This window comes from Adiantum capillus-veneris, chromosome 21 (assembly GCF_014529385.1).
Source record: "Adiantum capillus-veneris isolate H3 chromosome 21, ASM1452938v2, whole genome shotgun sequence".
Lineage (NCBI taxonomy): Eukaryota > Viridiplantae > Streptophyta > Polypodiopsida > Polypodiales > Pteridaceae > Adiantum > Adiantum capillus-veneris.
In genome coordinates, this window is record NC_140951.1 from 47,196,467 (window position 1) to 47,257,414 (window position 60,948).

At 45.5% G+C, this 60,948-nt stretch overlaps 1 protein-coding gene and 1 pseudogene across 7 annotated transcripts; one reads left to right on the forward strand and one right to left on the reverse strand.

The window, feature by feature from the left end:
- The first annotated feature begins 3,667 nt into the window (after positions 1 to 3,667).
- On the forward strand, positions 3,668 to 48,933 carry LOC147430899 (calmodulin-binding receptor-like cytoplasmic kinase 2). 7 transcript variants are annotated; one of them, XM_086493431.1, is made up of 8 exons: positions 3,669 to 3,895; positions 4,153 to 4,666; positions 20,042 to 20,128; positions 20,430 to 20,843; positions 20,948 to 21,116; positions 21,522 to 21,611; positions 21,687 to 21,985; positions 48,347 to 48,933. In XM_086493431.1, the coding sequence occupies exons 2-8, from the start codon at positions 4,508 to 4,510 to the stop codon at positions 48,608 to 48,610; spliced, it is 1,482 nt and encodes a 493-aa protein (XP_086349557.1). In that variant the 5' UTR covers positions 3,669 to 3,895; positions 4,153 to 4,507; the 3' UTR covers positions 48,611 to 48,933. The 7 variants fall into 7 exon arrangements, with proteins under 7 accessions (XP_086349561.1, XP_086349559.1, XP_086349560.1 ...); XM_086493432.1 differs by having other exon boundaries at positions 4,162 to 4,666; XM_086493435.1 differs by lacking the exon at positions 20,042 to 20,128 and having other exon boundaries at positions 3,668 to 3,895; positions 20,401 to 20,843.
- A 4,084-nt stretch (positions 48,934 to 53,017) lies between these two features.
- On the reverse strand, positions 53,018 to 53,819 carry LOC147430900 (uncharacterized; annotated as a pseudogene).
- Between the last annotated feature and the right edge of the window lie 7,129 nt (positions 53,820 to 60,948).

A 60,948-nucleotide genomic window follows, 5' to 3' on the forward strand; every position in this document is an offset into this window, starting at 1 on the left:
TCTAACACTGTAGGCTATGGGTAAACCTATCCTGCACCTGTACTGTCTCTCACTCCTGTCACTGTCTTGTAAGCATAGACTGCGACAATGCCTCAACGGCAGTAAAGCAAAGATGCAATCCCAACTGTCTAACTCACAGTCAATACATCCTAGCTGCCTATCTAAGGGTGCTCGAGGGATCGCTCCAAGACCTGTATCACCGAAAGGATCTCAACATTCGAGAATCCCCCAACTCAATAAAACCTCACTCGACCCTCAACAAAGGCTGCAGTAAATCTGACAATACATAGATTTCCCACAAAGTCATACATCCACAAATTTCCCACTATATGTTGTAACCGCTGCGGCGGTTGTTTGTTGCGTGACTCACAGCCAGCAAACCCTCAACAGACATACATCATCTCTGACAATACATCCCATGTGGAAGTACCTGCAATGTCAGGATGAAATCTGGAATATGAAGCAACAAACACAATCTACCTGATGAACTAGTGGATGTCGCCTACAGTCTGTGTGTAGGTGAGCCCGTGTCGTATGTGACACGCCTCCAAGAACTGTGAGCCGTCCTTCGTTGTGTAGACAACCACAAATCAGCACTCTGGAAGTGCAGATATCCTCAGCACTTGCAGTCGTAGGCCGAAACCCCAAATTTGCAGAGTCGGATCTGCACCCGCCAAGACCACGTAGTCGAAAATGGCCTGCGCAGAGTTTTGTCGAAGCCGAACGGTGGCGGAGATGACCTTGGAATGAAATTCTGAGAACACCATGCCCTTCGGGCTTTCCCACAGGATTTGGGGCCGTGTCTTCGCTTGTCGAATCTCACTCCAATTTGAGCAGGTGACTCTGGCTACCTGCAAATGCTGCCGCGAGCCTCGATCTGAGCTCTGATACGAGTTGAAGGAGTACGAGCGGAAGTGCGACGCGAGAGAGAGTGCGAGAAGAAGAGCACGACGATATGGTGAACTCACTCTACGGTAATGTGTAGAGCATAGTGAGTTCTTATTAGGTTTTAACAAAAGAATATGTGTACATACCTGGCGGCCCGCCCACTTACCTGGGCGACCACATTGGGCTTTATACCCCAACACTCCCTCCCTCAAATAACCAGCTGTGAACCCTCTGGGTTGCGCGCTCCACATTCTTTTATAATTGCTCCCCTTATCCCCCTCTTCTGCTCTCAAGCTTTGGCCCGTACCTTTCCTATGTTCTATGATCGTCCCCCATTGTGTGAATAGCAGGTGTTCCTTGCCAACATCATGTCAGCAACAACCCCCTTGTGAAGAGTAGATCTGCATACCCCCGGGGTCCAAGCCATATCTCTCTCTGCTGCGTTCTCAACATATTGGAGTCTCTACTTGATCAGGTGATTGTTCTCAGTGCATATGGGCACGCGCGCGCGCGCACACACACACACACACACATAGCGTTGAGTGGGTTTCGGTCTATTCGATAGTGCTTTCGGGATACAAGTAGGTTTTTAGCTGTACTGTTGTTGACCTCATTGAACTGGTTGTGTATGCCTCTTGGCCTTTCAAATCATTTCACACACACACACACACACACACACACACACACACACACACACACATGCACCCTTTGAAAGCTTCACACTCTTTCTCGGGTGCTCTTGGCATGCCACACAGGTTTTGTAGTCCTCCAGGTCTGCGTACCCTCTCAACAAACCGCACGAGCATGCAATGAGGTTCTCGAATGAAGGCAGACCAATGAGCTCTCACCCTATCTCGATGTGTCTCCTTTGGCCTTGGCTTGAAAAGAAAGGTTGTTTCAATGGTCAGACCTAAACTGCAATAAGTGGCTCTCTATCTACCATAAGGGCAATATGCAACAACCACCTACACAGATGGGAGGAAATCACGAAGCTATTGAAGCGCACTACTTTGGAAATTGACTCGCAATAGAGACATTCTCACACATCTGGTATACACACAACATCAGGTAGGTGATTTTCACCTACTTAGAATGGTTCTGGTAAATTGTTACTATCAATAGAATGAAGTAGGAAAATATGTTTTAATTTACTTGAATATATTTTACTGTGCACATTTGCTTGTGAAAACTTGAACATGATAGCTCTTGGTACGGATAGACTAGTATGACCAGTTGGTTTTTGTTTTATGATTGAAAAGCAGGGCAAACAAGCTTTGTTAAGGACCTTTTTTGAATGAGGATTTATGCATCTTATTTGAAGAGTATTTAAATCTGGATTGGTTTCCCTATTCAAACCTCGATTGGTTTTCACCTACTTAAAGAGGCTGTGTTAAGTCATTACTTTGAACTTTTTTTATGTTGTATGCGTTGGAAGTGTAATTCTTTCAGGATTTCAAACCATCATAAAGGAATAAACTGTTAAAAGCATTATGGTAAAGAGACTTGGACCTTAATCCTCCTGTGAGCGTCTCTTGATGAGATGGCATAGGTCGTTGGAGATTTTTTGAAATTTTATTCAAAATACAAGGGAGATGCTGCCGAAATCTCATGAAATATGAACGTACAAGATTGTCAGGTAGTAGAACATATGTCCGGCTAACATGTGAGTAGATTCATTCGTCACAATACAAGACTTTGCTCATTTTTGGTTAGATAGGTGGTATTAGTTTTTCTACCTATTAAGATTTTGATTACTTCACTTCAAGCAAGAAATGGAAACTCGATCTCTATACAATTAACTTAGCTCAGCCGGGAAGGACTTTTCGGATTGATGTAAGCTTGCACTAAATTGACAATGATAGTTAACTTGTATAGATGGTGGCAAAGAGTAGGCGTAGACAAAATCTCTGGTAAATTTGATACTACTTATGATTTTTTGTATTAAACAGAATCCTCTTGTGAGAAACTCAACAAGAGGTCGAGTTCATTGAGCTTTGAATTACTTGCAAAATATATTAGTCTCTAATATGTTTTGAGGATAATACCATATTTTTGAGTCAGTAACATGTGATATACTGCTAGTTTTTGATACATGAGGTATATTTTAGTTCTTGATGCCATAAACGTCCTATGGAGGATCTCGTTAAGAGATGGCATTAACTGAGGTTTTAATACTACTCAAATTACAAGGGAAGTGCTGTCCAATTTTTACTAGATGTTCTACATTGATCGTTAAACCTAGAAATACATAGGTATTTGCATCATACATGGTAATTAATACTAGTAGTTTTTAAGAGAGCTCGGTGAGTATTGGGATACACATGCATATACATTTAGAGCTTATCTTACTTGAAATCTTAACTTAATAGTCAAACCCTAAGAGTAAGTTGTAAACTAGGTCTACAGGTGTGACATGGATGACAACTGGATCCAGTGTCAACGCTTGCAAACCGCACAAACATAATCAGTTCTAACTGAGTGTTTTTGTATGGATACAAGTAACAGTTGGATCCTTCTCCATGTAGATGTAGTGGAAGCTCATCCCAAAGGGTGGATACACAAAGATACAACATTAAGATATCAAGAGAGAGAGAGAAGAGAGAGAAATGGTAGAATTTTCAAATTTTATTCAAATTTACAAATCTGCCAGAAGTTACAAACGATTTTGCCCGTGTGAAGCTACTCCGGGTGTGTGAGGCCTGTAACCAAATGACTCACAAAAATTTACGACCTTGGCAAAATCACCGAAATTACAAAAAAATATGACTACTCTCTCTCATCTCCGAGGATCTCCCACCCCACACACCAATGTAAGAAAACAAACACACACAGCGTACACACTCCCACCTTTCGGCAGAGCATGCCAGCTCGAACATGACCTCCCTCCTACAATGAAATCCTGGATAGCATTGGCAACAGCAGACATCACGACTTCCGCTCTCTGCTTCAACTATCGTTCTCTCAAGAGCTCCTCTATCCTCCTCAACGTGTACGAAGCTGGTTCCAGGTAAGCCTCTCTCTCTCTCTCTCTCACACACACACACACACACACACACACACACACATGGCAGCTCTCGGGTCTCCTGACAGGAAAGGGATTTGGAACATTTTTGCCCATTACAAGAGGGCATATCGGATGATGGTTGTAGCATGGTGATGAATATACACCCAGCTTTTATCTACGATGACTGCTAGTGAGTGCCATAGAGAGTGGTCATGATTTAAAAGTACCTAAATTGATAAGAAGGCTACTGCTCCGTGAAGTCTCTGCAGGTATGGCTAATAGACGACGCACACAGCAGGTGCATTGGCGGAGCAGGTAGTGATGTTCTCTGCACATGTTAAAACAATTCAATACACAGACAGATGAGAGCCCCTTTCAAGAGGCTAGTGAGGGATGTTTCAAAAGACCTTGGACTAAGGTGGTACTGTACTGCCTACAATTTGCATCCAAGGACTACCTCATAAAGTATTTCGTAGATGCATACCTTCTCGTTGCTCATAACCCAAAGAGATCTGCCTGGTATCAAGGAACCAATATGAGGCACGAGGCCTCCATTGACGTCCCATGGATATACGGACAACCCCACATACATAGAACCAATTGCAGGCTCCCAAAATGTATAAGATGCACCAGGAAGGAGTTGGCCGCACCTGCTTGTTCTTGCACCCAAATGTACATCGACACCACCCACTATATGCTTGTGTAAATCCTTTCTCAACAAAAGCTTTCTTTGGACCACTGCTACTCGTGCGAAGCAACCCATTGGCATTCCAGGTAACTACATGTAAGTTCATAGTAAAACAATAGAATAAATTTTGAAATATCACAATGGCATACATCATGCTATTGTCAAGCTCGTTGGTCTCAGTGCACTCAGACCAAACTACCAACGGTAGAGCATCAAAATCATTGGCAAGGGCCACCCAAGCATACCTGTAGTGAAAGACCGGGTAGTCTGATACTGTGATGAATGATCAGACTCTATAGCTCGAGTGACAGTCACCTTCGACCAGTCTCGCATGATCTTCTGGTATGCCAATGCTAGATCAACAAATAAAATAAGTAGCAAGATAGAAGTAGCAGCACACTGGATGTGCGTTGATAAACAAAGGCAGTTTCCGACTGCTTTGTCCAAGTCTCAGAATCTGTGAATATAAAGGATAGAAGAGGACTCTTTTGGCTCTCCAATAGTGTTTGTCCCTTCCGCGAACTATGGAGGATGTAAGTATGCACCATGAAGGGGCCACGGGAGCCTCTACCGTGCTCCAAGCGGGTGAATTGCCATGATAAAAGGGCAGCAAGCTATGAACTCTCTCGAAACTGTATGTGGCGGAGTGGCACAAAGAAGTGGAACTGGTGAGGAAGGGAGGTGGAGGGAGTGCTGTAATAGGTGCTAGAGATAGAAGGGGTACTGGCGGGGAAGCATTGGAATCAGATGGAACAAGTGTAGAGGTAGGAGGAGGTGGAGGGTTGGGATGTAAGGGGCGTGAATAGATAGGAGAGAAGTCAATGGCGAGTGTAGGGTCAGGTTCAGACATAGGATGAGTAGAAGTGTTGGTGGGGGTTGTCTCTTGGTGGAAGCTCTTTGCAATAGAAGGATGAGACATTTGTGATCTAGCGTTTTGAGATGCCGCCTTCACACTTGGCAACGACCCTCCCCAGCTCTTCCTGCGATTGCGTTTTGAAATGCTATAGCGCGCCCCCCCCCCCCCCCCCCCCCCCCCCCTCCCTCCCTCCTCCTCTTGTCGACAGTGTTCTGATTCTGAGATGCCAATTTTGCTACCGCTCTTCAAGTCATGCTGAGGTCTTCTTCTACTACTCTCTAGGGCAGCGTTTTGAAACGCTACCGAAGGTATCTTCCCAGCTTTTTGGAAGGCAAGGCAATATAAGCCTTTGATTGCTTTGATCGAGCCCGTGGAGCTAGGCATTCACAAGTGGACATTCTTGTGGTAGCTTTGAGGGATTTCTCATGACCAACACTAACTATCGGCTATGGAAAGAGATTCAGCCATTTCCTAGTTAGCGGCCTATGCAGGGGCGAAGCTCTCAAGGAAACTGTCAATTTGCTTGACTCGGGATTGTGAAGCCAAAAGCAAATGCACGAGCTCGCTAGAGGACACAGGCAAAGGCAAGCTTAACAAGGACTGCAATAATAGTACTCAGTTAGCTGCCTTGGTACCCACGAGGTCTGACAACCGTTATAAATGTGACATGACGCTTTGTTTGGCTGAGGATGGCGAAGCCAAAGGCAAAAGCAAGAACTCACAAGAGGACAAAGGCAAAGGCAAGCTGGACAGAGAACGGTGATAAAGAATTGACAGAGGAGGTTGGCATGGCACACTTGTGGCGACCACAGTGGCCACAATGCCAGATTTCTAGTCATGAGGCAATTGCCGCCACTAGCTCAGCCAGAGAGAGGCTTGTGAGTGGTAGAGAGGGGCAAGCATTGCTCTTTATAAATAATTTGGACCCTTGTGTTGGAGTTCAAGTTATCGGTGTTTGAACCCGTGGGTCAGAGTTCAATACACATGCATCTGGCAAGGAACCAATTAGACGTATATAAAATGCTATGGATGTGCGTGCCAATCCATTGTTGTTGGTCGGAATACGGACAAGATGTGTTTCAAAGTTCATTATCTTGGAGTATTTTGGACGTGATGTGTTTACAGCTCCCAAATGGGGATTTTTGGACATAGTGTCGTCTACAGTTCAATTTTCTAAAAGGCTATCGATGCTCAAGATGTCATTCTTCTAAGGAATCATCAATTCATTGCCAAGGTTGGTTGGTTCTGTCACAAACTGATGACGTGGCATCACTACCTAGGCACCAAAGTCACTTTATAAGTTGTTCCAACTTATGGGTGCCTGCCGACAGGGCCCAAGGGACACGAGATTAAAAAACGTTGATTGGATAGTTGTACGAAAATCCGAAAATTGCGTTGACATCCTTACGTGGCAGGTCGTACGGAAATCCGAAAAACGCGATGGCTATGCTGACGTGGCATTTGTACGGAATTCCGCGATTTGCGTTGGTAGGTTTTGGCTCCAATTTTTGGACAAGATGCTTTCGGAACTTAAAACTTTTGAATTGATTGCTTTTGGGGCTCTGCTTTTGGCATCCCTTGTATTGTTTAAAAGAGCCCTTGGGGCCTCACTCTGCAGAGCATTTGGTGTCACGTGCACATCTAACCCTATGTGCATGTGGACAAGCTATCCCAGTTCTAGGGTTTAGGTTAGCCTAGGAAGTGTTCTGGAACCCTTGTGAGCCTGTACGCAGGCCGTGCATGTCCAGGCACTTAAGAGTAGTTGCATACCCTCTGATTGTACAACCAAGTAGGACCCAGCATGAGCATTTTCCACTTTATAAACCCATTTGAGCAGTGCAAACTTGCCTGGCATTTTATTAATTTATCAAAGCTTTTATTAGAATCGTGGGAGCCTTGCTCGACCCAGTGGTTGGGACCTATATAAGCAGAAGGGGGCCCCCACCTACAAGCAAGAGAAGCAGCAGAAGAAGTGCACCCAACAAGTTGTGCCAAGTAGCAACCCATCCTCCGTAGAACCGGCAGCTCACACCAGCGTTTTCAGCCACCAGGACTTGGCGTTTTTGGTTGTCCCAGATCAGCCTAGCGTTTTTGATCCTCAACAGTCCGAACCAGCAAAGCAGGCCAGCGTTTTGGGTTTTCAGCCTAACCCGCAGCCAGGTCAGTCCCATAGCCTCGCAGATCTCCGTTACCGTAGCAAATCCTCTCCATCTCATCAAATCTGCCAGCATTTTCCAATTCAGCCAGCGTTTTTCAGAATTCAGCAGATCAACCTTTATGAAGCATCGTCGTCGAGTCGTCGTCAGCGTCGTCCTCATCGACACAGTATCAGTTTTCAGCCTCAGATCAGCCCTCAGTTTTCAGCCAGGTCAGCCCTTGCATTTTTTTGCATTTCAGCCCGTCCTCGTCTCGTCGCCATCATTGTCGTCGACATCGTCGGCAAGTCCTTGCATCTAGACCACTGTACCAGATTTGTGCAATCTAAAGCATATATCTCTCTCGCCATAGAGAGGGGGGCCCTTGGAGGGGGGTTTGAGAACCCATTTGGTGTCGTATTCCTCTCTCTCTCTCTCTCTCTCTCTCTCTCTCTCTCTCATTCTCACCACTTTCATTCACTGTAGCATTCACTTTGTTTTTGGTCATTGCACTTGCACTCTCTCTCTGAGAAGAACGGAAGGCTTTCCCTTTCGTAAGTAAAAGGAACCCTTGAGAAAAGTTCGGAGCACTCATCCTGAGCACTATCAACATTCACTTCCACATTTGGACACAAAGTCTGAGAGCAGAATTCCCGCAAGTACAACTCCTGAGAGCAACAGAGACTAGGTTGTCGAGAGCTTATGGAGCCTTGTGAGGATAGGAGAAGATGTGTTCACAGGTTCAGTTTCAGGAACCTCGAACAAAGCTGTGGCTTTCTGACACTCTAGTGGCTTCAACTATGCTTTATGGGGTTTAGATTTGGGGACCCTCAGTGGACCACCATGGCTAATTTGGTAGCACTGATGGATGGAGATGTATGGAGAGGCCTCTAATCTTTATGATCTCTCGGCTGATTCGGGCTAAGGCCTCAGTGCTACATGAGATTATTCGAGCCGAGCTAGCTGTCCCCCCTCTCGTAGTTGAGGCCCTTATCAGATCAGTTTCCTTCATGTATAATTTGTGGGACCTCCCCAGAGACAGATATGCTCTGCTAGCCCTTGAGTTATCCCAACAGCTAGCCCTACAGGGAGACACAGCATGCTGTATGGGCAGATGACATCATGGTTTCAGTTACATGACTTCAATATGGATAGATTGCCCCCATTCCAGTACTCCTTGGATGTACCCTCCCTCTCTCTCACACGGGCTGTCATGTGACACATCCAACCCTATGTGTCCGTGGACAAGCTACAGCATGATCAGGGTTCAGTCAAGTCAAGTCAGTCTAGAATAGGAAGTGATCTGGCACTTTTGTGAGTCTATTCGCAGACCGTGCATGCCCAGGCACTTAGTGTAGATGCATATCCTCCGGTTGCACACAATATGATCATCAACATTCCCATCAGATTCCATCAGGATCATTTTCCAGTGCATTAAACCTATTTTCCCTATTTTTGACATTTTCCACTTATTTATTAAGTGACTTTTGTTGGAAACTAGGTAGGGCAAATTTACTAAGTTTGTATATAAGAAAACCTAGGGCTAGCACTTCTGGCAGAAGAGGCAGCAGGACCATTGCTCACAGGCAACTTCTAAGCAGGACCCCAAAGATCTCTAGCGTTTTTGCACCACAACATAAGAGCTAACGTTTTTTGGACAAGTACTCAAATCAGCCAGCGTTTTTGCGTCTGCATCAGCCTGGCGACAGAACCACAGCAGATCAGCCCCAACGTTAGCAAATTCCCACCGTAGGAAGATTTTCAGCCCTAGCATTTTTGCATCTGCAAGACACCTTAGCATTTTTGCAGATCTTCACGACGGAATCAGCCCCGAGTGTCACAAAGTGATGACGTGGCTACCGACATCAGAAACCCTAATATCTGCCAGAAACCCTAAAATTCCTGCAAACCCTAATTTCTGCCAAAAACCCTAATTTTGCAGAAACCCTAATTTCTGGAAACCCTAATCCTAACTGCTGGCTGAAACCCTAAAATGGCTGGAAACCCTAAAAGCAAGCAGCCATGCCACGCGGCTGCAGCGTACTGATATTTCAGGAAATCACGAAGGTGTTAAAAAAAAAAAAACATTTTTTTTGAGCGACGCAAATCCCAACTTTTGGGCTACACTTTGCTTTATTTTGCTCTCATTGAGAGAGAGAGAGGAACTGCTTTTGAACTGAAAGCTTTTGGGGCTCTGCTCTTGGGCATCCCTTGTAATCTTTATATACATGGTTTAGGGTTCACTCTGCAGAGCATCTGGACGCAGAGTCAGAGAGTGAAACCCTAACCGCTCTTTGTACTTTGACATTGATTTAATACATAAAGAAATACCGAAAGGGGCGCCAATCTTTGGGGCCAATATCTCACGGAACTCCGCCGGGCCAGTGCAATTCTATTGTGATCTGTGAATTGTTTTGAAGTGGTTATTTGGTGCTGTCGCGATTGATTCTTGACTTGGAGTGTCCAAGTCTCTTACAGTGGTACCAGAGCACGGCCGATTTCTCTTCTACGGGAAATCCGATCCCCAATTCTTTTTCCGCGGCACTTATGGCTTCACGCAAGGATCAATCGACTCCCTCTGCATTTGGAGATGCGGATAGGGATCACAACGAAGATTCCGGCGGAGAGTATGGCCCGCCTCGGCCTACTCAGGCGGAGCAAAGAGAGATGAAGCGTCGTCAATTGATCGGCGATGCCACAAAGATGATGCTCAGTTTTACGAAGTGTCCGAAATTGGCAAAATATATGAGCGAGACTGCTTTTCAGGAAGTGCATACGCAGTGGCAGAAAACCACTACACCACCCCTGAAACCCGCTCTCAAGAAACCTTCTGATCATAAACAGTATTCAGAGAAGGAATTACAAGAGGTGGTTGATGCACGGATTGCTCAGCTTTTTGACGCGCAAAAGAAAGCCAAAAGCACGGCAAAAAGCAGAAGAAAGGCACCGACATCCTGGGATATTTGGGGGTCGTCAGTCGACATTCGACAAGGCAAAGAAACAGAAGAAGCGTGTTCGATTTGAAGTACCCAGTTCTTCTTCTTCTTCTGACAGTTCTTCTAGCTCTTCAGATTCGAGCGAAGAAGACAAGAAAGGTAAAAAGCGAAGCAAGAAACAAAGCTTCGGAAAGGGCAAGAAAAAGACAAAGAAGGCTAAATCTCGCCCAGAGACTGACAGTTCTACTGAGGACTCGTCTACAGACAGCTCAGATTCCGATGATGGAAACTTTTATGCGAACAAGAAGAATTTTTACAAATCTAACCAGTATGACTTTCTCGAAGATAAAAGCAAGAAAGTCCGAGAGTTTAAGGAAGGTGGCCACTCGATCAAGTTTGATTCTTTTTCAAGATACTCAGATGCTTCGAAGGCTTTGTCTTTTATACAGCAATTTGACATCGCTTTCGCGGGAGGACACTATTCAAAGCACTCCAAGATTCGGAGAGCTACCTCTTACTTTAAGGGGAATGCTCGTACTTGGTGGTCCACGCTTCTTTTGAACAAGACTGCGCCAGTTAAATGGTTGAAATTTAAGAAGCTTTTTATTTCTTCTTGGTTGACACAAGAATATGAACGAGATATACGAGCTGCTTGGAACCATCTTCGGATGACCAAGAAAGATACAATCAATGCTTACTGTGAAAGATTCTGGAGCTCTTTTCTACCCGCCTCTTCATTCAAGAAGATTCGTTCAGAGAACAGATTGAGCGGTTTACCTTGGGTCTACCTACAGAGATCCGAGATCACTGCTTGGAACAGAAGTCAGCTTCTATTCAGGAGTTGATGAGTCATGCGAAGCGGGGCTTTGCCATTCACTCTGGCAGTCTGACCTACCCCACAGATGAGGCCATGACACAACGAGCTGAACAAACTTCTAGGAATGAAAGTAGAAAGAAAAAGGGCAATCCAGAGTAAAAGGATGCACAACCCAAGCTTACTCCCGAGGAGAGAGCTCGCTTCATCAGAGAGGGGAAGTGCTTTGGATGCGGGGAACATGGACATATCTCCGCGAAGTGCCCTAAAAAGGCACAGAAAGAACAAAATGATAAAGACGACGACAGGCCTAAGAGTTCGAGAGCAGCTGAGGAACGTGACAGAAAAGGCAGATAGAAAAGCAGAACTGGTACCACATGGCGTGGGACCTGCACCGAATCTAATGAATGAAAGTACAAACTTTGCCGCTTTTGGGGCAAAGTGAAGGATCAGGAAGCTCTTTTAAAGGAGCCAAGGCAAACTTCTTTTCACTGGGAATTGGCGGCTCGATTTGGAATTACGCCCGACAGACTGACGCCACAGGCGGAAGTAGTTTGACTAGCACCCGGATGGGATGTTGCCATTACACCGAGCATTGGCAAACTTCGTTTACAATGACAGGGGTGTTCAGGGCACGCGAGTGACGTTCTACTCAGGATCCCTTGGTACCACAAGAACTACGTCGTGGTTGACTACCGGACCGAGAAAGCGACTTTGATAAATGAAGGGCTCAGAGAATTGTACTTGATGAACTTCAGTTTCTTTACTCATTCTTTTGGGAGAGAACTGAACGATGGATAAAGGTTGAATATGTTTTGTCCTGATCAAAAGAACGCCAAGATTTTTCTCCACACTCATGCCGATTGCTTCTTAGAGGGCCTGAAGATCAGACCATTGACCTGATACCCATAGCAGCCACGGTACGGTACGGGACGTTTAATACGCGGTGTATAATACGCGTACTACACGTATTTTTGAGAACCAAAAATAAAATACGTCAACTTTTTTAGATATGATACTTTGATAAGGACAATGAAGCGGGTCATGCACCTCCTCAATGCCTTTTCAATGTTTAATCATAGCATACATAAACAAGCATCATGAAGCTCTTGATCAACTAGCAAAAGACATTAGAATAGAATACGTTTTGAGCAAAAGAACGTTAGATTAGAAAACGTTATGAGACGTACTATACGTTTCAATACGGGACATCCCGTATTCTAAATAAAGTACGCGTATTATAGCTGCTATGTTGATACCTGGAAGCACGTCATCGAAGCGGCCACCTTACCGTGTGAGCCGAGTACAAACTGAAAAGATTATGAACCAAGTGAAAGACCTCTTGGAAAAGGGTCTTGTCCAGCCTAGTACTTCACCGTACTGCTCTCCACCGTTGCTGGATTTGAAGAAAGACGGATCTTGGAGAATGTGCATCGATTATAGAGCTCTCAAGAAAATCACCATCAAGAACAGATTTCCGATTCCTAGGATCGATGATATACTTGACAAGTTACAAGGATCCTCGTGCTTTAGTAGGATTGATCCGAAGAGTGGATATCATCAAATCCGAATCGCGACGGGAGACGTCTACAAGACAGCCTTCCGGACTACCTTTTGGATTATTTGAGTTTTTGGTGATGCCTTTTGGCTTAACCAATGCTCTTGCAACATTTAATCGGATGATGGACAAGATTTTTCAAGAGTATAGGCTATTTGTTGGCACTTTCTTTGATGATATCATTGTTTCTCCAAGAATGAGGCAGAACACAGAGATCATATGCTTCAGAGATACACTTTTTGGGACACTTTGTCTCACCAACTGGAGTGCAAGTGGATTCGGCCAAGATAGAGACTATACGTGATTGGCCCGATTTGAAGAATGTGTTCGTACTACAAGCGGTTCATACGAAAGTTTGCAAAGGTTGCTTTTCCTTTGCATATCTTGATACAGAAAGGAGTCCCTTTCTCGTGCGGATCCATAGAGGTGACTGCCTTTCAGACATTGAAAGAGAAATTGACTACAGGACGAGATTTGACTTTGCCGGACTTGCAGAAGTCATTTGAAGTATATTGTGATGCTTGTGGTCGTAGTCTGGGTGCGGTCTTGATGGAAGAAGGCCATGTCATTGCTTACGAGAGCCGATTGTTCTCTGGGCCGGAGATGATAGCACAGATTTATAAGAAAGAGCTTTTGGCGGTTATCCATGCTCTTACTCAGTGGCGGCATTACCTACTCGGAGCGGATTTTACTGTCTTTACAGACCATGAGAGTTTGCGCTACTTCTTGTCACAGAAGCAGCTTTCGGAAAAGCAGATGCGATGGGCGAACATCTTGTCACAGTTTCACTTCCAGATTGTCCATGTGCAGGGACAGACGGATGTGGTGGCAGATTATATCTTCTAAAAGACCATACAGCTTATAAAGCCGATCGACAAATAAAACCGCCAACTCATGGCTTTTTACTGTCGACTTCATTGGTATAAACTTTGCCATTTTTGTGAGTCTATCGACCACAACCCAAATAGCGTCATTGCCCCGACTAGTATTTGGCAAACCAACGATGAAATCCATGGAAATACTCTGCCACTTGGCATCTGGGATTTCCAATGGATGTAGCAGGCCAGCTTTCCTAAGGCACTCTGCCTTATTGACCTGACACTGAGCATCTCTTCACATAGCTCTCTATGTAAGAGCGCATTCTTGGCCAATAGAAATATCGCTTGACCAAAGTCAAAGTTCTCTGGATGCCTGGGTGCCCAGCGCTAGGAACATCGTGGCATCCGCACAAAATCCTTTGTCGAATCTCATCGATTTCCGGCACGCAGACTTTACCATTTCTGAACAATAGTCCACCTCTAATGGAATATTGTCGCTGTCTCGTCTCTCCAGCACGACTCACTTGGGTCTCCGGATCACCCAAGCCTGTATGCGAGTCATGCCCCTCTTCTACCTCGTTCCATATCTTGCCAAAATGGTCATCGAAACGACATAGCCCTCGGAGAGAGAGATAGAAATCCGTCGAGATTTCAGCCATAGACAAGGCATTAACCTCAAGAAACGTGCTGAGCGCATCACCAACTCGATTGCTGGATCCTTTTCTATAACGGATCTCAAAGTCAAACTCTTGCATAAGCTCAACCCATCTAGCCTTCCGGCCTCTGAGATCACCCTGATTACAGATATAGCACAAGGAATGATGATCTGTCCATGCAACAAACGTAGAGCCATACAAGTAGTGCCGCCATTTCCTCAGGGCGTGGACTACGACGTAAAGCTCCTTTTCATACGTTGGATAATGCATCTCAACGTCAGAAAGCTCTTACTTTCAAACGTAACAGGACGTCCATCATGGTATAACGCCGCACCAATAGCATAATCACTAGCATCCGTTTCAACCACAAACGGTTTGCTAGGATCCACAATGTGCAATATTGGCGCAGTAGTCACCAAGTGCTTTAGTGTCCGAAAGCTCTCGTCGAGATGCTCATTCCAGACAACAGGGGGATTACCTTTATGACGAGGAGCAACTTTAGAGTAATCCTTGATAAACTTGCGAAAGAATCCAGTAAAGCCTAAAAAGGACTTTACTTGGCGCACATTCTTCAGAATGGGCAATTTCGCACTTTATCCAATTTTTCAGGGTCGACGCGAACTCCATCGCGAGTAATGATGTGACCCAAGTATAGAAGCTCTTTTTTAAAGAATTCACACTTCGAAGCCTTAGCGTAAAGCTTCTCAGTTCTCAGTACCTCTAGAATAGTGCGTATATGCACTAGGTGCTCAGACAAACTTCGGCTCTAAATCAAGATATCATCGAGAAATACAACAACGAAGTTGCCTAAAAATGGTCTCAGCAGATCATTCATCATTTCCTGGAACGTAGCTGGAGCATTGGTCAAACCAAAAGGCAAGACCAAAAACTCGTAGTGACCATAACGCGTATGGAAGCCTGTCTTAGGAATATCTTCCAGTTTGATCCGTATCTAATGATAGCCTGATCGCAGGTCTATCTTCGTAAAATACAACGCTCCATGGAGCCGATCTATCAGATCATCCATGCGCGGGAGCGGATACTTGTTTTTGATAGTGAGCTTATTCAACTCCTTGTAATCCACGCAGAAGCGCATAGTGTTATCCTTCTTTCGAGAAAGTAGTACTTTCGAGAAAGTAGTACTGGCGCTCCCCACGGGGATTTGCTAGGCCCAACAAAACCCCTGTCGAGATAATCCTTCAGCTGTTGCTAAATCTCGTCCTCCTCGGTTTTACTAAAACGATAGGGTTGCTTTGAGAAGGGCTGACTACCAGCCACCAACTCAATGCCATGATCTACTCCTCTCGAAGGCGGCAAGCCAGGAGATAGATCATTAGGAAAAACATCCTTGAAATCAGTCATGATTTCTCGGATAAGGTTGGATTCGTCGGAATCCCCAAGTTCAACAGAAGAACATAATGAATCAAACCAAGCAGATGGTACACATTGATTAAAGTCAACATCAGAAAACTTTGTTTCTTTATACATTTCCAAAGCAGTAACAACTGGTATTGCAAAACCATTTTTTACAGACTTCTGAATACAAAGCGACACAGATACATGAGGCATGTTCTGCTTAACAAAAACAAGAGAGTGATGTACATAGTCTATATACAATGAGTCTTGTTTATCATAAAACCATGGAATTCCTAAAATAACATTTGCTCTGTCCAGGCGCATGATGTGGAAATCCAGGTTCCCTTTGTAATCAGCCAGCTCGAGCGACAAATCTGGAACCATCCGATTCCATACATTCGTATCCACGCCACAAGCCATCTTCACGCGATACTCATGGTCACTGTCCCGCGTCCGCAGGCTCAGTTTCTGCACCAATTTTGCATCCACAAAATTGTGTGAGCTTCCATTATCAAGAAGTACGGTCACGTCGTGACCATTGATCTTCTCGGGAAAACGGAGAAGATCGTGCTTATCAAACACTTTGGTACTAAAAGTACAATTAGTGTATGAGCTGTGCGCTAAGTGATGGATTTCAACTTGAACAACATCAGAGTTACCTGAGATCTCGTGAATTTGAACCGAAGGACGGCCTTGCGGTTTCTGCGTCTTTTTCTTCTTGGGGCAATCCTTGATTTGGTGAGCCGTCTGGCCACATCCGAAGCAAGCCCCTTTCTTCACTGCCTCAGCAACTGAAGCATTTCTGGCTTTCTTCTTCTCCTGAGAAGATCTCGGCGGTGATTTGGACTTATGCTGGAATCGGGGTCGCTTCCTCGAAGCACCCTCACCGGATTGATGGTCTGCAGTTCTTTTCTTCTCATAATTCGCTCCATTTATCAAATGGAACGTCCTGGCCTTGCCACTACATCCTCGACGTCAGTCGGGGCTTTATCCTTAATCAAGGCTCAACGGTAATCTTCATGTAACCCCAGCAAGTACATGTGCACGGCGTGCGTAGAATCCACCTTGCAGAAGGTGAGCGCCTCTTTGAAGGCTGTCGTATATTTATCAAAAGACAGAGTTTTCATCGAAAGACTCTGCAGTTTGGCATAAGCTTTTAAAGGGTCCATTTTGGCGAAATCCCTCTTGAATTTCACGCAAAAATCAGCCTATGTCGTAGGCTTTTCTGTCATGTCACGCCACCAAGTAAGCGCCTTACTGCGCAGATAGAGAGGAATCGTCTGAATCCTCCGTTCATCATGCTCCCCATGGAGATCAAAATATGTGGTCCACTGGTGCAGCCAGTTATTTACGGCCAATTTTGTACACTCCTCTTCACCTAAGGAATTTGTAGTTTTGTACGGAATTGTGGCAGTCGGACCACCCTGCGAACGCCCAAAAGCAGCAATCTGCATCCGCAATTGTTGGAGATGGGTTTCCCCCTCGGAAATGCGCGCAATCATCGACTGAGCCATATTTTCGAGAGTAGAAAGTCGTGAACTAAGCCCCTGTACGACCCCTTCGAGAGAGGCCAAGCGAAGGTTCGTCTCAACATTCGTGTTTTTCAGAGCGGTAACACGCTGGTCGAAACTCTGGAAAGTGCTTGTAATCCATGTGTAGAGAGCATGCATGAATGGAATTTGGATGTTACCTGGCGCGTCGTCACGCTGCACATTTGAGCTGGAGGAATCCATAGCGAAGTGCGTGGAAAAATTGGAAAATTCACGCGAAACCGAGCCTTTTTTGCACTTTTCGGTCGCGAAAAGTTGAAGTTTGAAGAGCTCTACGCGTCGGCGTGAGCGTCTGAACGCGAGCAGGTGAGAGAGAGGAAGCGCGAGAGAGAAGCAGAAGACTTGAAAAATGAGTTCTCTGTAACTTACAAGTCTCTGTAAGTGAGTTTTTTAATAAACTCAGGTTTCAGACTTATTATAAAAAGGTCCAAACTTAAAAGGGCCTTGCCACTTTAAATTAAAAGGCCCACTTAGTAATAAAAAACAAACTTACCTGCAACGTGGAAATAAGGTAGTGCAAGAAAAAATCAAGGGGCGGCAAAAACTTCAACTGACGCGTAGAGAGAAAAATCGCACCCCCCCAGGCTCCTAGATACCCGTGCCCAGCACACGCCAAAGGAGCCAGCGCTTAGCAAATCCTCCACGTTGGAATTGTCCTCTCAGAGAAAAAAAACAACGCAGGACTTCTGTGAAAGCTGCACACTTACACTGGGTGTGCTCAACTCCTTCAGGTACCCAATTACCAGAGAAAGCACATGCTCTCTCTCTCTCTCTCTCTCTCTCTCTGCTTCGCCCAGAGGGACTTACAAAGAGAGGGATTTACAGAGAGAAGTTAAATGTGTTGTATGCTGAATTTAGTCTAAATTCAGTAAATTAAGAAGCAATTCTCTGATTTTCATCGAAAATCAGTAAAATTTATCAGAAACCTTTCAATTTCCAGCATTCCCATCTGTTAATTTGCTGTTTTTTAATTAAAAATCAGCAAAAGAGCGCTAATCCTCACCTGCAAACATGCTTTCGAGAAGAAAAGTAAGTAATTTCAGCAATTTAATCACTAAAAAATTATGCGAACTCGAGGTTCCCCGACTTGAACCGATCCGTAGGTGTGCACACAGTCCCTCGTGCAGCCAAGCCGGCTCTGATACCATGAAACGAACGAAGAGATAAGATCTCCCAGCTACACAGACCGCCTACAGATATGCGTCGGACGAACCACCCGACCATAGCCACCATCCGGCAGCTCCCCCGTGCTGGGGCCAGCGTCCGAGGACGTAGGCGTGCACCTGTAAGACCGAGCGTCCCATACCACCCGGCCTCGCCTCCTCGAGGTGACCTCGCACACTCCTAGCCTCGCGGGCTAACCACTGGCACTTTGCCAGTGGGGTCGATAACTGTAAATGAAGCCTTGGCCTCCCTATTATAATAATGGCCGGCCACACCGGCCGGGTTCACACTACGTCCGCCCGGACATTGGACGCCCATCCCGATGGCATCTAGGCTAGATCCCCTCCTGGGCTAGATCCCCTCCTGTGAGCGGGACATAACACATGTAATGCACCAGGTTACAAGTGCTAATTTGTCACTCACAAAAAAAAAAGGAAAAAACCGTCAGAGATGATCCTATCCTTCACAATAGATAAGATAGATGGACCTTTTCCCGCAACTTGTTCAAGTACAGAACTAACCCTCGCCTCCAAGATACGACAGTTGATGTCTTTTTTCATTTGGGGGTTTCTTTTCTTAATTCTTTTGATGAAGGAAGATTTCCTTAAGGAAGAAGTTCGAGTGAAAGGGTCACATCTCTAAGCCTTTGCAGGATCCAATCTCCAATCGGAATAAGAATCAGACCAAGGAAATTGAGACTTCCCTTGAATAGGGTGTAGACTCGCTAATTTGGGAGTTGGACTGCGAAATTGGAATCAGAACAGGGAACTGTGATTCCCTTAGATAAGATGAGACCCAAAGATGCGACCTTGTTGTATTAGACTCTTTGGTAAGAAACTAAGTTTTTGTTTAGGAGTATAGACCCTCAGACATGAGAGATACGTCTCTCCAAGCAATTCTTGTCATTCAGCAAGCAGAGTTGCGGCTACATCTTCCAATTAGATTCTTGCCATGGTTCAAGCAGCAGGAGGGCTGCTGCTATTGAACTAGATTTCTGCCACGGCTCAAGCAGAATCCGAGGAGGGAAGCTTAGAAGTCCTGCTTCACCATCTTATTTATGTGCTCATTTTGTGTTCATTCTATGCTGGATTGGGGGAAAAAAGAAAGGGAGTGTGTGTGTGTGGATAGAGACGTTAAATATGATACGTCAAGTACGAAAGAAAATGTTGTACGGTACAGAATGTCAACTTTGAAAGGTAAATTACTTACGTACTAAACCATATATATGTTTTACATGTATGCGCGTGTATCTGTGTGATCTTGTATGTGTATGTAAAGTGTGGTTCCTGATTAGATACAATTGTCACTCTCTCATGGCATGTAAAATGTAAATTAAAAAAGTCTCAACTTTTCTGTGACATTCAGAAGTCAAGCAATTGAAGTCAAAACAATCAGTACGCTAGTATTGGATGACCAAGACAGTACAAATTGATTTTAACATCCTTAACAATAGTCCGAAGAATTTATGCAACCCGGGAAGGGGGGGGGGGCAAGATGCTTCCGTGTCCTGAACAGTCCATTTCCCCGTTCATGCACACGAAAATGATAGCAGCTGACAGATGCTTGGTACCTGATTGTTCAATGGAATACACCTGAATAATACTGTTTACGACTGCAGGTTGGAGTGCAGCAGAGGTCAGAAATTCATGAGCATGTTAATGACGGAAAGCATCACAGTGAACGAGAGCATGACCTCAGAAGACGGGTGAAGATCCATTTTATCTGTTATCGAGATGAAAAATAGGATGGAGACATGCTGTGAGGGGCCTCATTTGTTCACAATGTGTTTGATTGGCACACAACCCCTTGTTATTTTGGCGATTGTAAAGTTATGTACATGTTTTAAAAACAAGGCTCAAATCTCCTCATGGCTATTTGTTGTAACTTTTGCAAACAATTTTTTTTTGTTTTAGCTAAGATGCTTACCATGACAACAATCCTCAAATCTCACTTAAAAGTTTCTTGTAATTGGCATAGGATCAAGAGAAATGCCTTCCTCATTTCAGGATGGATTGAGGCTTATGTTGCAAAGGCGCAGAAGGAACAAGGGGCTATCTGATGGCAACTCAACAGATTTCTCAAGCAGAACAATGTCTGAAAGTACAGCCAGCTGGCCTCCTCCAAGACTCAGGGAACATTCTCGTGTGTTTGGAATGGTTAACACTCTGGGAAGCTGCTTTCTACCATCAAGGCAGACATCTGAGGAGCAGGGGACTTCTTTGGATGACACTTCTGGGAAGCCATTTGGGAAGTTCCTTCATGAGAAGAGCTCTGGAACAATATTTTTCACCATAGCTGAGTTAAATAAAGCAACCGATAATTTTTCACCTTTAGTTAAGATTGGTCAAGGAGGATTTGGCACTGTTTACAAAGGCAAGCTTAAGGATGGAAGACTCGTGGCTATTAAGAGGGCCAAGAAGGTATTACAGATCACCTTCTTGTCATACAATTAGTGCATCTGATGACATAGAAGTTGACTGTTGTTTTCATTCATTCATCTCTCAAAGATCACGTGCTCATGCAGAACCATGATGATGCGCAACTTTCAGCTGAATATTGCAATGAATTAAAAACATTGTCCACCATTGATCATTTGAACCTTGTCAAGTTTATTGGGTATGCTGAAGAGGGTCCTGAGCGCATCCTGGTGGTAGAATATGTGACCAATGGCAATTTGCGTCAACATCTTGATGGTATTAATAATGCACTTGTGATGTAGATTAGTGTGTATATGCATCTGTTTTCATATTTGGTTAATTGAAAAGTAGGTCTACCTAATACAATTATTCATGTCTATAGTAGATGGTTGGCAACGAATAGTGTTGAAGTGTAAGTGCATTTTCTTTCACTTAGCACTTACTCAATTTTTTTTTTTTTGTCTTTTGCTTAGTTCATTATTGGAGCTGGATGCACACACTATTCACCATATGCTAACCTCATTAGATTTTTATGCATTAAAAAATTAATATATCAATGATCCAGCACGACAGCATATTCGATTTAGTCTTGGGAACCATACTATGTCTTTATCTCATGTGTAGCAACTTATTCATATTTGAGTAACACTAACCGCCTGACTGTTCATCTATATTTTGCAGGGCAATTTGGCATTGTCCTTGACCTAGCTACACGGTTGGATATTGCCATAGATGTGGCTCATGCTATCACCTATCTTCACCTTTATGCAGGTAAGAAAAAAAACTTACTTTGGTTAATTTTACAGGAATGAAGATTGTATTCAAGATATTTCTCATTTTATGCAGATCAATCCATAATTCATCGTGACATTAAGTCTACAAACATTCTTCTCACAGACAACTTCCGAGCCAAAGTGTCTGACTTTGGCTTCTCACGCATTGGTCCATCAGATTTTAATGCTACTCATGTGTCCACTCAAGTAAAGGGTACTGTTGGGTACGTTGATCCGGAGTACCTTAAGACATATCAACTCACGCAGAAGAGTGATGTGTACTCGTTTGGGGTGCTGCTTGTGGAGCTGTTTACAGGGCGACGTCCTATTGAGCAAAAGCGACAGCCAAAAGAGAGGATAACGACGAAATGGGTGGGTTAAATGCTGAATTATGCACCTTGTTGTGGACACTTTCTCTGGTTCTGATTATTTATGCTAGAAGTACTACATAGCATTATTCGTATCTTAAGTAGATATGGGATGTCATTTTGGTGGAGTGGTATCGTGAATGTCATGGATGAGAATGCTTGGAGATTCTGGGTAATTATCATGAGGGTAAAGGTTTGATGAGCATGATTGGCAGCTATTAGCCATGATGGCCTGTAGGGAGATGAAGAAGCTCTAGAAACAGACGACAGAAATAGGACGCAGTACATGAGCCTGTCTACTGACACCTACAGTTTTCAACACATGAATTTTAGTACCAACACCTACAGTTTCTAGCCCTGTTTTGATTTCACACACATGGACGTTTCCGCTGCCTTCGTGTCACTTGTTTCAGTTTCCGTTTCAATTTTCTGGCAAATATGAAGCCACTATTCTAGCGGGAATTCCACTTGGTCATTAATCACTGACTTGCCTAGTTTACATACAGTGGGCTTCATTGGAGTTGAGTATGCTTTAGCTTGTATTCAGATGGATTTTCCATTGGTATCAGACTTTCTGCAGACACTCTTAGCTCCATTCACAATTCAATGGCTTCTTTGGAGGACTTGTCTTACTATGCAAGGTGGGGAGAGGCTGTTTCAGAGTTCAGTTTGAGAGACTTTAGCTCAGGCTAGTCAATCTCTTGTACAGAATCCCCTTGGCTTTGACAAGAGCATCAGCTCAGACTAGTCAAACTATTGCACGGATCCATTTGGCTTTGACAGAGCATATCATTACTTGTACAGATAGAGGCAGGGGATGGACCTTGCTGGCTTCGGTAAGGATCTTGTTGTTACAGTCACGTTTCTAGGCTCATTACCAGAGTTTCTTTGAGAGATGTAGTCTGGGTGTGATGCTGTGTGAGGGTGGATCACCATCCAATGCTAGATACATCCAACTCTGTTTGCACTCTTCACCCCTCTCTCGCAAAGAATCCTCCTCGGTCAATCTTTCCCTACAATACTTGGTGGGGACATTCTTCAGAGAGTTGTCTTTATTGGGCTCCCAGGTCACTGTTTTTTCTGGTGGTAGAGCAGGATATATGGCAGCTGGATGTACCATAGTTACCGGGGAACGCCCCCTAGCCCCCGTTCCGGCGTTTCGGGGGGGCAGTTCCCTTCCCGAACGTTCCGAAACGTCCCGAAACGTTTGACGTTCCGGGTGGCCAGTGCAAACCGGAACGGCCGTTCCGGAACGTTCCGAACGCCCCCAAAACGTTCCGGAATGCCCCTTGAACGGCCAACGGCTACAAACAAATTTGGCAAAAATTGAAAAAATTGAAGTAAATGTTTGGGCTTCTTTTTGAAGTGTGCAAGGCCTCAAGGACTCATAAAATGCACCCCCCTCCCCCTTTCTCTCCACAAGCTAATCCTCAAGGCTCAAGCTCTCTCCCTCTCACACTCTCAAGATCTCTCCCTCTCAAGACTCACTCTCTCAAGGCTCAAGGCTTTAAGCCTTCAAGCTCTCTTCCTCTCCCTCCCACTCTCTCAAATCTCTCCCTCTCCCTCTCACTCTCTCGAGTCTCTCCCTCCCTCTCTCTCTCTCTCTCTCTCTCTCTCTCTCTCTCACATCATCTAGTCATAGCAAGATTGAATGGTCTTCAAAACGAGTTTTTTGTGAGTATTAGAGTCAAAGCACTCTAATACTCCTTGTATTTAAGCACAAGAAGCTAAAAAATGCACTATTTGGGTGTTTTTTATACCTCCCGTTCCGCGCCGTTCCTGTTCCGAACCCCTAGCCGTTCTCCCGTTCCGCGGGGATCCCGTCGCCGTTCCCGTTCCGCGTTCTGGGTAACTATGGGATGTACATGGCGAGCGGAACGAGCAGAACATCCAGAGCGGAGACAACAAGATAGTTTCCCAGGAGAGATGAGACTCCATACTCAGATGTTAGGCGTAGCGGATGATAAATATGTGAAAGAGATCAAAAAGCACATTGATCCAAGACACCCCTTCCTTACACGGTTGTGCTAGTACTTAGTTTTTTTCCCCCCGAGAAAAAGATATTTCCATTAGTTAATAAAACTGCCCATAGGGCTATAAACCACCTCTACTAGAGAGGGTGACATCAAAAGCATGGGGAGACTCCCAGTGAGTAAACAAAATATGTACAATGAGGCTAAATCACAAGATGGGAGGAGGAAAAGCCACAGAGGTGGCCGATAGTGCCATCTGGGCACATCCTGGTCGAAGGTGAAGAGCCCTGGGCACCAGAGACTTAGGAAGGCTTCTCTGCGCTCCCTCATGCGGTCGGAGCTGCCTTGCAGTTTCTCGAACTGACCCTTGAGAGTATGGATCAAGTCCAGCCAAAAGTCACGAATAGTCTCTGCCGGTGGGACATGGCGAGCCTCGAAGATGTAGAAGCAACTAGCCCGCCAAATGAACCAAAGTGTTAGGCCACAGACGAGCTCCCAACAGACCTCTCTCTTACTGCACCACTCCTGGGGGGGCCTAAGCTCTGTAGCAGGCTGAAGTGTAGGTCGACCCCCCTGGATCACTATCATCCTGCTGGTGGAAGATGGCTCAAATTGGAGCGCAGGGTCCGTGAGGGTGGACCAGGCAGCAGCACCCCAAGTGTACTCTCGTGCTGTGGAGAGAGCTGGCATCAGCCAAAGAACCCGAAGCCAAACCTGCTGTGCCATAGGGCAGTCCCACAGACAGTGACGCTGACTCTCCAAAAGATGGTCGCAGGCTGCCGAAAGGCCACTATGTACCAGCCAGCTCCCCATTGCTTTAGCTCTTTGTGCAACTAGCCATTGAAACAAAGTGACTCACCTCGGCTGTTTGGAGTTCCCCAACCGCTCCCAAAAGCTCGACAAGAACTCAACTGTGAGACCCTCCTCCTGCGAGTGAAGTGCTGCAGCAGGATGAGCCTCTGACGCCCCGGCCGATCAATGTACTGAAAGAAAGGGATCCCAGGATGGTCAGATGAAGAGAAGGGGTCTCTCCAAAGCCACTCTCCTGGGTCCCACTGCACTTGTACCGAAGGGCAACTCTCCCAAGCCCAAAGCCTCCAGTGGCCCGTCTCAAGGTCTGCTGGGTCAGGATATGTGTGAGGCTCTCCCACAGATACCCACTACTTGTATCCTGTGAAAACAACACTCTGCAACCTGTGGAGCCTCTTCTGAGACTCTGTGTAGTCGACCCTCGCCTTGGATCTCGAAGAACATGGGGGGTACCGACTCCGAGCAAGCCCGAACTGCAATGAGGACCTCCAGTCGCGTGAAGGCCCCCATCCATCTTGGAGTTGCTCTCTCTAGAGGGGTGAGCCACTTAGCTGGTAAAGCCTCTGTAATGTCGTGGCACATGCTTTGCACCCCTCTCATGCCCTGTAGCTGGATGCTCTGTACCTTCTCTGGCAAGCCTAAAAACTGAAGCCAGTTGCCTAGAGTGCGGGTTGGGCCCTCTGCCATGGGACCCCAAGAAACGTGAGGCCTTCTACCAACCAAGTGGCCTCTCTGTGTGCAAACCATGGGGTTCCAAACAAGGAGTTGTCTCAAGCGCTCCACCGTGCAAGTGGGCTGGTGCTGCTCCAGGCCACTCCGTAGCTGCTCCCAAGAGCGAAGCAGGCTAGCAGCAAATCGATCCAACTGATGGAAGGGCTCCCAAGGGCCTCCTGCATGAGGCACTCGAGCTCCAAGCCGTTGAAGCAACAACTCCTTTCAGGGCTCCTCCCTTGGAAGCAATCCTCTGACAACAAACTTCCCAAGGGGCTCTGCTTTGTTGTGCGGGGCCTATGATCCCCCCCCCCCTCCCCCCCCCCCCCCCTCTCTCGAACATGGTAGAGTGATGACCTACCAGGCTACTTTGGCCCGGGCTAACTGAGTGTCGCACCCTGACCAAAGAAAATTCCTGATCAGCCTCTCTAATTGGCTGATACTGGAGCTCGAGAAAATCCAGCAAGATGTAATGCACCACCAAGTAGCCAACAACACATGGTTGCTTGGGAGACAAGTCCAGGCCAACTTGGCAACCTTAGTAGCGAACTGCAATCCTTGGGGGAATCCATCTGAAACCCTCACCTGGCGACCAATCAGGTGTAGGAGCAATGCTAACCCAAAAAGCAATTGTCTTCCTCTAGTTGATCAATGCGCTTGACGCACAACAGAACACCTCAAGAGCCTGCTCACATCTGTGCAGATTGGCCTCTTGGCCCTCCAAGTACAAGGCCAAGTCGTCGGCAAACTCAGCGTCAAGCTGCTCATTTGCCCTATAGGGAGCTTAAGACCACGCAGGCCAACCTGTTGAGAAGTCAAGAGTTTGCTCATCGCCTCAGCATAGAACAGAAAGAGGAAGGGGGCAAGAGGGCAACCTTGTTTGATCGAACGCGTGAGCAAGAAACGCTCCCCTTGCCCCCCTGCCAAGAGCACCTGATTGTACGCACGCCTGTAGAGAGCTGACACACCTTTGATCCAAGCATTTGTGAAACCCATCCTGCGTAGAGTGCCCTCCAGGAAGTCCTACTCAACTCTGTCGTAGGCCTTCTTAAAGTCAAGAAGGAGTATGAGCAAGTCCTCTCCTCGGAGACGCGCGATGGTAGACGCCTCCCAAAAAGTGAAGATGTTGTCAAGGATACTACGCTCCTTGACAAAACCTGTCTGAGTCCCATGTATAATGCTCTCTAGTAGTGGCTAAATCCTCAAACTCAAAGCCTTTTCTAGAATTTTGTAGAATGAGTTGAGGATGGTAATGGGTCGCCACAGTCGAATCTCATCCAAGAAGCCTCCCTCCTTGGGAATCAGGTAGATCAAGCCCTCACTCATACTGTCAGGCATCTCGCCAGTGTGCAAAACATACTGGAATGCGTTGCAAAGGTCTGAACCAAAGCATGTCCCAATACTTTAAGAAAAAGCTCCTCCCTTGGACAACTACCACGGGGGAGTGCTTTGAGTGCCTCATGGAGCTCCTCTAGCCGGAGGGGAAGCTCAAGTCTCTGTCGCATCTCCTCGGTAACAAGGCAAGGCATCCTAGCCCAAACCTGCTCTCTGCATGCATCCTGGCGCTTTGACTGAGGCTCAACTAACAACAGATCGCGGTAGAAGTCGGTAGCAACTGCACGCATATCCTCAGGCTCTAAAGCAATTGACCCGTCAGGTCTCCTCAACTGACTAACATTGGTGTGTGCATGGCGTGGCCCCACTGTCTGAGAGAACTCTTTAGTAACCCTGTCACCTACCTGGGTCCACTGAGATGCCTGTCGGTGGAAGGCAAACTCATGGTGCCGCTTGTCAATGCTAGTCAACTCCTGTGCCTAGCCCGCTGCAAAAACTGCTCCTCCAACCGTGGATTGTCTGGATGCTGCTCCTGCATCCTCTGTAAGGAAACAATGCCCCGTCGAAGAAGCTTCTCCTCCTCCCTGGCTGCAGCCAAGCGAGCTGCAACTCCTAAAGGACGAAGCGACTAACCTCTGCTAGTCCACAGGCCACTCTACTTGTAGGGTGTCCTGCATGTCCAGATTCTATCCAAAGTGCCTCCACTCGCTCTGGATCCAGCAAGAACCTCTCAGGGATGCGTAGCATCACACTCCCCCTCCTCTGTCTGTCTGTCACCGTGAGAATCACTGGCGTGTGATTGGAAAAAGTAGTCCCTCCCAGGATGCAAACAGATCCCCCCATGTCACAAATGTGGTCATTCGCGTAGAAGCGATCTATCCTAGATAGATTCACTCCTCCTACCCTGCGGTCAGAGCGAGAGAAAGACAAGCTGTCTGGGACTCTCACAAAACCTGAGTGCTGCCAAACATTAGAAATCCTCATAGTCATACATAGCTGCTCCCAAGCTACCAACTCAGCCCTGTGTACCGTAGCATGGCCACCTCCAATCCTGTCAGAGGGGTCCTCTAACATGTTGAAGTCCCCCTCCCCCAACACACCGCTGCTCTACATGCGGCAAAGACTCAACAATATGAGACCAAAACTTTGCTCGTGCACTTGCTACATTGGGCGCATATATTTTCAGGAAACCCATAAGGCAACCTTGAAACTGCATAGTAATCCACTGAGCTCTGCCTGGCACAATAATACCTCTGCTCACAATGGCCTGCTGCCAAGAATCCGCACTAGTCATACATACCCCTCCCTGGATGCCTCCAGGTCCAAATGCAGTTGAACAAAACGTCTCATAACGACCATGCAAAATTTGACCACATCGTCTAATGTGGCTCTCACACAAATGATGCTCCTGTAGCATAAGAATGTCAATCTCACCACCCACAAGGCATCGCTGAAGCTCCTGATGCAACCGACCCCTCTAACGTTGAAACTGGGGTCCTCCCAATCCATGCACATTCCATGAGACGATCCTCATGGAGTTATGAAAAGAAACAGATGCTGCAATAAGAGCCAACCTCGCTATCTTTGAGGCCGGTTTGGATGGGGAGTAATCCGCATCCGAGCGACCTCTTGACAAGTGCGTCTGAACTAACTGTCCCACCGAGGCCCAGGCCGAGCGTGCAGCCCGTAGGGCTACATCCTCTGTCCAAGAATCCTCATGTACAAATACATAACAAGGGGGGCTGTGAGTGTCAATGCACCACAATGTGCCTGCAACGTGTTGCATCCGGCGTCGTCACACTGAACTTGGCTAAAGGCCAAAGTGTCTGTACCAGATCTGTCACTTCTAGGTCCCTTGTGCGGTGTGAGAACTAAGTGGCCTGGATCTGGAGCCAATCAAGAACTGTGTGCAGGGTCTACTCTGTAGGATCCCTGCCGCACAGCGGAAAGGAGAACCCTACCACTGTGTCTAGAGCCTCAGTGCCTCGAGTTGCTAAAAAGAGGACGTGGACTTGAAAGCAAGCCTCCTCGAGGTTGCGAGAAGGATCACCTAGGAAATGTGTGAAGCTGTAGTCGAAGAAGTCCCATCATCTGTGAATGTCAAAGCTGGTCTAACCCCGAGGGACTGCTGCAAAAGGAGAAGTTTGAACCAGCAGAGGCGGCCTCAGACCAGATTGTCCCTCTCGAGCCATGCGGCTTGTAGCAAAAGCACCACTCAGAGATCGCCTCGCTGCAGATGCTGTGTCTAGACCCTTGCATCTGAGGAGGAGTGTGGGATGGGCTGGGAGATGAGGCTGAGGGCCCCACCGGGGAGAGAGGAGCGGGAGGTCGGGGTGAAGGTGGAGGGGGAGGCGGTGGAGCTGAGGCGAAGGGAGCCTCCTCAAGGGGGTCCTGCTGAAGGGGTTCAAAATGGTTCCCTGTCAGAACCCAATGATGCCGAGTTGTAGGGGGTTGGCCACCAGAGGGAGCAGTGTTGCGAGCCTATCCTTGTCGGTGGCGGCCAGGCACCTGCTGCCAACCGTCAGCTGTCTGATCGCTGGCCTCTGTCGAGGTACCAGCTTGTGTGTCCTGGGTAGCTCTCTTGTTGGGCATGCTCAGCCTTGGGAGATTGCGCATGCGCTGTGGGTCGGGTTCTCCTCCGAGGACAAGCCTTTGCTAAGTGGCCCATTGTTACGTGCACATCTAACCCTATGTGCATGTGGACAAGCTACTTCATGACAAGGGTTCAATTAGCTTAGCTTAGGAAGTGTTCTGGCACTTTTGTGAGTATGTTCGCAGACCGTGCATGTCCCTAGATGCATATCCTCTGGTTGCACACAACATGATCATCAACAGTACCATCAGAATCCATTAGGAGCATTTTACAGTGCTGAAAACTTATTTACCCTATTTTAGCCATTTTCACTTATTATTAATAAGTGACTTTGTTGGGAAACTGGGTAGGGCAATTTGGCTAAGGATCTATATATAAAAAGCTAGCCACCAAGGACCAGCGTTTTTCTCAAGTGCAAATCAGCCCCAGCGTTTTGCAACTTGCAGATCAACCCGGCGACAACAGAATCCATAGCGCTTTTGCAGCAGATGTCCCATCAGCCCTAGCGTTTTTGGAGTTGCATGATCTGCCCTCGTGTTTGCAGTTCCTTGACGACAGATCCTAGATTTGCATCAGCGTTTTCAGTTTTCAGCAGTTAGCCTCCGTACCGCAGCCCCCAAACCTCGCAGACCTCACCTTCCCGCAGCAGATCCTCGCCGCACAGTCAGGTCAGCCAGCGTTTGCAGATTCAGCGCGCTATTTACAGATTTCAGATTCTGCGTTTTCAGCGCATCGTAGTCATCGCTGTCCTCACCGACATAGAGTCAGAATTCAGCAGATACAAGATTTGCAGATTTCAGCCCTTCGCGTTTTTAGCCCGTCTCGTCGCCGTCCTCATTGTCGTCGACATCGTCGGCAAGTCCATTGCATTGTAGAGATTTGTGCAATCAATAGTAGATTGCTCTCGCCATAGAGAGTGGGGCCTTTGGAGGAGGGTTTGACAACATTCTAGTGTCGTATTCTTCTCTCTCTATCTCTCGGTCTCAGCACCTTCATTCACAGTGTTTACCACTTTGTTTGTGATCATTTGCACTCTCTCACTAAAGGAACGGAAGGCTCTCCCTTCCATAAGTAAAAGGAACCCTTGAGCACAGTTTGGAGCACTCATCTTGAGCAAAGTTCAACATTCACATCCGTTGCACCTTACATTGGTATCAGAGCTTTGGCAGTGTTTCTGTATCACTCAAGAAAAGAACCACAAAAAAAAATTTGCTTGTTGCAGTCGCACGTAACCCAAGTCCACTTGGGCGTGTCAATTCCTAATCGTGTTTTGAAGAGTGACAGGAAACCCAAGAAAGAAGGGCTTATCCAGCCTCCCCTTGTTTCTCTTTTCACTCATTGAGAGCTGACCGTGCACTTAGCGGCCGGCCAATCGACGTGAGGTGGGAAAAAGCAACCTTGGTGTGAGCTCAAGGCCGCTAAGGGGTGCGCCCGCGGGAAAGAGAAGAGCTCGGGTAAGCGAGGATCCTTCTCTAACACAGATTGCAAGCGAAAGAAGAACCTCAAGAACTCAAGAACTCAAGAACCCAAGAACCACAAGAACCACAAGAACCTAAGTTCCTCGTGAACTTAAGAACCCAAGACTTCAGTGTATGGTCATTGCCCGAAGCGGAATGGATACTTTGCATGGAGGTGATGAGCATGGAAGCATGAATTTTCCCCACCAGGAGGTGTTTTCGACCCTCCCCCTTCCCATGTACCCCAATGATTGCACCAAATCCTATGGAGGCTTTGGTCAAGACGATCATGGACATGATGTTACAACAAGAAGCGCAACGTGCTGCCTTGGAGTGCGAGCGCGAAGAAAGAAAGGCAATCTTGGATCGTTGGCGCGAAGAAAGAAAAGTAGAATTAGATCGCGAGCGCGAAGAAAGAAAAGCAGAAAGAAAGGCCGACTTGGAGCGTGAGCGTGAGCAAGCACGCTTGGCGGCCGAAGAGAAAAGGGTAGCCTTGGAGCGTGAGCGCTTGGCGGTTGAAGAAAAAAGGGTAGCCTTGGAGCGTGAGCGTGAGCAAGCGCGCTTGGCGATCGAAGAAAGAAAGGCAGCTATTGAGCTTGAGCGTGAGGAAGCACGCGAAGCCCAATGAGTAGCGGCCGAAGACAGACGAGCGGCCTTGGAGTTAGAGCGTGAAGCGCAGAGAGACCAACGCATGCAAGAGTTGGTCCTACAGGTACTACCTCGAAACCCGAGCCGGCCAAAGATGTTGGTGGTTCATCAAGTGGCACAAGCCGAGATTCGGACTCCAACAACCCCGTCACCGAGAAGTTGACGTTCAGTAAGTATGACGGTAAGATGGATGCTACTATTATTCATTCTTGGTTGCGTCAATTTAATGCTTACTTTGCGACAACTAAGAAGACATAAAATAGCAAGGTTCTAACGGCAGCCATGTACCTTGCCGGTGATGCCATTAATTGGTACCACACATGGCAAGAGGCACAGTTGACCGCGCACCTAGAGGCAGCCAACGAAGACACGCCCCTTTCCTTCTATTGGGCCAACTTCTAAGACAAGCTCAAGGCGCGGTTTATGCCACCCCTGTACATAGCACGATTGAAGGACGATTGGCGCAGTCTCAAGCAAAATGGTATGCCAATTATATCTTTTTCTAATCGTGTTTTGCAACTCGGCACCCAATTACGCAAATCGGATGCTGAGGGCAAGGAGGCATTCCTTTATGGATTGGACTAGTATATCAAGTTTGATGTCAAGGTACTCGATCCAATCGATCTCAACAAGGCGGTAGCGATTGCTCTCGCATAAGAGATAAAGCACAATAAGGAAAAGCCCAAGGAAAACAAGACTTCTCCAAGTACCACTCAGACTTCTTAGAACCCTCAGAATGGTAAGAACGGTAACTCAATCTTCCTCTAATTCTTCGGAAAAGTACTCTAGCAATGAATATAAGGTAAAGCTAAAACACCTGCGAAACCTAAGCTAACCCCTGATAAAAAAGTCGCAAAAGGAATTATAGGAGGATACATAACAGCAGAAGAACAAGTCATTTATGCTAAGGAAGGTCGTCGTTATCAATGTCACGTCAAGGGTCACATTAAATCGGCTTGTCCTAAGACAGCCCCACCTAAGGAACCTAAGGCACCTACAGTAACCACAAGCATTTTAATGAACCAAACTGAATCTTCTCATGTTTCTGACACACACATTGATGAGTCTCTCATGAAGTGGTATGGTCATGTGAAGGGTCAACGTTTTGTCATATTGTTTGATCCGGGCAGTATGCATGATGTGATTAGTGTCTCTCTTGTAGAGAGAGCCCGCCTAGAGGTTAGTCAGACATCTCCTCTCGAGGTGTTTGGCTTCGCTCCCGACATGGACTCTCTCATCACGTAAGAGTTCCTTGATGTGTTGTTTACAGTTCAACAAGCTGTTTTCCGTAGAAAATTTGTCGTGTCTTCTCTCTCAGGATGTGATATGCTTTTGGGCATTAGATGGTTTCGTGAGCATAACCCTCTCATTGATCGGGAGGACAACACTCTCACATTAAATGCCAAGAGTGACTCTCCCATGATCATTCGTGTCGAGGAGGGTCTGCATTCTTTGCCTCTCATTTCTCATGTGCAGGTAAAGCGTGAATTACGACGAGGAGCACAAGCGGCATTCATCTATGCCTCTCCAGTTACCCAAAGCATTCAGGCTCCAGACAGGTATTTAGTTGTTTACCAAGTTTAAGCATCTCTTTCTGCAGGATGATCTTCCACCCCGTCTCCCACCCGAGCGGCCGGAGGACCATCGCATCGAGCTTACGGAGGGGGCACAGCCGGTTAGTAAGGCTCCCTACTGTTTGAACAAGACACAGGAAGAAGAGTTAGAGCGGCAACTCACGGAGTTGGTGGCTAGAGGATTCATACGTCCTAGTGTAAGTCCTTTTGCTGCTCCTCTTTTGTTTGTCCTCAAGAAGGATGATTCGTCTCGTTTGTGTCTTGATTATAGGGCATTGAACAAGATGACCGTCAAGAACAAGTTTCCGATACCTCGCATTGAGTATATCCTTGATAGGCTCAATGGAGCAAAGTTTTTCAGTAAGGTCTATTTCAAAAGTGGCTACCATCAGGTAAGGGTCTTCAAAGGCAACATCTACAAGACCGCTTTTCGCACGGACTGAGGGCAATGGGAGTATGTTGTTATGCCATTTGGATTGACATTTGCCGTGGTTACGTTTAAGTGTCTCATGGTAGGCCGTTTCGGCGATATGGTCGGTGTATGTGTGTTCATTTTTCTGGATGATATTCTCATTTTTTCTGCATCATGGAAACAACATGAAAAGGATGTAGAAAGGGTACTAGCCCGTTTGGATGAGTGTCAGCTATACATTGCAGCTAAGAAATCTGAGTTTTGTCTCACTGAAGTTATTTATCTGGGTTATATCATTTCTACAGAAGACGTCAAGCTAGACCCCGTGAAGGTGGAACAAGTACGTAATTGGGATTTGCCGAAAACTGCATATGATGTGCGTTCTTTTCTTGGTTTATGTCAAGGATATAGTTCGCACTTAGAGAATTTTGCACGCATTGCCGCACCTATGACAGATGTTTTGAAAGGGATAAAGACTCGCCAACAGTGGGTGGATTTACCTGAGGCAGCCATTGAGGCTTTCACAACTCTCAAGATTGCGGTGACAGAAGCGCTGTGTTTTATCCTTGCCTCTTGGGATGACCCCTTTGAGGTATGGACAGATGCGAGCAATGTCGCCATAGGCGCTGTGCTTCAACAGCATGGTCGTCCAATAGCTTTGCTTAGTCGGAAGCTCAATATTGCAGAAAAGAACTATTCAGTTTATGATAAAGAACTTTTGTCTGTCATTCACTCTCTTAAGCATTGGAAGCATTTTCTGTACGGTAGAGAGTTTACAGTTTGCACAGATCACCAAGCCCTCAAGTCGCTCTAGTCTATGCCTAGTGCACATTGGAGTGATCGCACGGTGGTCACAATTTATTGAGCAATTTGGAGGTTTGATTGAGTATGTGCCTGGAAAAGCTAACCTTGTTGCAGATGTGTTAAGTCGCAAAGGACAGATCCTGGCTCTTGAGTCAAGATTCACAGTTTCTCTTCAGGGTGTGTCTTTCGACAGCATGAAGAACCAGTATGCGGATTCTGAGTTTGGTAAGCAATGGTTGCAGGCTCTTGCTTCACAAGAGCCAAGCATTTATCTCATTCGTGATGGTTTGTTGTATTTTCGTCAACGTCTATGTGTGTTGCCCTTTCTCAGGACAATTATATTGCATGATGCACATGACTCTCTCACGGGTGGACACAGGGGAATGAACACCACTCTAGAAAAAATAGAAAGATTCTTTTATTGGCCTAAAATGCGAAAAGATGTGTTTCGTTTTGTCACACAGTGCACTATTTGTCAAAAGGTAAAAGCTCCTCGAGGTAAGTAGCAAGGCCTCTTGCTTCCGTTGCCTATTCCCGATAGACCTTTTCAGGATATTTCCATGGATTTTGTGACTAACCTTCCACCTACTTTGCATTCAAGGAACACTCAATGTTTGACAATTGTTGATCGTTTCAGCAAGTTTTGCATGTTGATTCCTTGCAAGGCCACAGTCACCGCACAAGATGCAGCACGGTTGTTGTTCATCAAGCATTGGTACCCCCTTTGTGGTTTGCCAAAATCGATTCTTTCAGATAGGGATGTTAAGTTTATGTCCAATTTTTGGCGCGCACTCTTTGAAAATTCTGGAACTAAGCTGAATTTTTCATCGGCTTTTCATCTATAGTCAGATGGTCAGACAGAGATTTACAATCAGTTGGCTTTTGATGTTTTAAAGTCATATATGCATGATCAATAGTCTCATTGGGAGCTCTATCTTCCATTGGTTCATGCTATTTTGAATGACTCTTTTTCCTTTGCCATTTGTCGAACTCCATATGAGGCAGCCGTCCGTTCCAGTCACTTTTGATTCGCTCGGTCAGTCAAATGCCTGATGCCAATGTTGAAAGTCAGTCGTTGGATGAGATTTCTGAGAGTGTGAAGCTTCGGCTAAGCAAGGCTCATGAGTCTTACTCACGGCAAGCTAATAAGCATCGTCAAGATGTTTCGATCAAGGAAGAGGATTGGGTGTATTTAAGAATCATGAAGCAACGTCTTAAGCAAGTTGGAAAGAAGTGTCCAAAGTTGTCTTTCAGAATGTATGGTCTATTTCCTGTCATTAAAAAGATAAATGAGGTTTCAATGAAATTGTAATTGCCTAATTGATGGTCAATGCACAACATTTTCCATGTTTCTTAGTTGGAAGTGTTTCAAGGAACACCTCCAGAGGACATTTCAGAAGAAGAACTAGAGATCATCGATGAAGCTGAAGTCATGGAGCCGGAGCGAGTGTTGTTGCATTGGTTTCGCCATGGTTCAAAGAAGCAAGTGAGACAATACTTTTTGAAGTTCAAAGATCGAGGCACCCACGAGGCTGTGTGGGTTGATGAAGAGTTTTCCAAAGATTATCCCGAATTGTTGGCAGCCTACAAGGAAGCCATGCAGATTGGTACCAGTACCTCACTTTAAAAAGGAGGGGATGTCACGTGCACATCTAACCCTATGTGCATGTGGACAAGCTACTTCATGACAAGGATTCAGTTAGCTTAGCTTAGGAAGTGTTCTGGCACGAGTCTATCCGCAGACCGTGCATGTCCAGGTGCTTAGAGTAGATGCATATGCTCTGGTTGCACACAGCATGATCATCAACAGTACCATTAGAATCCATCAGGAGCATTTTACAATGCAGAAAATATATTTTTCCTTTTTTAGCCATTTTTCACTTATTATTAATAAGTGACTTTGTCGGGAAACTGGGTAGGGCAATCTGGCTAAGGATCTATATATATAAAAAGCTAGCGCTAGCACTTTTTGGCAGAAGAGGCAGCAAAGACCACAAGTCTGACAATGCACCTTCTCAGCAAGACTCCCCCCGGCAGGCAACCTAGCGTTTTCCACCACCAAGGACCAACGTTTTTCTCAAGTGCAGATCAGCCCGAGCGTTTTGCAACTTGCAGATCAACTGGCGACAACAAAATCCATAGCGTTTGCAGTAGCAGATGTCCCATCAGCCCTAGCGTTTTTGGAGTTGTAGATCAGCCCTAGCGTTTGCAGTTCCTTGACGACAGATCCTAGATTTGCATCAGCATTTTCAGTTTTCAGCTGTTAGCCTCCGTGCCGCAGCCCCCAAACCTCGCAGATCTCACCTTCCCGTAGCAGATCCTCGCCGCACGGTCAGGTCAGCCAGCGTTTGCAGATTCAGCCCACTATTCACAGATTTCAGCATCTGCGTTTTCAGCGCATCGTCGTCATCGCCGTCGTCACCGACATAGAGTCAGAATTCAGCAGATACAAGATTGTTGTTTTGGTTCTGTCTCAGTTGTGTGGTTGCCGACAGTTTTTTGGATTGGTTTTACTGCTCTTTGGTTGTACAGGTTGCCAGACATGGCAGTACGCACGTCAGAATTGAGCTCTTTGTTACGAGATTTGATGGGTCAGATTTCGCTTGGTGGAGCTCGCATATGCTTGATGCATTGACTTGTTTGGGCTAGGCATTGCCACTGCAGGGCAAGGATGCGAGGCCAGAGTCTATGTCTGACAGTGCCTGGGAGGACTTGGGTGCACTAGCGCGGTCGACGATTATGTTGAACCTAGTAGAGTCAGCCTATTGCATAGTTATGCAAGCACATACAACTAGAGATTTACGGCAGCTGTTGTGTCAGAGATATGGCACTTCAAAGTCCAGAGATGCGCCTAGAGCTAGATGTAGGTCTCAGTGACGGAGACTGCGCACTTGTTGGCATTGTGGACACACAGGACACATTCAGAAGCGTTGTTTTCGCAGGATGCGACAGCGCAAACTTCAATACAGGTTGGATGCTTCAGCTTTGACTACATCGGAGGCCGATGTTGTGTATGAGGCTACACACGACGGTGAGGTCGTTCTTGCTTCCATGTTTACTCTTCAGGTTCTCATGTCATGCGATGGCACAGTACCTTCGTAGTGGATGCTAGATACTGATGCTTCATTTCACGTTTCTTCGAGAGCGCAAGTACTTTTGCTCGTATGCTAGCGGTTTGCTTGGATATGTGCTCTTGACTGATGGTTCGGTCCATGACATTGTTGGTGCCGGAGATGTTCAGATGTCATTGCCGAGTGGAGCAATGCTAGTGCTTGAAGGAGTACGAGCGGAAGTGTGACGCGAGAGAGAGTGCGAGAAGAAGAGCACGACGATATGGTGAACTCGCTCTACTGTAATGTGTAGAGCATAGTGAGTTCTTATTAGGTTTTTACAAAAGAATATGTGTACATACTTGGCGGCCCGCCCACTTACCTGGGCGACCACATTGGGCTTTATACCCCAACAACCTCCCACTTAAAGTCCAATGTGGTACTTTAAGTGTGAGAGAAGCTACTATACAAGCTAATATACAAGAGATCTAGAGAAGTGATGTACTACCCTACACCTAACTGCTTGCGAAAATGCGCAAAGCTCTCTGAGGGAAGTCCTTTTGTAAGTAGATCAGCAGGATTTTCTGTGGTGTGAACTTTGACAAGCTGAAGTTGCTTATCCTCGAGCATTTCCCTGATGAAATGATACTTCAGATCCACATGCTGTGTCTTTGAGTGATAAACTGGATTGCGAGCCAATTGTATAGCACTTTGACTATCACAATATAACACAGGCATCTCTTCTTTGATTCCCAAATCTGTTACTAGTCGATTAAGCCAAATTGATTCTTTGCATGCCTCTAATGCTGTAACATATTCAACCTCTGTAGTAGACTGAGTAACACAATCTTGTAATCTAGAACGCCATGATACTGCTCCACCAGCCAATGTAAAGACATACCCTGATGTAGACCTTCGGTTGTCTAAGTCACCTGCATAATCTGAGCCTGTAAAACCTTTACACTTAGCTCCTGACTCCCATAGCATATACGCATACTCTTTGTAGCTTTCAGGTATCTCAATATTCCTTTCACTGCCTCCCAATGTTTCTTGTCTGGGTTTGACATGTATCGACTTACTACTCCCACTGCAAATGCAATGTCTGTGCGAGTAGTAATCATTGCATACATTAAACTACCCACTGCAGACGCATATGGAATCTTATCCATTTCAGCCTGTTCTTCCTCAGACACAAGACAATCTTGTTTGCTAAGTTTCACATATGGTGGCAATGGAACACTCAATGCCTTTTCCTTCTCCATATTGAAACGTTGCAAAACCTTGTCAATATACTCTGTTTGAGATAACCAAATCAACTTCTTTGATCTGTCTTGCCTCACCCATGTCTTTCATGTCAAACGATTTTGGCATCTTTGACTTCAAAGCTGAAATTTCTTTCAAGTGCTTGCCAGCAATCAACTTGTCATCCACATACAAAATAAGGATCAGCCAACTGCCATCCTTAGCCTTCTTTGTATTTAGACTGATCGAACTCACTACGTTTGTAGCCTTGAGAAAGCATAAACTTGTGGAACTTATGGTACCATGCCCTCGGTGATTGTTTGAAGCCATAAAGACTCTTTAACAACTGGCATACCAAATCTTCCTTGCCTTTCTCAACAAACCCTTCTGGCTACTGCATGTAAATTTCCACATCTAAATCACCATGCAAGAACGTTGTCTTGACATCCATTTGGTGCAACACCAAATCTAATATGGCAACCAATGCAAGAAAGCATCTCAATGTAGTCATCTTGACCACCGGAGAGAAGACTTCATCAAAGTCAATGCCTTGTTCTTGCTTAAAGCCCTTGGCAACAAGCCTTGCTTTGTACTTTGGCTGACTATCATGAGCGGTGATCTTATACTTGTAAACCCATTTACAAGGTAGAGCCTTTTTGCCCTGTGGTAATTTGACTAGCTTCCATGTTTGGTTTTTATGCAGAGCTGTCAACTCTAACTGCATGGCCAATTGCCAATTCCCGGAGTCCTTCATTTGCACTGCTTCCTTGTAACATGAAGGCTCATTGCAATCAGTCAACATGACATAGTTCATAGATGGAAAAAACCTATCAGGAGGTCGTGTGATACGTCCAGATCTACGCACAATAGGTGGCTCAGGCTCAGCCACAACCTGTGGTTCCAATCTATCCTGTCCTTGCTCCTCTTGAGCCCTGACATTTTGTCTTGCACGTGCAGGTCCATCTTCTTGGAAGATAACTCTTCTAATCTCCTCAACCCTCTCTAGTTTAGAATGATATTTGGATTCATTAAAGTGAACATCATTGCTGTGGACAACCTTTCTGGATTCGGGATCCCAAAGTCTGTACCGTATCTCACCAAAATTACCATAGCCTAGAAAGATGCACTTTCTACTCTTTGGCTCAAGTTTGTTCCTAAATTCCTTTGGAACGTGAGTAAATGCCTCACAGCCAAAGACTCTGAGATGCTTGTATGAGGGCATTTTGCCTGACCATACCATCTCTGGCACTGAATCCTTCTGCAAAACCTTGCTAGGAGATCTATTTACAATATGAACAGCTGTTGATACAGCTTCAGCCCAAAACCCATTTGGCAGTTGTGCATTAGACAACATACTTCTGACCTTCTCTTGTATGGTCCTATTCATCCTCTCAACAACACCATTTTGAGGAGGATTGTAAGGAGCAGTAAGTTCACGTTTTATACCTTTTGACTTACAAAAGTCCTGAAAGGCCTTTGAAACATACTCTCCATCATTGTCAGTGCGTAATCATTTAAGCTTGCCACTCTGATTTTCCACAAGTGTCACAAACGTTTTGAAAACACTAAACGCTTCATCCTTGTGCTTGAGAAAGTAAACCCATACTTTCCTCAAGTAATCATCTATAAATGTCATAAAGTAAGAAGCTCCCCCTAGAGATAGGTTAGGCATAGGTCCACACAAATCACTATGAACAAGTGCCAACTGTGTATCTCTTCTACTGCTTCTATGCTTATGTGGCTGCTGTGTTTGCTTACCATACAGACAATGTTCACAGAATTCAAAATCATTAAATGAAAAGCCAGGCAAATAACCAAAACGAGACAAGATTTCCATTCCCTTCTTGGACATATGTCCTAACCGGCTATGCCACAAAGAAACGTTCGGCTGCTCGGTTACATTGATTACATTTTTAGAGATATTTGATACATAAATCATGTGAAGTCCTCCAGACTTTACTCCATGTGCTACTGTCATAGAACCCTTGGATATCTTCCACATGTTCTGTCCAAAAGTGGTGACGGAGCCAGCATCATCAAGTAAACCTGTGCTGATCAAGCTCTTTGTAATTGCGGGAACATGTCTCACATTCTTCAGCGTGAGAGAAGAGCCATTCTGAAACTTCAATTGAACATCTCCAACACCTAAGATCTCACATGTCTACCCATTGCCTAGCCGAACATGATCTTTAGTGGTCACATAAGAGGTAAACCACTCCTTGTTTGGAGACACATGAAGTGATGCCCCTGAGTCTATAATCCAGTCACTCAGTGCATTTCCATCAGATGCTGTAAGAAGAGCTGAGTCCATTGTATTCTTCAAGAAGTAGATGTCTCCTGACACTAGACTGTCATCCTCTGCAATAGTGTTTGTCACATTTATTTCTTGAATCTTCACTGAGGACTTGTTCTTCTCACCATGGTCTTCAGCTTTCTCTTTGCCTTTTTTTGCTTTCCATTCTCTGCAGTCTCTTTTCATGTGACCCTTCTTGCCACAATGGTAGCATTCTATGTCACTCTTGCCTTTAGCACTGCGGGACTTGCTACGAGACTGATTCCTCTTTCCACCTTTGTACGTTTCTTTGGTCCTTCCCCTAACAACTAAGGCTGTTCCTTTGCCTTTGTCCATTGTCTTTCTATTGGTTTCTTCAGTAAGCAGACTTCCTTCTACACCTGCTATGTTCAACCATCTGGAGGTGCAGAATTACTCAAAGCTGTGCGAAAAGTGTCCCAACTTTCCGGCAATGTGATCAACAGGAACATAGCTCTAACAGGTTCATCAAACTTGACACCTTGAGCTGACAATTGACTGTAGATTTAGTTGAATTCATTCAGATGATTGGACATAGGTGTCCCTTCTTTCATCTTCAAGTCAACAAGCTTCTTAAGCCAGTATATCTGTGAAGCTGCACTCTGCTTCTCATAAAGATCACTCAGCTTTAACCATGCTTGATAAGCCGACATCTCGTCTGCTACATTGAAGTAAACGCTTTCTGCCAAAGTTAGCATAATGGTAGAAAGTGCCAATTTATCCATTTCGCTCCATTCATCTTCGTCCATATCTTCTGGTTTTATCCCCTTGAGCTTTATTGGTTTTATCTGCTTCTTTTGTACCAACACGTGCCAAATCTGCTTCTTCCACAATGGGAAATTGGTTCCATCCAGCTTCTTGATATTGTAAAGAGCAGTGTCCTGTGATCCAGCCATAGCTACGCTTCACAGTAGTTTACTTTCCTGGGAAAAATTCGGCAGAGTTTCCCCTGTAAACTGTCCTCTGAACCAATATCAACTTGTCAAATGAACCAAGAAAGCTTCAGATTCTGCAGAAATTTCGGCAGAGTCTCCTTTGTAAAATGGCTCTGGTGTACTAAAAAACAGACCAAAAAACAGCTGAAAAAACCACTGTCTCTCTAACACTGTAAGCTGTGGGTAAACCTGTCCTGCACCTGTAATGTCTCTCACTGTCCGGTCACTGTCCTGTAAGCATAGACTGCGACAATGCCTCAACGGCAGTAAAGCAAAGATGCAATCCCAACTGTCTAACTCACAGTCAATACATCCTAGCTGCCTATCTAAGGGTGCTCGAGGGATCGCTCTAAGACTTGTATCACCGAAAGGATCTCAACATTCGAGAATCCCCCAGCTCAATAAAACCTCACTCGACCCTCAACAAAGGCTGCAGTAAATCTGACAGTACATAGACTTTCCACAAAGTCATACATCCACAAATTTCTCACTATATGCTATAACCGCTGCAGCGGTTGTTTGCTGCGTGACTCACAGACAGCAAACCCTCAACAGACATACATCATCTCTGTGAATACATCCCATGTGGAAGTACCTGCAATGTCAGGATGAAATCTGGAATATCAAGCAACAAACACAAGCTACCTGATGAACTAGTGAATGTCGCCTACAGTCTGTGTGTAGATGCGCCCGTGTCGTATGTGACACGCCTCCAAGAACTGTCAAGTACTTGGAGTATGCTGCTTGGCAGCTATAGACATCAACATCTGCATAGCACTGCTTCTGAGAAAAACAGTGACTTGAAACAAATCTGGATCCTTCTCTTGCAAGTGATCTTAATTGGTTTATGCCCTGTAAGACATTGCGGTGAAGACGGGAGCGCGCCCAATGCACGATGAAGTAAGGGTGGGAGTGGCTGATAAGTCCGGGTTAGACGGCGAAGATACCTCGAATCAAATCGAATCAAATTCCAATAGCTCTGTCTGCTCTTTTGTAGAAAAGAACAGACTGAAGAGACTTTTAGCACTTCAATAACAACTAAACTAAGAGAGAGAGAGAGAGAGAGAGAGAGAGAGAGAGAGAGAGACGACACGCGACACGGAGTGGCGGAATTCCACCCCAAAGAGTATTGGCCCCAAACCTTGGCATCCCTTTCGGTATTCCTTATATTGCATCAACACAGTACAAGCCGGTACTCCAGACTCTGCACCTTCGTACTGAAGCATGCCAAAGAATGAGCCCTAGCCTCATATTTAAAGGCCCTTGGCCTGAAAAGCAGTTATAGTAAAAAAGCCTTTAAAACTCAAAAGCTTCTGTTTCAAAAGCAAAGCCAAAAAAGCTGCCAGCGCAATTTACGGAAATCTGTACAGCCTGCCACGTCATCAGCTAGCGCAAAACGCGGAAATCTGTATAGCCTGCCACGTCATCAGCCAGCGCAATTTTCGGAATTTGTATGCTGCCTTAGGGTTAGGGTTAGGGTTTTTGGCAGAAATTAGGGTTTGCAGGTTTTAGGGTTAGGGTTTCCAGAATTAGGGTTTACAGGTTTCAGGGTTAGGGTTTCCAGCATTAGGGTTTCAGCAGTTAGGGTTTCTGGCAGACATTAGGGTTTAGGCCCCTCGGCCACATCTGTACGTTGACTCCATTCTTTAGGCTTTGACATGTCAGCAATTTGTTACACCCAAAACCCTCTCTGAATGGACAGTGAAAGCGGCCTCTTATCTCATAGTATACTGGGCAGTGACATGTAATGTAGCTCTATCTCTGGCTCTATCTGGCACACGTGACAAATCCTGGACTTAGCGGGTACTCTACTCCTCTAAATCTGCCTGTCTTGATCTCTAGCTGATGTGAGGATGTGCGTATCTGACCAATAGCACATTGTATCCCGTGGGATAGATGAGTATCCATGTATCCTAGTTAGATCGCAAAACCATCCTCCGTGAGTTGGAGAAGATGCTCTCTATAGAAAGTCATCTTCCTACCTAGCTCATGTGTAGGTTGTATCCATGTCCTCTTCGTATCCAACTGAATCAAGTCTTGTTTGAAGAGCCTGGTAATCTGAAACCGGCCCGTAGGGCAGTAGGCGTTGGCTTTCACCCGAAATTCTTTACTTTAGGCACACACACACACAGAGCACTTTGCAAAGAGAACCTGCGACGGGAATAAACACTTGAATACACACACGGCTCAAAAGCTAGAATGCCCCGAGTAGACGCCGACAACCTGTAGGCCCCAAAATTGGCGCCCCTTTTGGTGTTTCTTTATTCTTTGAGAGGGTAAATTACAAAGTAAGGTCTTGGGAATCCTTTACCTATATCACACTAGATACCACCTGATTTGGCCAAATTTCGGCAGCATAACAGCCCCAAAACTTGCGCGAAATCAATTCCCCTGTTGGATCTCACTTACACTAGCATAAACCCTCTGATTCCTGCCCAAAAACAGTAAATTCAGCTTGCTGTATTTACTGGTTTTTGCCCTGTTTTCAGCCCCAAACAGTCCCCTAGCTGTCCTCTGCCAGTGGGGCACGATACCCAAGAGTTCTAGTGTCCGTATGGCTGAAAAACAGTCAATTTTCCATAGTTACATGGGACGGCGGGTCGGGGTCGGGAACGGGGTCGTGACGGCAAAAGTCAGGAAACAGGGACGGGGGTCGGAACGGCAAAAAAAAAGAGAGTTTTTTTGGCATTTTTTGACCTACACACATGCCACACACATAGAGCATCACTTTGACCATAAATTTACACTAAATAGACCAAAGAACACGAGTCATATAGGCTGAAATGTGCTAATAAAACATCGATGATCGATGGATACAAAATGAGAAGTGCATGCCACAAGGGCTCAAGAATCAAAAAGCCTAAAGGACTTAGGACAAGCCTGAGGCCTCAAGGGTAACAAAAAGTACAAAGGGCTATGTAGTAGGTAGAGTCATAGACTCAAGAGTCTAGACTCGAGAGTCGAGTGATCAATGATCATCAAACTCAAGAAGTGCTCGCCTGCTGAATCTCCACATCGTCGTCGTAGTCGAGGTCGTCAACGACGTATGAGGGCTCGGGAGGCTCGCATTGAGGCTCGAAATCCTCCTCTAGCTCCTCCAAAAGAGTATCGGCCATAGATGGATTCTCTTGTGCCATCTCCCACTCAGTGAAAGGATCTGCCTTGTGTGTGACGCTCTTGGTAAGCATGCGCAAGTTAGCGCTCACAAACACCAAATCATTGGTCCTCTGAACCCCAAGGCGATTCCTCTTCTTAGAGGCAATGTAGTTGTACACACTCCATAGTTGCTCCAAGCAACTAGTGGTACCTGCTTGGCTAAGGACACGAACAGCCAAGCGCTGCAAACGTGGGCCATCTCCTCCATAGTCCTCCCACCACAAAACCGAGCCAATCTTGTTGCGATCAAGCTGTGCATCTACACATCCATAGGAGCCCTTCTTTTGCCTGTAGTTGAGTAGCTCGTCTCTAATCTTGCGCCTAATGTCACTGCTAGGCTCAAGGCGCTCCAATGCAAGCCGCCATCCTTTGCTCACCTCCTTGTCGGTCTCTTGACACCTTCCTTGAAACTCAGGGTCAAGCACATAAGCTGCCGCATGAAGTGGAGAGTAGTATCCATTCCACCTCGACTCACACAAGCCATGAATCTCCACATACTGAACAGGGTCAGGCACAAGCTTCTCAAGTGCCTCTATCATCCGATCCATGGCTTCGTAGACTTTGCCAATGCATGGCTGCAAGCCATCCACTACTCGAAGTAGGTGTAGAATAGGCTTGACCATGGCGTCAAGAGTCTTCACCTCCTCCCACCAAGCGGCGTCGTCGGCCCATTCTCGGCATTTCAATCCTACTGCTGATGTAGACTCCGGCATGGCCTGGAACTCATCACTGAGAAAGAGGCCCCTTAAGGCTCCGCCACATGTAGACAAGCGGCCTAGCATAAGCCAATTAAATGCAAATCTTGTCTCTGAATATTTGAGCAAGGACAAGTGGCTCCTCTTTGAGAATTCATGGCGCACTTTTTGATGGTTGAGCACAAAGGAGACAATTCGAGAGGCGTCACCAATGGTGGGTGAAATCCATGACAAGTTCCCTATGTCCTTGAGGAGGTTATTGAGGCAATGCGTCATGCAAAATGTGACATGGATGCTGGGATACATGCCCTCAATGATAGCTCCGGCTGCCCTATTTGACGCCTCTCCATCTGCAACCATACAAAGGACATTCTCCGGGCCGGTGATCTCTATGGTGCTTGTCCACTCCGTAGCAAGCATCTCAGCGGCCTTGCCACTATCGGATGCATCATGTGACTCCACAAAGTACATCTCCCCCCGAGAGTAGGCCACCACCCCGTGGATGGACCGCTTGCGGGTGTCGCTCCATCCATCTACAAGAAGAGAGACGCCATTGGTCTCCCACAAATCCTTTGTTGCTTGGGCCGCTTGCTCCACGGCAAGCTTCTCTTTGTCAAGGAGGGTGGTGCGAAGCCTCTCCAATGAAGGTGGCACATAAGAGGAGCCATATTCCCCTATTTTCGTAACCATGGTTCGAAAGTATGGAGACCTATCCACACAAAATAGAGCATGTTGTGTTAGTATGGAGAGTCGAGAGTCGAGAAGTTATAACCCATTATGAATACAAAATGGAAGATTGCAATGTGCATATGCCAAGGGAAACTCACCGCGAAGCATGGAAGGCAATGTGGTCGTGGAAGAAGAATCGGGCAACCGACCTATCCACCTCTTCCTTCAATTTAGGATTCCAATTTTCGTTGAGAGTGGTTTGGCGATGCGGAACGGAAGAGGACGGTGTAGATGCATGGCTCTTGAAGGTTCGAGAGATGTCGTCAAGGTTGGCTTCCCTTTGCTCTCGCGGTGTCGCCGTGGCGGAGGGATCAACGGCAACAAAACGGCCGCTCTTGGCCGCTTCCGCAACCTCATACACCATGAGCTTCTCAAGAAGATCCAACCTCTTCTCGGGAGCTACATGAGGGCAAAACTTCACCTCGTGACCGGGTTCATGAAGAAGATGGGCTCGCACTTTGTTTGAACCACCCGTTCTCTTGTATGGACATAGCTTGCACGTCCATGGTCTTGCACCGCCACCTTTGCCACGCGAGCTAAAGTCAACTTCATCCCACCACGACCACGTTTGCCATGCGTGCCTCCTTCGAGAAGAAGCAGCTTGAGAAGTGGAGTTGGCTTGAGATGACATGATGGTGGAGAGACTCGAGAGAGTAGAGCTTAGAAGTTAGAGGAGTTAGAGGAGAGCTTGTGTGGAGAGAGAGAGTAGAGGAGAGCTTCAAAGTTCAAACTTCAAAGTGGGTAGAAGAGGGAGAGACTTGAGAGTGGAGACTAGAGTGTAGAGTAGTCAATGGTCATGCTTCAAGCTTGAGCAATGAGCATTGAGTAGAGAGGAAAGCATTGATGATTGAGTAGCTTGAGCCTTGAGCTTGAGGGAAATGGAATGAGCATTGAGACTATGAGTATTAAGAGGCCCAAGGGAGCCTTTTATAGCCTCCCAAGGGCGAAGGCTCCCAAAATGTGGCAGTTTGGGGCTGCACATATCCATTAAAAACGGTCATAAACGGTCAAATTTTTGAATGGACTGCAGCCGTTCCCGGCCGACCCCGTCTGACCCCTGCTGTTCCGGTCCGTCTCCGGCCGTCCCCGGTCTATCCCCCCGTGACCCGCCCGTCCGGCCCGATTTTCGTCCGTCCCTCGGCGTTCCCTTCCGTTCCCGGCCCGGTTACGGCCGTCCCCCGGCCCTAGGGCCCGTCCCCCCTGTCCCCTGTAACTATGCAATTTTCTGCGCTTACACAGCGCTGAATTTGCACCTGTATGGTGAGGTTATGACCTCACCGGTGCCTGCTTTGGAGTGGCTAGCCTCAGTTGTCCATACATCTCCATCCAACAGTCATGCCAGCTCTGCTATGATGATCAACTGAGGGGCCCCATATCTCCACTCTGTACAGCATGGCCGAAGTGACCAAAGTGTCAACGAGCCAAAGCTTTGTCCGAGGTTCTTGGAATTGAACCTGCGAACATATCCTCTCAAGTCTCCCTAATGCTGCATAGGCTTTGGTCAATCGCGTATCTACTGCACGCCTCAGGGAAAATATTGGACCATTGAAAACCGCCCCAAGATAAGTGTATGTATCTGCTTACTCCATAGTCTCTCGACCATATGTAAAAGCGGGGGCGGACCTCCTTTCCCCCTGCGCCGTGTTGTTAAAACACCATTACCTTGGTCTTACCAAGGTTCACAAACAATCCACTGTCCCGTGCAAATACATGCAATGAATCCAAATGACGTTGCGTCCCCTCTGGAGAATCTGAGATCAGCACAATATCATCAGCATATAATAGCAACGGAATCCATGTCCCTGCAAGCTGAGCACCTCTATCACCCTCTGTCTGTACATAATCTGAAAACTCATCTACATATATCCCAGAGAGAGAGAGAGAGAGAGAGAGAGAGAGAGAGAGAGAGAGAGAGATGGTTTTACTACAGGCATTTCAAATGTATCTTGACGGTTGTGCCATAGAGGCACTTGACTCGAGGATCAACAGAAGTACATCAGCATATTTGATGATGGAGAAGGTGCTAGAACTGGCATTCAAGTGTGCAGCTTCAACAAGAGAAGAAAGACCTAGTATGAAAAAGACAGCTGAAATGCTCTGGAATATAAGGAAGGACTACCAAGGTTTTTGGAAAGATCGTCCAGGGCTAATGCTTTCAAAATCAGGCTCTCAAAGACAACTTCAGAGTATATAATTATGAAGGAGCTTTTCAAGTTTGCAGTCAAATCTTAGCATTCTAAATTTCTGTTCAATGAGGTGTAAATGAGATTTTTCTTGTATCTTGATCCTGTAATTTTCTGTACAGTAAATTTTGTTCTCCCTTGGATTTCACACAAGTCAGGAGTTTGTAGTTGTATTCTGCTAAGACATTGCTTCTTTTCATAGGTTTACTAAAAAATCATTTGGCTGCTGAGTCATAAGTTTGGCCAATCAGTATAGTTGGATGAGTTGGAAGGCTTATAGCCAATTTCACAAATGTAGATATCTATATACATACAAAAATGCGTAGTTGGGCTCTCTCTCTCTCTCTCTCTCTATCTATCTATATATATTTATATATATATATATATATATATATATATATATATACACACACACATACATATTGGTCAGTAGTGGGGCGAGTACACACTCCAAAGGGGCTATCTGATTTTATTCACTCCACTTTTGGGGTGAAAGAGGGTTGCCTGCAGTCTCCTACACTATTTGGTATGTATGTGGTTCTGACTACACTAAAAGGAATGGTGATAGAGGAACACAATTGGCAGGGACATGGATCCCACTATTGCTATATGCTGATGGTATTGTATTGATTTCTAGCTCTCCGGAGGGGATGCAGCAGCACTTAGATGCTTTACATACATTTGCTCATGATAGTGGATTGCCTGTTAACCTGGGAAAAACCAAGGTTACGGTGTTTACCACCACACCACAGTGGGTCAGGAGGTCAGCACCCACATTTACGTATGGCTAGGAGACGGTGGAGTATACAGACTCATACACCTATCTTGGAATAGTCTTCAATGGACCGGTGTTTTCTTGGGGGAGAGGAATAGAGATTAAACTGATCAGAGCTTATGCAGCCTTGGGAGGCTTGGAGAGGATGTGTTTGTAGGTTACAGTTTCAGGAACCTCGAACAATGCCTTTGACACTCTAGTGGCTTCAGATATGCTTTACGGGGTTCAAATATGGGGACCCTCTGCGGACCACCATGGGCAGATCTGGTAGCGCTGATGGATGGAGATGTATGGAGAGGCCTTTAGTCTCTATGATTTCTCAGATGATTCAGGCTAAGGCTTTAGTGCCACATGAGATTATTCAAGCCGAGCTAGCTGCCCCTCCCCTTGTTGTCGAGGCACTTACTAGACGAGTCTCCTTTATGCACAGTTTATGAGATCTCCCCACATACAGATTATAGATATGCTCGGCTAGCCCTTGAGTCCTCCCAACAACTAGGGCTACAGGGGGATACAACATGCTGGTATGGGCAGATGATATCATGGTTGCAGTTACATGGTTTTAGCATGGATAGATTGCCTCCGTTCTAGTAATCCTAGGATGCACTTTCCCTATCTCTCACACAGATAGAGATGCACCATCCCTATCTCTCACACGGATAGAGATCACTAGACTCATATGCCAGAATTTGATTTAGTTAGATACGAGGACGACATGGATATAGCCGACACAGGAGTTGGGCACAAAGATGGCTTTCTATAGAGAGCATCTTCTTCATCTCACAGAGGACAGCTTTGTGACTAGGCCCCGTGTCATGTTGTGGCACGTTTACATTGTGAATTTAAATGTTCACCTCACTCTTTATGCTTTTTTATATATGGGACCAAATGCTACAATGTACATGGTGTCATATGCGTAAAAACAATTGCCACAGTTATAGTTATGTACATGCCTTATCGGGGAGATGAGGCCCTGGATGTAGCACTATGGCGTGTTTTCTCACGGTAATATATGTCTTAGGAAAACATAAGCACATATGTCATGTACGTGGAGATGGCACACTTGTTTTGCCTAGAAAGTTCAATACGGGCGATCTCGGTCAAAAAATAGAAGGTTTCATGCATGGCCATAAAAGATGTGTCCAAAGTGCTTGCCAAGTGGAAAAATGAGGTTCTACATGTAATTTGAGTCCAACCAATGGGATATTTCCACAAATTTAGGATTTTTCTTAGCTTGTTTGAGCTTTTTACGAACAAAAAAGGGGCATTGTTGGGTTGAAAATGGCCATAAAATGGTCAAAAATAGCCCAAAATTAGCATGAAATAGCTCAAAATGCCACATCAACAACGGTGTTGTCCTCGCTCAAGCTAGGAGAGAGTTCATAGAGCCAAACATGAGCTCCTTTGGACATCGAAGGAAGGATATACTACAGTTCCAAGTGAAGGTGCTAGTGCAATCCCATGCTGTTTCCACCCCGTGTTCGAGGCTATGAAGCCAACAATTAGGGTTTTCTCTGTTACCAAATGGACTTTTTTTTTTGAGTAATTTCTCTTTATTGGAATTAGGATATTTAAATGTGTGCACTTAGAACTATAAAAGTTAGGAACTATAGATCTACTAGAATTTATAAAAGCCATCAGAAATGGAGAACTTTGATGTGTCATATGATAGATGACATTAAGCATCGTGAAGGAATTGTATGGTTAGTACAGTGGAAAGAGATTGGAAATGGGTATTCCGATGCATCACATGATCGATGACGGGAGCATCAGATAGGGGATATTCTATTGGTCCGGAAGGAAATCCGAATTGGGTTAAGGAATATGTGTGAAGACATAGGCACAAGAGTAAAGATGGGTATTGAGAAGCTTTTTCTAAAAAGCGGGATATTTTGAAGTGCTTTCAGGGAAAGCAGATGCCTTGCCGCGAGAAAATTTATGTTTGCATTGTTAGGGGCTCACAGCCCTAACAGGTAAGCAATACAAGAATGATGCAGTGTAGAGAAAAACGAGGCAGGAGACTGCACATTACACCATGAGAACTACAGATTGTATGAACACAAGAGACCAAAGTATCGCTCTACCCTGTATTCATTATCAATGTCCAACTATAGGCCCAAAACAACAATACGGTTGCAGGAAGATTGCAAACTGCAAAACTGCCGGGTAGTTACCTCCGAAAATTGCGACTCGCCATGTGACCATTCGGGTATTTTCCAACTACCTAGACATAAAGACCTTGTGTAAACATGCTCCTAAGGTTTAAAAATAAGACCTTAGTTAGAAGTCCAAAAAGATAAATGCCCTGGCACATCAGGCCCTAACACCTGGCACACCCGGTGGGCAATGTTTCTCAAACATTGTGAGGACCCACAATTCTTTGATCAAAAACTTCAACATCAAGATGATCTTTAACTTCAGGCTGCTTTGAACTTTCCCCTTCAGTTGCAGTTTCCTTACTATCTTTACCAAATCCTACATCCACTTCAGCTTCAGGTGCTTTCATTGCAACCTCAACATCTTCTCCAATGAGTATCTCATCCACAATAGACAATACTGGATCTTTAAATTGCTGTTGTCCATCTGCAACACCTGCTTCTTCATCTGCAACTGCACCTTCATCAACTGTTCTTGAACTTCAGTTTCAGTTTTATCCAACATTACAGTATCACTCTGAGTATGCAGTTGTTCAGGTTTATGATGTTTCTGGTGCTCCAACTGCTTCTGCAATTTCTCATACTGCTGCTTTAGTTCATCACACTGCCGCTCTAGTTCATCATTCTGCCTTTGCAATAACAAATTCTCCTCCTTTGCTTCTTCCTCTGTGTCAATACTTACTTCCATCTCAACTGCAACCTCATCCATTATATGTTCTTCAATGTTTTTACCCAACACTTCCTCCACAGTGCTCAATAATGCCTCCCCAACATGAAGATTCTCTCTCTCATTCTCCTATCCTGTGAGTGGAATTATATCTTCAATTAACTGCTCTTTAACTTCTTGATCTGCATTATCAATCAATATCGCTTCACATTCAGCACCCTCTAGTTCAGGTTGTTCATGAACTTGTTGTTTCCCCTTATACTTCAACTGTATAAAATGATCTTTCAGTTTAGTGAATCTCTTCTGCAACAACAGATTTTCTTCCTTAGCCTCTTCTTCAGCAAAGGCTTGGTATGGCTTACTGAACACATTAGCAGGTTCAAGTTCAAGTTCAAGGTCAGGTTCAGGTTTCTCTTCAAAAAGATTGAAGAAAGATCAAGGTAGGATGAAAACTTTGCAACCATTAGACACTACCTCTTGAACATATCCAATATCTTTGCATTTAGATGAAACACTAAGAAACCTGATTTAGACTTCGTATGCCAAAACAACTGATTATCCTGAAAATTTTGATTCACAAAACACCAAAATTGATCTGCTTCTTCATAAAACCGATCTGATTCAAGGCTTAAAAATAACAGGTTGAACACATAAAGAAATCCACTTTGTAGCTGCAAATCTCTCCAATCAATGAGATCTCTGTGAAGCTGAAAACTTTTGACTTGATGAATTCCTGTATCATCAAGCTTAGTATCAATCCGCTTGCTTATTTCCCCTGCAACTTCAACTTCTTTTGGAATTTTAACTATCTCTGCAACCTTCATATCTTTTGAAACTTGAAAAGCTTCATTTGTACTTTTGACATTATCTGTAGGTGGTATATCATCTTCGATAATAAAAATCTGATTTAAAGTTGACTGATGTGTTCCTGCTTTCTCAGGATCTGGCATTGCAACTACATCCTGCACTACATCTTGAACTTGATTCTTTTGAACTTCATCTTGTATCTGCTCCTCCACAGTAGTATCCATCTGGACTTGTACTTGATTTGAGCTAAGGTGCACCTGCTGATTCAGTTGATCATATTCTTGTTTTAAGTCATCATACTTCTTCTTCAGGCTCCTCTCATCTCCTTGTTCCCAAACATCCAATCTTTGCATATTGTTCATTCTGTCTTAACTGCAATAGCTGAATCTTTTGGCCCTTCACCATCACAAATTGAGGCTTCAAGTCTTCATATAGCTTCAATTTAAACAAAATTATCCTACTTTGCTTCCACTTGATGCATTCAGTCCAATGCAAACATTCAAGCAAAAAGTGTAGTTCTTAATTCATATATACAATCTCCTGCAAATATTCAATCTCTTGCATGTGTTCAATTCCCTGTAAGTACAGTGTAGTGCTCTTTTCCTGCAAGTACAGTGTAGTCCCTTGTAAATATTTATACTTCAATACATACTTAGTCTCTTGCACATAAACAATATTTTGTAATTGTTCAGTTGCCTCTTGCAAGTATTCAGTATCCTGTGAAGATGAAGCTTCTTGCACTACAAAAATCTCCAACACACCTGAACTTGAATTTGAAATTTCTTGATTTCATACTCTTCCACAGCATCCTTCATGCTTCTTTCATCCAAACCCTTTCTCCACTTGATCCATTTCCAAAAGAAAATAATCAGCAAATTCCAAGAAATACTTCCACACCATTGAACACAAGTAGAAATTTGTTGAAAACACCTCATGTTGGACTTCTCTAGACGAAAATTCGCTTCTGACACTGACTCCTGCATCCTTTAGTTGTAGAAATCAAAGATTGAACTTCATTCTTCACCTTTGAGAACCTGTAGTTTGCTTCTTCTTCGTCAAAAACTGCTTCTTGAATATCTTTGACAAGATACTGATCATGTGAACACTTCTTCATTAATGATTGCTTCTCTTCTTGAAGTCGATCAATCATAAAAATGGCTTTGATTTGTTGCCACTTCATTTGAATATCTCTCATTCGAAGTTTTGCAAACTGGAATACCTGAAATTGCATTCTGCAAACTGAAATACTGAAATCTGCAACATGTAAATAGTTGAACTGCAAATTGCTTGAAACTGCAAACATGAAACTGTAGATTTCAAACTGCTATCTGCATGCTGTCAGGGATCTGAAAATAAACAGAAACCTGAAAATGAATAGAACCCTGAACACATTTCTCTTCTAGGTTGTGCCTTTTTTGCACCACAACAAAAACGAGCAGGAATCTAAACAAGAAGTTCAACAGTCAAGAACTTGCAAACAATCCCAAAGTCTCTCCTTTGCCCAGTTCATTCCTCTTCAGCACCATGGCCAAAGCAAACAGGACCTTGAGAAAACTGCAGAAAACTGTGTACTGCACAAACTGCATACTTTCAAGAAACAAAAATTGTCTACAACAGCAAACTGCAATTGCCTGCACAAAAACAGTCAAGAACCTGTAAAGACGTGCAACTTGTCAGCAATTGTAATATTGGTTTCCCCTGACAGATTTGGAAAGAACTCCTCCAAGAAATTTGATGTATATTCCTCAAACTCTTCCTGCAGGGTTACCCAATTCAAGAATTCCTGCAGGTGGTCGAGGTCGACTAACATGTCAAGAACCTGTTGAATTCTTGAGTGCCATATGGTTCAAGCTGAATTTCAACCAATTGCAAGAACCACTTCAGAGAGAAGTGGCGGCTAGAGCACGAGAAAGAAACTCTGCATCATAACCGACTCACCATTCACTTTGAGATTACTGTAATTTGCTCCCATGTCCATTAGGACACGCACAGCAGGATCGCCAAAGTGTTAGGGGCTCACAACCCTAACAAGTAAGCAATACAAGAATGATGCAGTTTAGAGAGAAACGAGGTAGGAGACTCATAGTTACAGGGGACAGGGGGGATGGGCCCTAGGGCCGGGGGACAGCCGTAACCGGGCCGGGAACGGAAGGGAACGCCGAGGGACGGACGGAAATCGAGCCGAACGGGCGGATCGCAGGGGGGACAGCCCGGAACGGCAGGTGTCGGACGGGGTCGGCCGGGAACGGCTGCAGTCCATTCAAAAATTTGACTGTTTATGACCGTTTTTAACGGATCTGTGCAGCCCCAACTGCCACATTTTGGGAGCCTTGGCCCTTGGGAGGCTATAAAAGGCTCCCTTGGGCCTCTTAATACTCATAGTCTCAATGCTCATTCCATTTCCCTCAAGCTCAAGGCTCAAGCTACTCAATCATCAATGCTTTCCTCTCTACTCAATGCTCATTGCTCAAGCTTGAAGCATGACCATTGACTCCTCTACACTCTAGTCTCCACTCTCAAGTCTCTCCCTCTTCTACCCACTTTGGAGTTTGAACTTTGAAGCTCTCCTCTCCCTCTTCTACCCACTTTGAAGCTCTCCTCTACTCTCTCTCCACACAAGCTCTCCTCTAACTCCTCTAACTTCTAAGCTCTACTCTCTCGAGTCTCTCCACCATCATGTCATCTCAAGGCAACTCCACTTCTCAAGCCGCTTCTTCTCGAAGGAGGCCCGTCGTGCAAACGTGGTCGTGGTGGGATGAAGTCGACTTTAGCTTGCGTGGCAAAGGTGGCGGTGCAAGACCATGGACGTGCAAGCTATGTCCATACAAGAGAACGGGTGGTTCAAACAAAGTGCGAGCCCATCTTCTTCATGAACCCGGTCACGAGGTGAAGTTTTGCCCTCATGTAGCTCCCGAGAAGAGGTTGGATCTTCTTGAGAAGCTCACGGTGTATGAGGTTGCGGAAGCGGCCAAGAGGGGCCGTTTTGTTGCCGTTGATCCCTCCGCCACGGCGACACCGCGAGAGCAAAGGGAAGCCAACCTTGACGACATCTCTCGAACCTTCAAGAGCCATTCATCTACACCGTCCTCTTCCGTTCCGCATCGCCAAACCACTCTCAACGAAAATTGGAATCCTAAATTGAAGGAAGAGATGGATAGATCGGTTGCCCGATTCTTCTTCCACGACCACATTGCCTTCCATGCTTCGCGGTGAGTTTCCCTTGGCATATGCACATTGCAATCTTCCATTTTGTATTCATAATGGGTTATAACTTCTCGACTCTCGACTCTCCATACTAACACAACATGCTCTATTTTGTGTGGATAGGTCTCCATACTTTCGAACCATGGTTACGAAAATAGGGGAATATGGCTCCTCTTATGTGCCACCTTCATCGGAGAGGCTTCGCACCACCCTCCTTGACAAAGAGAAGCTTGCCGTGGAGCAAGCGGCCCAAGCAACAAAGGATTTGTGGGAGACCAATGGTGTCTCTCTTCTTGTAGATGGATGGAGCGACACCCGCAAGCGGTCCATCCACGGGGTGGTGGCCTACTCTCGGGGGGAGATGTACTTTGTGGAGTCACATGATGCATTCGATAGTGGCAAGGCCGCTGAGATGCTTGTTGCGGAGTGGACAAGCACCATAGAGATCACCGGTCCGGAGAATGTCCTTTGTATGGTTGCAGATGTAGATGCGTCAAATAGGGCAGCCGGAGCTATCATTGAGGGCATGTATCCCAGCATCCATGTCACATTTTGCATGGCGCATTGCCTCAATAACCTCCTCAAGGACATAGGAAACTTGTCATGGATTTCACCCACCATTGGTGACGCCTCTCGAATTGTCTCCTTTGTGCTCAACCATCAAAAAGTGCGCCATGAATTCTCAAAGAGGAGCCACTTGTCCTTGCTCAAATATTCAGAGACAAGATTTGCATTTAATTGGCTTATGCTAGGCCGCTTGTCTACATGTGGCGGAGCCTTAAGGGGCCTCTTTCTCAGTGATGAGTTCCACGCCATGCCGGAGTCTACATCAGCAGTAGGATTGAAATGCCGAGAATGGGCCGATGACGCCGCTTGGTGGGAGGAGGTGAAGACTCTTGACGCCATGGTCAAGCCTATTCTACACCTACTTCGCGTGGTGGATGGCTTGCAGCCATGCATTGGCAAAGTCTACGAAGCCATGGATCGGATGATAGAGGCACTTGAGAAGCTTGTGCCTGACCCTGTTCAGTATGCGGAGATTCATGGCTTGTGTGAGTCGAGGTGGAATGGATACTACTCTCCACTTCATGCGGCAGCTTATGTGCTTGACCCTGAGTTTCAAGGAAGGCGTCAAGAGACCGACAAGGAGGTGAGCAAAGGATGGCGGCTTGCATTGGAGCGCCTTGAGCCTAGCAGTGACATTAGGTGCAAGATTAGAGACGAGCTACTCAACTACAGGCAAAAGAAGGGCTCCTATGGATGTGTAGATGCACAGCTTGATCGCAACAAGATTGGCTCGGTTTTGTGGTGGGAGGACTATGGAGGAGATGGCCCACATTTGCAGCGCTTGGCTGTTCGTGTCCTTAGCCAAGCATGTACCACTAGTTGCTTGGAGCAACTATGGAGTGTGTAGAGCCACATTGCCTCTAAGAAGAGGAATCGCCTTGGGGTTCAGAGGGCCAATGATTTGGTGTTTGTGAGCGCTAACTTGCGTATGCTTGCCAAGAGCGTCACACACAAGGCAGATCCTTTCACTGAGTGGGAGATGGCACAAAAGAATCCATCTGTGGCCGATACTCTTTTGGAGGAGATAGAGGAGGATTTCGAGCCTCAATGCGAGCCTCCCGAGCCCTCATACGTTGCTGACGACCTCGACTACGACGACGATGTGGAGATTTAGCAAGCGAGCACTTCTTGAGTTTGATGATCATTGATCACTCGACTCTCGAGTCTAGACTCTTGAGTCTACGACTCTACCTACTACATAGCCCTTTGTACTTTTTGTTATCCTTGAGGCCTCAGGCTTGTCCTAAGTCCTTTAGGCTTTTTGACTCTTGAGCCCTTGTGGCATGCACTTCTCATTTTGTATCCATCGATCATCGATGTTTTATTAGCACATTTCAGCCTATATGACTGGTGTTCTTTGGTCTATTTAGTGTAAATTTATGGTCAAAGTGATGCTCTATGTGTGTGGCATGTGTGTAGGTCAAAAAATGCCAAAAAAAGTCTCTTTTTTTTCTGCCGTTCCGACCCCGTCCCCGTTTCCTGACTTTTGTCGTCCCAACCCCATTCCCGAGCCCGACCCGCCGTCCCATGTAACTATGAGGAGACTACACATTACACCATGAGAACTGCAGACTGTATGAACACAAGAGAGCATGGCTAAGCAAGAGAAAGTACTGCTCTACCCTGTATTCATCATCAGCGTCCAACTACAGACCCAAAACAGCAGTACGGCTGCAGGAAGATTGCAAACTACAAAACTATCGGGTAGTTACCTCCGAAAGTTGCTACTCGCCATGTGACCATTCGGGTATTTTCCAACTACCTGTGCTGACGTGGCAACAGCGTACGGATTTCTCGCTTTTTGCGCTGACAGATCGTACGGATTATCTGCAAATTACGCTGGCAGCTCTTGGGGCAGTTTTTCTTTTGATTTAGATGCTTTTGGGGCTTTGCTTTTAGCATCCCTTGTAAACTCCTTATGAGTGGCCTTAGGGGCTCACTCTGCAGAGCATTTGGACGCAGAGTCTGAGAGCGAGCACCCGTGGGCTCAATTGTACTTTGCTCAAAGATTAATATAAAAATAAATACCAAAAGGGGCGCCAATCTTTGGGGCCAATATCTCTTGGCATGAAACTACGCCGGGCCGTGTCGCCTTTCTTGTGAACTGTGAATAAATTTGAAGTGAATCTCTGCTTTGTCGGGGTAGAATCTTGACTTGGGGTGTCCAAGTTTGTTACACTACACCAAATCAATACGCACGAGTTTTGAGTTGATCTTGTTTGTTTTGTAGAGTGAGGCTTTAATGGGTGGAGTTTTGTTCTTTCCGAGTGTGTCTTTTGCTTCCAAAGTTTGACGATTCCCTTGATTTTTCTTAGAATCCTCATAGTTAGAGGCCCGTCACTTTCCTAGTAGTATTGCATACTTCTTGACATAGTTTTTGGTGAACCCGACACGAAGCAAGCTAGGGTGAGGGTTCAAAAGATCTTTCAAAGTCCTCAATATAAATCTTTAAAGCTATGGAGCAACAAGAGCAACAGGGTATTCTTTTTTACCAAGGTTCAATCCAAATGTTTCAAGCATATGCTATGCTTATGCAACAACAACAAGTTGCAAAAAGAAGGGAGATGCCAACAACAAAATCCCTTCAGTCTATTGTGAATAAAATGGATCAATTTCAAGGGAAAGATGTCACAAAGTGTCTTCGTGGTTATGTGAAGGAGATCTAGATACACGAGTATCTAAGGTAGAGATGATCGGAAGTTTCGAGCTTGTTGTGGGAATCAAGGAGCAGCATGGAAGAGATTGGGAGCGATTCAAATTGGCCTTACAAGAAGAATACTTCATGGAAGACTCTGAGAGGGTTACAAAAGGAACTTTTTTAGAGTCGGTTTTGAAGCCAAAAGAAGGGCTTTCTATCACTGAACTACTGAGGGAGTTTGAGCGACGCTATTCTCAAATGTCAAGAACAGAACAAGGTACTTTGGATAGTGAAAAGATTGAATTGTTTCTTCAAGCCGCGGGAGCCGAACGTCAAGAAAAGTTAGAGCTATTGTTAGAAGACAAGAACACAGAACAGGGTTCAAAGGTAGAGTGGAAAGAGGTTGAGAATGTAGTCTCATTGCTTTCTAAGAGGCAACGATGCAGAGACAAGATGGTGGTGATGGTGCTACACCTGCCTCTAGCATGCCTAAGATCTAAACAAATCTTGCTACTCTGACTCCAAAAGGTGAGAGTTCTATGCTTGATGAGCTTGTTAAGGGCATGCATGAGATGAAATTGAAGTTGGCTAGACTTGAAGAGAAAAAGAACATTTTGGACACAAATCCCAAAGTAAAGAAGGGTTTGTGCACAAATGTAGATGGTGTGATAGCACAAACCATGGCTGAAGGGATTGTGATAGCTTTAGTATTCTTTAAAAGGATTGAGGATATGGCAAGTATGTTAACTCCCAAAGGCCACACACCATATACGTCATACACCATACCATGGTGGCTTCAAGAATCAACTTCCAACAAGGGGTTGACAGAAATCTTAAGCCCACGGAAAACAATGACTATAATGAGCCTAAAGAGAAGGACAACGTCCAAAAGTCTCCCAAAGGCAACGCCAACAACAACAAAGCTAAGGAGAAGGGAGTTTATAAAGGCAAAAATAAACTCTCTCCCAAAGAGCTAGAGCATTAGTGAAAAGATAACCGTTGTTTTAAGTGAGGGGAGCAAGGGCATGCCTATCGTGCTTGTCCCCACAAGCTAGAGCTACCTTGGTCAAAATTCAAGAAGAGGATGCTCATCACAAAGAATCTCCTCTATGCCATGCTTGGGGAAAGGTAAGAGAACATGATGCTTTCATTCTCTTTGACCCTGGTTCTACTCACAATTTCATATCCACAAAGTTGGCCACCAAGCTAGGCATCCAAGCCTATGAGATGAGAGATGTCCTACCTGCCGATGGTGCTTTCAAGGGGCAAGAAGCCTCCGTCACTCCCTTGATTGGGAAATTGAGGCTCCATGTCCAAATCTATGTGGACAAGGAGAATTTCTTCATCTCTCCTCTCAAGCATGAGGATGTAATCCTAAGGGCACCATGGTTTGATCGCATGGCTGCTAATGTTAAATTCCCTAAAAGGCAAATCTACTTTAGGTTCAGGGAAAAAGATATGTACATAGATGCTAAGGAGTTGGGTGGTACCATACTCATTGTACATAAGCAAGTTTTCAATAAGTCAATAAACAG

Excerpts from the sequence above, each read along its gene's own strand:
- LOC147430899 (XM_086493431.1), top strand. The coding sequence starts at position 4,508 with ATGTATAAGATGCACCAGGAAGGAGTTGGCCGCACCTGCTTGTTCTTG. Across the intron at positions 4,667-20,041 it reads GCAACCCATTGGCATTCCAG|GTTGGAGTGCAGCAGAGGTC; the intron begins GTAACTACATGT and ends TTACGACTGCAG. Across the intron at positions 21,612-21,686 it reads CTATCTTCACCTTTATGCAG|ATCAATCCATAATTCATCGT; the intron begins GTAAGAAAAAAA and ends CATTTTATGCAG.